This window comes from Falco peregrinus, chromosome 4, assembly GCF_023634155.1.
Source record: "Falco peregrinus isolate bFalPer1 chromosome 4, bFalPer1.pri, whole genome shotgun sequence".
Classification (NCBI taxonomy): Eukaryota; Metazoa; Chordata; class Aves; order Falconiformes; family Falconidae; genus Falco; species Falco peregrinus.
The window spans coordinates 90,535,228-90,591,471 of record NC_073724.1 but is presented as its reverse complement, the minus strand read 5'-3'; the positions used below and the strand labels follow the sequence as shown (position 1 = coordinate 90,591,471).

At 43.4% G+C, this 56,244-nt stretch overlaps 1 protein-coding gene across 4 annotated transcripts; it reads left to right on the top strand.

Annotated features, from left to right (window-relative positions):
• Positions 1 to 22,237: 22,237 nt before the first annotated feature.
• On the top strand, positions 22,238 to 46,188 carry RUBCNL (rubicon like autophagy enhancer). Of its 4 annotated transcripts, none has more exons than XM_055802339.1 (16): positions 22,238 to 22,401; positions 22,962 to 23,070; positions 25,219 to 25,327; positions 27,637 to 28,305; positions 32,599 to 32,684; positions 35,779 to 35,986; positions 36,849 to 36,953; positions 39,162 to 39,204; positions 39,567 to 39,699; positions 40,106 to 40,251; positions 41,031 to 41,095; positions 42,280 to 42,518; positions 43,315 to 43,376; positions 44,647 to 44,800; positions 44,923 to 45,013; positions 45,716 to 46,188. In XM_055802339.1, exons 2-16 carry the CDS (start codon positions 22,999 to 23,001, stop codon positions 45,826 to 45,828), a joined length of 2,295 nt encoding a protein of 764 aa, XP_055658314.1. In that variant the 5' UTR covers positions 22,238 to 22,401; positions 22,962 to 22,998; the 3' UTR covers positions 45,829 to 46,188. The 4 variants fall into 4 exon arrangements, with proteins under 4 accessions (XP_055658314.1, XP_055658311.1, XP_005240311.1 ...); XM_055802336.1 differs by lacking the exon at positions 22,238 to 22,401 and adding an exon at positions 22,408 to 22,447; XM_005240254.4 differs by lacking the exon at positions 22,238 to 22,401 and adding an exon at positions 22,515 to 22,719.
• The last annotated feature ends 10,056 nt before the right edge of the window (positions 46,189 to 56,244 follow it).

Sequence of the window (56,244 nt, the reverse complement as noted above, 5' to 3'; positions counted from 1 at the left end):
AAAGGTGAAGGAGAAATAACACAAAAATCTGTAGAGCTCCTTGCAGATCCTTTTTCAGAACCCTATTTCTTCTACAAGGGAATTCAGAGACATTTTAAAACTAGAATTTCAGAATGCTGTTTCATTAAACTGGTAGACAAGGACATATTGCATGTCCATATGCACTTATGTCTAGTGAGACTTCAAAGGATTCAGTTGATAATGTATAAATTAACTGATTAAAAACTTTACTGGAAGACTAGTAAATCAGAATAGGACCTGGATATTGCATTTCAGCTTTACTAAACTCCATTATTAATAAGTTCTGGCTATTACTGGTGTTGTAACATTGTGCAGGGACTTGTTTAATTAGTGACAATAAATTGCTGCATTTAAGATCAAGCAGTAAATTGTACTTGAAACTATAGACTGTGCTTGAGCATGAATAAATTATGGATTTTTTTTCTTAACAGTGATACAAGTTCCTCAACAGGGCAAGCCCTTGGTCCATGGTCCTAGGCTAGGCCCTTCAAGCATTTCTGATCTATTTCAGAAACACGGATGGAGGCACATGGGCCTGGGAGCTAAACTGCAAAATGAAAGAAAGATCATGGAGCATCCTGTGTAACTATCTAGTGTATAGTTCCATTGTCTCTGGATTGTCTCATTCAAAATGGGTAAACAATACTGAGGGTAAATAAGCCAATAAGTTTAACTTACTCTCATTTTCAGAAGAGGTTGAGGGTTTCTGTTAACACTGCAGAATTCCAAACTTCTTATTATCACAGAGTTTTATAAAATTAATTTATGCATGAATGTTAGATATAGATGGAATAACACAGAACAACAACAGTGTTTGTCTGTTTTAAGACACTGGCACATCAGATCTTCCTCTTACAGACTTGCACAGCTGCAGATAAGGTTGCAACATCCAGAATTCTTAGCCTAAAAAAAATCAGTTGCTTTGTGCTTTGTCTTTTTTAATTCATAAAAATGCTCAGTTATGACACAGATTTTTTTTGAGCTATAGTTTCAAGTAGAAATCAGCTTGATTCTTTATCAGATGAAATGGACTCATGCATCACTGTGTACTTTGGGGATTAATTCAGGAAAGACAGAAGATGAGGATGTCAATGCCCCTAATAACCTGGAGCAAAAATCACAATGGCCCTCCGGCACTCTGATCTTCAGTGCTGCAACACCTTGTCTATAGGAGCCTGGGGCTTGAAGAAGAAAGCAAAGTCCTGAATTTGGAACCCAATCTCTTTCAACAGGAGCAGAGCCAGAGGGTTCAGACCAAAATCTCCCCACCCACCTGGTGGGAAGACCCTGCTTTGCCCTGTGAAGCTTCCTACTTGGCAGCAGACCAAAAGCTTGAAGGGAACAGCAACAGAAGGCATACAAGAACAAGTGTAGCTGTAGTCCAAGGATTAAGGAACTCATCCAGAAGCGAAGAAAAAGTAGCTTTAATCCCTACTTCAAGGTCTGTTTATGCAGATAAATGCAAAACAGGTAAGATGCCTGTGGAATGAGGACTGGCCTGAAAGTAGCATTCTTCTTTCAAGTATGAGTTCTGATGGGGCTAGGGGAGTGAGGATCCCTGAAGGGAGGTCCCTTTGGCAATGCTGGGCAGCATGAGGTCTCTCTGCAAAGCTGATGGATAGTCAATCATCATTTCAGCACTGATTGCAATAGCAACAAGCCTGAGCCCAGGGATTTTTAAGTGTTTTAGGATAAAAGCTGCCATGCACAGTCAAACCACTGTGCAATAAGGCATTGCTTTAATCCATTAACTCTCCATTATGGGCTAAGTATGTTTCTTAATTACTGAGGGTGACTTTGGAGAGTGGCTTAACCACATGATTCTCACTAACATGAACAAAAAGTTTATTCTTCCGTCCTAGACTTTGCCTAATATCTTAATTTCACCCTCAGCGCTGTGCCTGCAGGCAGCAAAGTCAGATGATATCCATTTAAGGAAAAATGTGTTTAGCATCAGCATTCAGGATTTAGTGCACATAGCTTGATCCTCTCTTTACTTGTAATTCCCTGTTCAGTCATTTCCCTTCTACGCTGTGAGAGCATCTTGTGCTGTGAAAAGGCCAGGCTGAGAGATAACATGTGGTACAATTACCACAGAGTTGCTTTTCCTGAAGTTAAGGAATGTGAACACAAGGCTTCCTGGACATGTCTGGTATTTAAAATCAATTGTGTCAAGCATGAAACAGGAGGCAAGGAACAGACAGGGCTTTATGGCCTTTTTCTCCTCCCTTGGGCTTCCTCCAGTGTCACCAGTGTACAAACTACAATCTCAGCTCTCTGACAACTTGCGTTCAGCTGTAGGGAGCTGCTGCATCTCTGCCCCCCTGCAGCCCCTGTCAAGGGCACTGCAACAGCTGAGAATAAAAGGAATGCAGTGGCTCAGGTCACCTTTCTCTCGTCTCCCCCTTCAAAATACTCCTCTCCCAGAAAGGAAATCGATGGCTTGTTCTGGTAGCGCTGCACCATTCAGCAAGTCCCCTCAAATTCACAAATATCAAGGTCCTGGGGGGAGAGTTCAGAGGGGTCAGTGCAGAGCAGACAGTTGACCCCTTAGAAGCTGAGGCTCTTGGTCTGGAAAGCCATCTCTGCCAGTGGGAAAGTGGTTATCAAAGTTGCTCCTCTCTCCATTTCAGCCCCTTCCTTCCCACTGACATGCTGCAGCTTACACCCCTCAGTTGTGCCAAGGCAGCTGCTCTGGGGACTGTGCTGCAAACAGGATCAGTTCAATGATCTCAGTTTAAAAATAAACCCTTTTAAAATTATTCTTTAGTTTAAATCATGTCAATAATCCACTCTGCACTCCAGCCACACAAGCTGTTGCATTGCTCAATGGAGGGGGCAGAGAGACATGGTGATGGGAAGGGAAAATGTGGCTAAGGAATTGTTTCATTGAAATGCAGCCCCATTCTCCCCTCAGGTTCCTGCGGTATGACCTGGATATTGCAATGTGTACGGGGCTCTTTGGTCATTAATACCAAGCTGTGCACTGCTTGGTCAGGCAGCAGAATGAATTTATGCCCAGTGAAACATGGATGCACCATTGCACGTCTGCTGAATTTGAGAGATAATAGACTGTGTCATCTTTAAATATTTATGCTGACCTTATCTTACAAGAAGCAAAGCAATACTTTTCCCCATATAAAGACTGCAAGGACAAAGTTACCTGATCCACACTCTCACTTGTCTGGAATTAAGTTTAATAAGCAGAATTAAGAACCTAAATCAGGCCCATATTTTGAACAAGAGTCCTAGTGTTTTTGAAGGAGACCCTACTGGAAAACCCATGGCTATTTGGCACTGGTAGCTTCTATTTTGGTGCATCTATAATGGAGGAGGATCACATGCTTGATTATGCCAGTCTTAGGCTCAAGTGCCTGAGTGTCAGACCCAGAGGTGCTACTAAGACTTTTTGCTGTATCAGAGGCAGCCTATGGAAATGGCAAGGAGAAGGAGAAAGAAGGAGAAGCAGCTCTCACCCAGACCTCCCCTATGAAATACCATGCTCAAAAATACTAAAAGAGGATTCAGCTCAGATGTTGGGACACAGATGGGAAGAGTAGGGAGAGGCAGGACCCACTTAAATACTGAAAGCACAGTTTATTTAGGTCACAACTGGAAGGAAATGGTCTGGTGCCCACTGAATGCATTGGTTGAGTAGCTTGTGGTACAGAAGGTGCTGGTGGAGATGAAAGCTTGGGTATGAAAACAAGCTTGAACTAAAGTGCATGTTTAGCTATTAGTCTTGATACTAGAAGCCCTCAGCTGTTGTGCACCCCTGGGTGATTTATCTCGTTCAAGGGTTAACTGCACTTGATTGCATGCATTGACAGCTCAGGTATGGTCAGTTTTACTGGTTTAGATACACAACAACACCTGCAAATGTAGCTGCTCTTGGATGTGGAAGACATACAGCTGCTTTAGTGTAAAGCTGAGCTGATAAACCATGTTGCACTGAGGCTAGCTCTGTGAGAAATGAGCTTGGGCATCTTGGTACAACACTGTGTGGAGAGCATGCTCAGTCAAGCTCATAAACCCCAGTGCATTGCATGGACCTGCCTGCCACTCCTGCTCTCCCCAGCTCCTATATGATCAGAGATTTCTCATTGCTCAGCTTGAGCTGTGAAAACCAGGCCAAATGTACCTCAGTTTAGATTTCTCACACAACTTGGCACTTCCACAGATGTCAGCTGAACCATCCAAAAGTTAATCACTAGAAGGACATAGAAACATGTAAATAAATGTACCATATGCACACATGCACCAGCCCATGGAAGCATAGGATGGTGGTGGAAACATAGTGGTATAACTTGAAGCAATGAAGTGAAACTAAGGAATGAAAGATTTACGTTAAATAAGAACAGCAAAATGTGCTGGATTATGCACTGCCTTGCATGAGAAATAGCCTGCATTTCTTATATTCAACAAAGACTGGATGAAATAATCAAAATACATCATAGGGAATTATTTTTCATAGGTGAGACAAGCACAGAGATAAACCCACTGGTCTTTATCCCTGTTTACTTTCCATGAACCTGAGAATGAATAATGGATTTATCCCCACAGGGTATGTAAAAAAGTGCCATTTTTACCAGTCACAACATAACTGAGCTTGTTAAATACTTTAATGAACTCAACTAACTCTGTTCATATGAACAAGGCAACAAAGATTAAGCAAAGGATGGCCATTTTCTGATTTGCCTGAAAACACTACTGCAGCCATTGCCTTTGCACCTGAGTCTCAGCCAAGGCAAATTTGTAAGCTGGATCTACAGCACAGCCTGCTCCACACGTAGTTTTTATACTGATTGTCACTATTTTGACTCAAGGTGTGGCTTACCCTGAGGAAGTCAACTGACACTGCCCCACAGCAGATGCTTAAACTGTATCTCAACTAGAACTTGTGGCTACCTTAAGGAGGGTGGGCTATTTTAACCACAGTCCCATCCAACCCAAGCAAGGGGCTGAGATGTTGTACGTAAGCACTCCTTAAATAATTACTGACCCAAAGGCAAACTCTTTGCCTTTTTTCATCTGAGGGACTTGAGCTTGGTTGCTTTACCCTGTTGAGCAAGACAACAGCATTAACATGAACATTAGCAGATATCCCTGGGTGCTGCATTTAAGCAGGAAAGTAACATGTTAAAATGGATGTTTACTCTTTGACTAGTCAGATAACATCCTCAGCCACCATCTGCATGTCTATCTTCTTCTTTTGTTTTTGTTTTGTTTTGGTTTTTCTTTGTTGGTTGGTGTTTGGTTTTGGTTTTGTTTTTGTTTTTTTAAATGGGAAAACCTTCCTGAAAGGGACATGGAGACTTAGGATCTTACCTTGCAGAAACGGGATGAGTGTTTCCTACCAGCTATTCTTTTCCTTTGGGTCCTCGTCACACAAAAGCATTCTAGGTACTGCTTCAGAGGTACCTGTTATCCTCCATCAACAGTAGAAGGAAGTTCTGGACCTCCCTGCTGGGGCCAGGTGCATTAATTTTAATATTGAACATAATGCAGGCACCAGATTTGGAAGATCTGAATGCTGCTTGTTGAATTTGTCCTTATAACATCCCGTAAAACAGGAAATACTCTCCTTGACAAGATTTTTTCATTATACCATTGCCAGCTCAGAAAAATATTTATCTGCTATTTATCTATGGGCATTCTCCTTTACTCCATCTGAATTCTGCGTGAACTATTTTCCTCTGAAATTCTGTATTGATAAGGCTGACATCGTGAGCCAGTTTAACACACCTGTGACTGAAACAAAATTTCCTACGCATTTTTATAAGATGAGCAGTCTAAATTTGGAGGGAGTAACATTTTCTGCAAACATCCCAGTTTTATATGAGAACGGCAGCTTTAACTGAGAGCCGGCAATGATGCCAGCAAGCTGTGCCAGGGCATGTGAGGTAAGAGAAGCAGGTGACCTCATTTATTTCCTACCTGCCAGTAATATCAGCACAATAGCTTGTTATTCCTCTGCTTACTTATGGGCTTTTGTATATTCACCTTTGTGGTAGCAGACTATATTAGTACTGAATTTTAATCGTTGTACCTCCTCCTCTTCTTCATGGAACTGGCTGTTGGCTGGCCTTGGAAAAGCACAGGTACTGCAAGTCTCCCTTTTCTTGCAGGTGGCAGAACTCTGGATTCTGAACTTCTGACGATGAGCAGATCTTCGTGTGTGAGGAAATAACCTAAACTGGCACGACACAGCATGAACTCAGTACGGTCCTGGCTGGCAAAGCTGAGGTTAGGTCAACACAGCCCCTTCCTCACCCATCAGGAAAGGTCTCCACAGCGGTCTGAACGGACCTGAGGGACTCCGCGCACCACAGGCGGAGGCCGACTATCTATCAAGCCCGACATTTTTGAGGACAGGCTGGTTTGCAGGACATGACGGCGCCTCGCCAGCCCCGGCCCTTCCACACACTTCCCTCACACCCGGGCTGGAGAGGGCAAGGGTGCCCCGAAACGCCGGCGCTGAGGGCGGCGGGCGGCTGCGAGGAGAGCCCTGAGGGGCCGCCGCGCCTCGCTGAGGGGCGCCGCCGGGAGCGCGGCACGGGCGGGCTTTGGCGCCCCCTGCTGGGCGCGCTCCCGCCCCCGCCAGGCCCCGCTCCCGCTGTCCCGGCGGCCGCTCGGGGTCCCGGTCGCCACCTCACGGCTGCAGCGCGGGTACAGCTGGCAGCGCCTGTCTCCGGGGCTTCCTAAAGCTTTTCGGTTTCCTCCCCCAGCCGTCCAGTGCTGGGCAGGGTGGCGGTTCCGCGCCGGCTGTGTGTATTTCTGGGTGTTTTGACAGGATGTCTGGAAAACACAGTGCAAAACTGCTCGTTCCTAACGCACGCAGCGATGCCGTGAGCATCTAGACCAGGATGAGCTGGTTTTTTTGTCTTCAGTGGCACCGGTCATGGCACTGCCGCTGATTCTTCTGCAACTACCTATGGCGTGAGCCTCTGGCAGAACTGCAGGTCTCCAGCATCCCACCCAACATGGGTTCAGCCCGCAGACCCGCCAGCCACGGCTGCTGCACGGTACCAAGCCCAGCACCGTCAGGACAGGAACCCCAGTAGCCACCACGGAGAAAATGAATACCTGATGCCCATTTTTGAAAAAGCGGAGACCAGTATTTTTGATCAAAACAAAAGCTGTCCTAAAATGTAAGGTATGAAATTCAGTGCGACAAATAAAATGCTGTGAAGTATCAGAGAGCAGCTTTTGCAGGCTCTGTGTGTGCTGCTGGAACTGAAACCATTTCCCGTTATTTCATGACCCACAACGAAAAATGTCTGTATGAGGATTCCTCCATAGATGTTTCCCCTTTCTCAACCTCAAAACTCCAATTTTGGGAAGTCTGTGCACAGAGATGGCGTGGGGCCAGATCCCACAGCCATGCCCTCCCAGCCACGCAGCCACCAAAGCAAGTGGACACAGCGTGAAATAAAAAGCGATTGTTCTGTGGCGGCTGAAATCTGTCTCATCTGAGGGTGCCATGGCCACCTCCCTCTTTTCTTTCTGTCCCCTTCCACAGGCTGGCACCTATCCCCCAGCCGAGTCCGGGAAAGATATCAGTTAAGCTTAGAGATGGCTTCAAACAGCTTTAGGGCATACTGAATATTATACTGCTACTGCCTCCACTGCCTTCCAACAACAGGCTGGAGTTATTTCAGCCAGCTTGTTAAACTGGGGAACTGGGGCAAAAGCAGAAGCATTCTACAACATACAGTGATTGTACTCTTAGCATTAATTAGCTGTTTTCTCAGGAGTCAGAATCTTTTTTTTCCTCTTGCTAATACTGAAAGAAATTAGATTGCACTGGGAGCTGCCCACTAGCTCTACAAAAACAAACAGGATCCCCTCCTCAAGACCACACAAAAACCCTAAGGAAAATCTCTGATGTTTTGACAGTGCTTTTGTACAATTTGTTTTTATGCTTTTTTAGACGGACAGTCTAATGATGTCACACTAATCCTATGGACATCATTCTGCAGCTACAACCAATTTATCTGCCGCTATGTATAAAGTGCTGCACAATGCTCCCTTTATGTGCTTTCTGATTAAGTTAGTACTTTTCCTAAATAAAATCAGAAACACTCGCATACTTCTTATTCTCAGGACCCTAGTGCATTTTATTGCAGAGACTGATTAGATCACCTAAGTCAATTGACCTGTACGAAGTGTGTCTTGTCAAAAATAGAAGAGAAAGCCTTTTGGAGGACTCATTACCCTTTTTCTGGGAAAGCAGTAATTGGAAATCCTATTTTAAATAGCTATCTAGTTCATTTTAATATTCAAAGATAAGTTCCTCCTTTCATTGCTATAAATGCCTAAAACACCTTAATTATCAGCTCCTTAAATCTAGCACATTCTTTCTCAGCTATTAAAATGTATCTCTGCTGCTAAGCAATGCCTAGAATTGATGGGGGGACTTTGCACTCATTTACCTCCACAATAAGAAGCAGCCCACATTGCTGTCAGTGCCTGTGTTATTAATTAATCCCAGTGATTTGCTTCATTCAGGATCTCAGTTGATAATGCCAACCATTCAGTGTTGCATGATGTCTTTTTTGCCCCATGGAGCCTATGAGTCTTTCTGTCTTTGGCCATCAGTGACAAGTGATAGAATGCAGAGGGGATCAGAAAAAACAGCAGGTTTCGAGGTGGCCTGAGGTACCTGTCATGGAGCCACCAGAGTGAGTTTTTTCCACAGGGTATGAGATAGGAGCGAGGGGTGACATTTGCACAGGCAGGGCAGTCACGATGTTGGTTTCTTTTCCCTCAATATACGTCATCTTCATTCCCTGAAATATTGGTCTGCTGTGGCTGGTTCACCACAGCAAAAGTACCAAAATAAGCAGGAAGCCTTGGCCAGGAACGGGGTTACAAACCACAACGGCAGCCTTGACAGTGCTCTGCAGAATAGTCATTTCATTCAGTACAGCAAGATTTGTAACCCAGGGCTTAGATCGCATAAAGTCAGAGCGACTCTTTTGTATGCCTCCCTGTGTCATTAGCTTTTATAAAAAGGAATCAAAATGCCAAGCAAAGGGAAGAAAGAAAACAAATATAAAGCATTTAAATAAAGAATAGAAAAAAAAAAGGCAAAAGAGGATGTAACAAACATTGCATGCCTGAAGCAAAAGAACAAACCCTGCATTTGCTTGTGGTATTCAAACAGAAAAAGAATCCACTGATTTCATTGACAGCAGAATCATACCTTGGCTTGATGCCTGTGCGATTTCAAAAAAGGATATCTATGTTTTCCATCTGAAATAACCCCTCCATATTGAAAATTCCCTACTTCTCACTTTCATAGTCCCTGCTTACTGACGATTTTTTATCATAGGAGAGGTCTGTGGTTTCTGAATTGTACTTCAGGGATGTTTGGTGACCTATGAAATCCTCCCGTGTTTCTGACACTACCACAATGCCGGTCTTTTCAGGCAACACAGCGATCTGCCAAGGCTTCAGCTTCAGGGACTTCAATGGTCACTGAAGTCATAACAAAACCCAGTAGCATCTTCACAGCAAGGTCAAGTCTTCAGTCTCATTTCTGAATATCAAGGTCTCTGCGTTCAAACTAGATCACTAGTTTTCTTTGAGGGGTCTGTGGACTATTTTAGCCTTGAAAGATAACTAAGAAAAGCAAGGGTTTGGACAGCAGGCTTCCATCCACCACATACATTTACTCCTCCTTTGAAAAAAGTGTAGGATGCCTGTTTGAAAGTACTGCAGACATATTCAGGAAGGAAAAACAGAACAAAACAGAACAAAACTGGAATGAGACAGAGAGGGAAAGATGTATGAGGAGAGGTCAGCATTATAAAGACAGAAAAACAGGATATGCCCAAATGGGTCCTATGACTGGATTTCAGCAAATTCATTGTTGAATGTTGGATCCTTCATTGTCAGATTAATACTCCCTCAGGTAATAGAGGATATCTGTTTTCTTTCCTCTGTTCAGTCATTAATACAGCAGAGGCCAATGCATTCCCAACAGAGGAATTCTTGGCAAAAGTACTTTACACTGCACATGGCTCAAAGCAAGGGCTGGCTCCCAATATCCCCTCCCTTGTTGTGAATGCCCTGGCAGCTAAGCTACAGGCTCAACTTGTTGTGTTTTGGGATTTTCAGTGAATTTTTGTTTCACATTACATACCCATTTAGCAGGAGACTGAGCACACGCAGGTCAGAGCAACCCGGGCCCTGGTGCTGAAGCCCTCCACCCTGAGCTAAGTGCAGTGTGTGAGATCTCTCCCAGGAGGAAGAAACTGCACCCACCAAACCCAGAGCCTTCTCAGTAAGAACCGTATGCGGGAACACAGCCTCTTTCAGAGAGTTTAGTTCTTTGCTTCCCCGCAACTGAAAGGTAGCATTTTCTCCAATTTCCAAGGGGAAAAAAACCCAAAGCGAAACTGAATTATTAACATTTACCATTTTGACAGAAAAAGGTAGGACTGTTGCTCTTGTTTTTTCAGCTGTTCAAATGGGCAGCCAAATGAAAATACCACTTTTTCAAATAGTCCTACCTAAGTGTGAATTTGTAAAGTTTTCAGTTATTGACACAAAACCACTTGTGGTTCATATAGTCAATACGTGTTGCAGTGTATTTCTAAGAACTGATGAAAGACTGCAGATGCAAAAGGTGGCCTGTTTTCTGTCCACCTAATGCTAGTTGTCACAACAAATAAACTTGCCCCTCCCTTCAGCCTTGCCTCTTCCAAAATGTGGAGCATCTTAGTAACTGCTAATGGCTCATTTTAGAGTTAAATTTCTGCTATAACCACACCCTGCACAGAGAGGTGGTGTCCCCTCCCTCCCCAGTAAATAGCTTCTGGTGCAGTAGTTTACCTTCATTATGAACTGATTTTTAAGAAGTATGTGAAAACTTCACTAAACTTGATGGAAGAAAAAAGCTGGGGCAAGGAGTGGGCCTGTGTGAATGTCATAAGGTTCAGCAAGGCCAACCCCAAGGTCCTGCATCTCAGTCAGGGTAATCCCCAGTATCAGCACAGACAGGGGGTGGATGGGTTGAGAGCAGCCCTGCAGAGGACTTGGAGGCACTGGTGGATGACAAATTGGACGTGAGCCATCAATGTGTATTTGCAGCCCAGAAAGCCAACCGTATTCTGGGTTGCATGAGAAGAAGTGTGGCCAGCAGGCCGAGGGAGGTGATTCTCCCCTTCTACTCTGCCCTGGTAAGACCCCACCTGGAGAACTGTGTCCAGCTCTGGGGTCCCCAACACAAGAAGGACATGGACCTGTTAGAGTGAGCCCAGAGGAGGGCCACAAAGATGATCAGAGGGCTGGAGCACATCTGCTGTGAAGACAGGCTGAGAGAGCTGGGGTTGTTCAGCCTGGAGAAGAGAAGGCTCCAGGGAGAACTTACTGAAAGAGACAAGACTTTTCACAAGGGTCTGTAGTGACAGGACAAGAACAGTGGTTCTGAAGTGAGAGAGGGTAGATTTAGATTGGAAATAAGGAAAAAATTTTTACTGTTAGGGTTACGAGACTCTGGCAGGTTGCCCAGAGAAGGTGTGGATGTCCCATCCCTGGAAGTGTTTGAGGCCAGGTTGGATGGAGCTTTGAGCAACCCGGCGTAGTGGAAGGTGTCCCTGCCCATGGCAGGGGGGTTGGACTACATGACCTTTAAAAGTCACTTCTGTCCCCAACCATGCTGTGGTTCTGTGAAATCCTACCAGGAGCTTAAGCTCCAACATAATTCACACACTGTAAATGTTAAACACTCTGAAAATAACACAACCTCAAGCCCTCCTTCACAAAGCTTTCTTCCCTATTTAGTGGTGGTGTTGTGCAGTACTACAACACCTACAGGTCTAGCTTTCTCAGTGAACCCATACATCATCAAGCCAGTGTAAACAAGGAGAGAACCAGGCTGCAAGACACGTCTTTTGAATGAAGTTTGCCCCTGAAGAGCTATCAGCTGCTCCTTATCCATTTTTATTTGCATGTGTTCCCCAGCCCCTGTAAGATGAAACTTATGACAAGCCTGACTGCTGGTTGATACTGTGAAATGAAGAGCTGATTTGGTTTGGCTTTTGGCCATTTGCATAGATCTTACTAATGAGAGTTTGAATTTATTTAAAATCTGTTTCCAGCAGACTCCAGAGCCAGGATAAACTCTGTGCTTGTGTGCACACAGTGAAGCTCAGTGACAAGTCTGTACTTGAAAACAGCTTCAAACCCAAACTCATCTGGCAACCTGGGCACACCTGGTATTTTACTCTTCCAACTCCTGCCACCCACTATCCACTGTGGATTTACAAATTGGTGTCTAATTGACAAATAACTAAGTAGAAACCTTGATTCTCTTTTCTGTGTTGTGAAAGAAACTGCCTTTCTCATAACCGGTTGCCCTACATCTTACAGGCACTTTAGATTTTATCTGGACTAAAGGATTTTACCAGCTGAAGTCCTGCTAGCACAGGTTTCTGCTGGTGGTTTTGAAAAGCTGCCCAGAAAGGTACTTTGAAACAGCCAGGGAGAATGGTAGGAGATATTGTACTGACACCTAGCAAGATTCACACCATTTAACACAGAGACTGAAAATACACGTGAGGCTGGGCTAGTCTGAAACCTTATTTCTTAAATTCTTTAATATAGTTTGTACCAGGTCAGTATGTAAATGGTTCTGTAAATTTCAGGGTCTGAAATAGGTAGTGTGTGCTAGGATTTGGTTTCCCTGGTATAAGCTGCAGTCACAGTAGGATTTTTTTTTTCCGTTTAACTGTACCCATCTAATATTTCAACAAAATTTTTCGGCTACAGACCTGGTCTGAAAACCAGCTGGTTTTCATATCTTGGAAAAGGAACGTAGCCTCGTGCAATAATATTAGAAACAGCTGATATTCTCATTTATGCAGTAAAGGAAAAATAAAATAATTTGATGTGGTACTTTGTGCAGTAGTACCTAACAGTCCATCTTAATACTATTAAATTGAAATTTTGCCATTCCTTGTCATTCTTTTTCGTTCAGCAAGAAAAGGTAACTAATTTGTTAGCAAAATTGCCATGATTTCATGGAAATGTTTTTTTTTTCAGCAGAGGACATTTTTGAAAGAAAACAATACATATGGAAAATCACTCTGCTTAAATTAGCAACAAAATGGTATCGATATTTAAGGGAGGTTGATATACATATTTAAGGGAGGAAAGCAGAAGGCAGCTGCTGCTAAATATTTATCCACTGACATTTAGCTCTGAATTTAAGAGAAAGTGTCAGTAATACATAAAAAAAGTGATTTCCCTTTTATAGGGCATGTGATGATTTTGAGTTACAGCTCAGCTCTCCAACGGATTTAATGGAATTAAACACGAGTAAATACCGAGGCAACAGTTATAAACTGTGTATTGGAAGAACCAGTTAAAGAATAAATTCTCTGGCACTGGGTTGCTTACGCAAGTGTGTGGCTACTGCGAAGGCTGTTTGCTATATACCACTACATCCTCTTTTTCCAGAGTATATGAACAGGGTTTGCAGCATGCAAAATTCGTTGTGCACTCCCAAGGTTTACTTTAGCATTGGAACCCTTAGAAGATAGTTACTTAGATAGGTAGATTTTGCACCACAGAATCGCAGCTCCTTCTGAAAGCAGAGAGACTGAGAGGTTCAAAAGCCATGCAAAGCCAGACCTCTCCAGTAGCCCTTCCAAATGTTCAGGGGTTGGAAAATACAGTGCAGTTCATCCTGCAGGCACGGCTGAAGCTTCAGTATCAGGCATGCACCTGAGAGATAACCCTAGCAAGATTTTCTCAGTCATTTAATTGAATGTATGGCCTTGGAGGACATGGTTACACAGACATTGTCTTGAATCTCAATAGTGCCTTATGGGGCTCCCATTCTTCTTGCAAATTCTCACACCTGTGTTATCCCTTTACTAGGCCAGGTCAGGTGCATGTGTGCAGCTGCATAAACTGATCTGGCTGGAAAACAACCTCTTTTTTCTGAATCATTCCAAGATATCCCCACTCCACCACTTGGTTCACCAGCTAGCTGTGCAAGCTGCTGTGAGGGTGGTTTGGAGAGGTGATTGGGAACAAGTAGTCATGAACAGAGAATCGAGCTGGTGAAGCAGTTTAGGCAGTACTATCACCAAATGTGAAACTGGGGTCTGACACTGCATGCATTGCAAGGAAATGAAGGGAGTCACAATAGCGTGCAAACAAACGCTGGCTTACAAATCCCTGGAACAGACTCAACCATGTGCAGGACACTTTAAGGCCAAACCCCAAATCCCTCACATAGCTGTTACAGATCTCCTTGGGCCACACAAAGAAAAGTGGGAGAGAGCTGTAACTACATTTGGTGAAGTTAGGTCACCATATAAGCAACTTTGGGAAGGCAAATTCTCACGATATATCTTGATAAGGGAGAGAGCATAAAGCGTGCAGCTCACACACTTCTTGCAGTTAGTTTCATCCATGCGTGACAAGCCAGGCCAGCCTCATTTCTACTTTGCCATTTAGCAAAATGTTTTTAAACAAAGTATTCATTCTTTAAAGGTTGGAGCTGGGACCCTAACTTAGATGTCTACTGTGTAGGTTTCTGATGTCTTTTAGCTGTTTCCTCTTGGGAGGAACTGAATCACATCCTAGATGCGCACAAGCCCCAGCCTGGCTGACAACAACCGGCTCAGAAGCAGGGATGGAGGTGTTGGGTGAAATGTGTGGCTCCTCTCCTGGAAGAGGGGGTCAATGTGTACAGCCCCCATCTCGACATCATGTGGTGGGTAACAGGCGCTGGTGTGACAGGATGCAAGTGGGAAAGCTGTGAGTGAACAGACTCCCCAAAACTGCCTGCAATGGCATTTCTCCCAAAGCAGGTCACATTACAGAGGAAAATAACAATAATGAAGTTTGCTTAAGAGAGGGCACGATAAACTGGATTAAATAGTAACCAGGAAATTACCAAGAGACTTGGGGGGTGGGGATGGGGGAGGTGGGAAGGGAGTCAGCTTCAAAAGAAGCCTAAACAAAGTGTGCAAGTGCATGATGAAGGAAGAGAAACCTGGCCTGGAACACGAGACATCACCCCATCAGCACCGGGTGTGAGTTATAGGTTCCTGTAGCTCCGTGCATTTGGGAAGGGGTTGAAATTTGAGGGGTTATTCAGAGAAGGGTGTTCAGGCATTTGTTCAGGCCTGTTAACGTTCTGGATTAAGTGCTGTATTGACGTACTGATCCAGAATGTGTAGCACATTGATCATCAGGTGATTATGTGACATTAATAAATCAATGACCAATTGTTAATAAATCCCTGTGACTGAAACCATGTGGGTGGAGCAGTTTTTCCCTGTGACAGGAACCAGCAAATTCTGCCCTTCTCCCATTGCCAAAAATACAGACTGGAGTGGAAGTAAGGCTGAAAAACCTTAAAGGCAGGTGTATTCATATAGTTCCTCTCTGAGACAACCCTTCTGGAATTCTTTGATAATTCTGGATTTCTATTCTTCTCCTCTGGCAGCATTTCATTGTCATTCAACGCAGACAGAAGCACATTAACTAGCCTAGATCATATAAATCTGCCTATGTGGGAGGAAATTAGCTCCATAACAATGCTGATAATAGTTTTCTACAGCATTCCCCTCCCCAATATTTGTAGAAATATAGCTAGGCCTATTTGGCTGTTCTGATGAATTTCCCCATGTAGGAAAGTATCAATATCATCTATGAACATCACTAAATCTGTTCCTTTTGTTTCATGCAAAAAAAATTGACTTTCTCCATAATTTCTAAATTCAGTGATGGTCACAAGGCTGTTTTTCCACCTCTAGTTAGAACCACAAAGTTTCAGCATATTACTGACAGGGATTTTATTTAAAACCAGCACTACTACTGAGAAATATCACCAGATTCCTGTGTGTGTGTGAGCACACATTTCATCTATGCTTGGAATGGAAAACATTTTATAAATACCAGGTAATTTAAAACAAGCACTTTTGGTTTAGACTGTGTTTTCTTATTCATTGGTACCAGGTTTGTGCTACAGCATTACATAAGAGTATAAATTTCATTCATATGAAGTGTGAGCAACAATACCATTTCTATCATGTTAGAGCATAGGAGATGGTGTTTACACCAGTGCTGCAGTCCCTGAAGGCTGGCAGATGACATCTGATCCACCATAAAATGTGCTTGGACAAAACTGTCTCTGCAAAATATGTATTACACTTCAGCTGGAATCACAAGTTTGTACCACTTTGTGTCAAGTAACTCCTCTAGGACACAGTTTCTCATCTTGTGGAACCAGGGCCTTGGATGGAATTCAGGCTCCATGAACTGAGCCACCACCCCCAGGAAGATGAAGGGCTTCTTGTCTTCATGAAAGCCAGCCTGTTCCTCATCACTGCATCATCTGGTCTAATAAAAGATACTACCTCCCTCTGCAGGCGTTGCCTCTCTTTTAAGCACTTAGTTCAAAAGTCTCCCTTTCTGAAAAAGCATCTTGACATTTCTGTGTTCTCTCTATCACCAGAATAGTGTGTGAGCAGAATATGTCCATTATATAAATGTGACTGTTCTATCACAAGAAAACTTCTCTGGGAAGGAGCCTTCGACTGGACTGCTTCTACTGCATTTGCTTGGGTGGATAGCTATGCCTCCAAACACTCCTCATGATTTCCTGGGGACTCTCTGTGAACACTATTCCAAAAACGAGACTTTTGGCTCTGCCTGCAATACAAACCCTGCAGAGGTTCATAAATCAATCTAACTAAATGAACAACTGCCCTGGAGATAAAGTTCAACTGCTTTTGCATGATTTGTCTAGTTAAACAATTTAGCGTTGCAAATACTAAAAAGCAGAAGTTAATAAAATAGCAGATTTGTTCATGTTACAGTTGAAAGGACAGTTGATGTCTAAATAGCAGAACTCAGTTTAAAAATGGAAGGCAGAAGTAAGCGAATGACTAGTCATCTATTTCAAAGATGCTGAACTGCGAACATCTGCATTTCCATCAAGACTGTTAACTGCAATGAAATGTATCTACTGCAATTACTTTGCCATCTACTGTGAAGACAAAATTCTTGGAGAGAAAAGGAACTTTTTTGTTGAACTGGTACACGTTTTGTGTACTTTTCCATGTAGATAATGACCTAGAAGCTTGATGACAGAACCAACAGCATGTACCTTGAAGCAACTGAAAAGATTGTGCAATCTGATGTCACTTTTCTTGCTTCTGGTACTCAATCATTCAGCAGTATTATTTTTTTTTATGATGAAATCATACCTTTTTGTTTGGTTTGGTTTGGTTTGGTTTTTTTTCCATAACAAACAGCAGATGTCACAAGGATTTATCTCAGAAATTGACCTTCCAAGCAGCAGCCCTGCAGACTTAGGAAAAGGCATGAGAAGACACTAGAGAATGCTCTCCAGCATTATGATATGGAAGCTTTCAAGGGTCTTACTCTGATAAGTGCACCTCTCTCAGCAACCACTCTAACATTTTGCAGGATAGGACATCCTGTGAAAATATTCAGCTCTTCCCGCACCTTGCCTGGGAACTTCTTCTCACCAGAACAAATGAAGCGTCACTTCCTCATAATGCAGCTCTCCAATACAACAGTTACACAGTTCAGACGTCATAAGTCAGACTTGTGATTCTGGGAATAAAATATCTATCACTTATCTGTTGAGTACTGAATGTCTGAATCAAAAAAAGCCATGCCCACCCTTTTGTGCTGTTCAAAAGAAGAGGAGACCTTAATGTAGATTTGGTGCACTAACTTCACATTTTCATTTGATTCACACAGCTTTCCCAGCAAAGACTGGAGGAAAAGAAGCTGTGTCAGGCTTGCCTACTTTAATGACTTGCAGTGACTACTCCCACTTGATCTTTTATTTCCATATTTGCAACTATGGTTCTCAGCATTTTTATTTTGGGTACCTTCCTGCATTATTTAATGCAGGTGAAATAATTTGATTTGCTACAGAAATTTGCCAGAAGAACAAATTCTTTCCTAGTGATAAGTCATTTGGCATCTGTGATGGGCAAAATGAAAAAGGAAAACCCACCTTTCTACAAGTGACTGACTATTCTAGTAATACAGCTGTAGCTCCTTGATCTATTTTCTCTTATGACAAAGCTGGTTTAACAAGCAACCCGCCCTCAATTTTCCCCCTATCTGCTTTTTCTTCTCTCTCACACACACAATTCCTCATCTGTATCGGTCTTGTGGAGCTGTGCTGTACATAGGATTGCCAAATAATGAAATTTAATGATAAGCTATAATACCTCTTGATTTTTTTTTCCTTTAACGTATAGTCTGAATTACAGTGGCACTAGCAACTGAAGGAGCAATAAACTGCAGAGTAGATGTGGCAACACATAGCTATTAGGCAAGATAGCTGGCAGCAAGGACAATAACTTCTTTAGCCAGTTTTGCCATTCGAGAAAATATATGGTATATCCATCTACCCAGATGGGATACAGAGAAGTACAGTCCATGTTAACAGTATCTGTTCTCTCTCTGTCACACGTTCACGCCAAGAAACTCCACCGTCATTGGCAAGCATTGGTGTGTGAACTTGACTCTCTATCCCACGTAAAAAGGACTTAGCACAGTCAAGAGTCAGCTCTTAAATTACTCCATTTCCTGTGTCTTTAACCTCCCATGTGATTCACTCTTCTCCCTTTTCCTATGTAATCCACCCTTCCCCAGATGCTTCGCTGCAGAAATTTCTATGCAAATTATGTTTCTAAATTATTGGGGTTTTTTTAGTTGTACTCATAAGGAATAGTTGTGTCCTGAGCTACGCAACAAGTTAAAAACAGAAGTTAATTAAATACACGTGTACATATGGTATTTCACTGACATGAAAGGCCCTGTATAATCCTTGCCTTAGCGGTTGTATTGGTACAGAGTTAACTATTAAAAACATCCCAAAGTGATGTTTTTTCAACTGTTTCTGATGTTCAGTTCATAGCTGTACGGGTTAGCCTTTTCCCAAGATGCCAAGTTTTCCCATCTGCCTTGAAATGGAAAATACTGGAAAGCCTTTACAGTCTGACTTCAATGGAGAACTGAAGGTCTTTTCATTTTTCTTGCCTTGACCTCCTGAGTCCAGCTCTACTCTTCCTGAGCTGAGCTCCTCTCTGCCTTTTTCTCCACTCCATGATTTCCACTGGTTAAAAGGATGTGTGGTTTGACACTTGATTCTGTCTTCTAATGACAACCATTTCACTCACTACAGGGTCTTTAAAAAAGGCTTAATCTCATCTATAATATGTATGTGTGTTAATTATGGAAGTTGCATAGTCCCAGTAATGCACAGAGCCAGAGTTCCTGAACAGCAATGGCTAAGGTGTCTTCAGTCTTCTTGTCTTTCCAACTTGAGTGGCTAAGTCACATATCAAACAGCTATCAAGCTACTAGAATTAAATTATATTGTCACAGAAATTATGGTCTTTGGTTGTATTAGCATTTACTACGTATTTGTGAAGAAATATCCACCAACCAAAGAAGGATGTGCATTGCTCTGATGGAGATGTGCCACAGCACCGTAAGGTCTACCAGCAAACCAAGGCTATGGTAGCTCACTAAGGAGCAGCGTGGCCAGCCACCCAGCAGCTGGGTGGAAAGCTGAGGACACTGTTGCAAGCTGCTGTCTTCTGCCAGGGTACCAGCACCCTCACACATATTTTGTATTTTGACTGGATGCCTGTAAATCATCATGTTTGGAATTCTTTAGGGGGTCAGCTGACCACCAATTTCCTCTATGTATGTTTGGCTTGGGATAGTTATCCTATCCCTGTAATTATTTGGGTTTTACATGCAATTATTTTTACACTTCCTTCTTTTAGCATATTGCTGGTATTTTTAACTTTAAGCCTATTCCAGGTAGATTTTTCCTCAAGAATTAGGAATAATTATTCTTTTCAAAAGGTAGAATTCAGTCATTTTGCAACATTACCCTTAAAACTTCAAGAAAAAGGAAAAAAGCCTTTGGGGCTTCTCTGTAGAAGTCTTCCAAGTAATTGCCAAGGTTAAGCTATTTTAGTTGCGTGATTAAAAATACTCCTCTCGCTGATTTAAAAAGCAGGCCTGTTTCTTTCAGGCAGTTTGATGCAAACATTATGGAGTCAACACTGTCTTGGGCACTGTCAGGAACAATGCCTTGAAGATATTCAAATAAGCTGGTTTAGGGACACCAGGGATATCTGCTTTTGGTTCTCCCCAGTGTATCTCTTTGTAGCTCAAAGATCTCACTGTGGTATATATCTTGGCTACTGTTGAACTTTACAAGCCATCTACTTCCATGCCCAAGATGTGGACAGTAGGAAGATTCCTCCGCAGAAGCCCACTGATGTAACCTCTTGATCCACTGTCTGTTCCCAACCTCATTCTTCTGGTTTTTGACATTCTTCTGGAAGGTTTTGGGCAGGTTTTGCTGATGCTTTCTGTTTTGGCATATGCGCTAGATTAAAATAGCTTGGTTTTGCCTCTTTCTAAGCCAATGTGGATCATTCAGGTATTACAGCAAGATGACAGTTTGGTGTACCCTGGCCTTGTTGAGTTTCCACCTTGCCAACTTTAAAACCAGTCTGGCATTTCCTTTCTTTTTGTCCTTGTGACTTTGCATCTGCCAGTTTTCTAATATTTCTGTTGGTGATATCTGCAAAAAGTAGAGAGGCTTTTAATCACATCCCAAGCAAAGCAAAACACAATACAAGGGTTCTTGACAATATATACATAGGGTGGCATGGAAAGAAAAAAAAAGCACTAAACAGGTATGAAAATGCTACCACACTCTTTTTGTGCAGTGCTGCTTGCAGGCTTATTTAGTATTTTGCATTTGTGTAATTCTTTTCATGTAAGGATATTGCAAAACTTTATGGGAATAAAGCACAGATTCCCTAACTCATTTTTGCTTTTAGTAAGAACTAAAAATAAATCTACAGCCTTTTTCTACCTTACTACTTGCTTTTCCCCTATTAAGTATCTCCAGAGTAGCATTTATTTTTACAAATAACCATGCAAAACTACCAAAATAGATGGGGATTTGGAACACACACCATAACATAGGATAACATCAAATCATAGAATAGTTTGGGTTGGAAGGGTCCTTTAAAGGTCATCTACTCCAAGCCCCCTGCAATGAGCAGGGACATTTTCAACTAGAGCAGGTTGCTTAGAGCCCCGTCCAGACCAAGTTCAGACAACAACTGTGCAGCTCGGCCAGTGGCTACCCCTAAGTTTCCAGAGCCTAAATCCACTGTCCTATTTACCGGCCAAGTCATCATCTGTGCTTAAAAAAGAAGGCAATTACTCCAGAGCATCTGAAAGCCACATTTTCAGCTGCAGCTGTTGTACATTCTGTTTACCACTTCTACTTAGTTCTTGCATGGTACCATCTGGACTTTGCCTCCTTCCTATTTCCTCATGGTTTGCGATTTCCTAAGTTCCCGCACATATTTTCTGCATTTTATGGACAATCAGCAATTTTTTAGCTCCATGAATGCAGCTCAGCATTCCTTCACGGTATTTTTAGCTCAAACTGGCTACAAGGAACCGCAGCGTGCTATCTTTGAGCCCGCTAAGGCAGCTGACTCAAGAGACTGGCCTAGCAGATGGCTCAATTCCTTTCTAAAAGCTAAGTGAGAATGGATCACTGTCATTTCTGATGTCCCAGCTGGTTGCAAATCCCAAAGTACAGCTGATCCTTGAGGTGTGACTGCACGTTGCCTGCGTTGCCTGCGGGCCTCAGCATGCCCCACCCCAACTGAGAAAACACTGGCCGTTCCCTCCCACTTGACTTCTCTTGCTTTTGTTTGGTTTTAGAACGGAGGAGAATAGACTATTTCAGTTGGAGGGGGCCTACGACCATCATCGAGTCCAACTGCCTGGTCACTTCAGGGCTGACCAAACGTTAAAGCATATTAAGGGCACTGTTCTAGGGAGTCTGTTCCAGCGTCTGACCACCCTCTCGGTAAAGAAACGCTTCCTAACACCCAGTGCGAACTTCCCCCGGCACAGCTTTGAACCGTGCCCACGGCCCCGCGGCCCGGGGGACCAGCACCTCTCCTCAGGCAGCTACAGCGAGCCACGGGGTCGCCCCTCAGCCTCCTCCTCCAAACCAGGCCGCCCCAGGCTGCCGCGCCGCTCCCCACAGGTCGTTGTTGTTGCCGTTTGCGTCGGGGTTTGTTTCCTCCACGTTGTGCTGCGGGCCGCGGGAAGCCGAGCGGCGGCGCAGGCACCCAACGCCGGCCGGGCCGCCCTCCCGCCGGGCCGCCCCGCCCCGGGGCGCTGCTCCGCTCCCCCGCAGCCGGAGGGCCGGCGGCCGCCGCGGCAGTGGGCGGGGCCTGCGCTGTGCGCCGGCGGGCGGCCGCGGTGCTCGCCGACCAGAGGAGCCGGGCGCAGCGGCTGCAGGTGGGGACGGGGAGTCGCGGCCGGGCGGCAGTCGGTGCCTTGCGGGGTGCGCTGCTGGGGCGGGACGCGTTCGGGCGGGGGGGGTCGGTGTCTCGCTGCGGATTAAGCGCTTTCCAAAGCTGGCCTGCAGGCGGGGGGCTCGGGCGCGGGGCGCTACGCGGCTGCCCCGCACGGTGCTCGGGGAGCGGCGCCGGGTCTTATTGACCGCCGGCACCGGGGGCAGAGCCGCCTCAGGGCCGCAGCGCGGGGGCATCGCCGCTGCCCGGTCCGCTCCGTCTCTTCGTCATTTTGCCACAAGCTGCGGGCTACAGCCGATCGGTACGTGCCTGTCATGTCTGTGGTGGGCATTTTCCCCTTGAGTTGTTTTTAAGAAAACCTCTGAATTAGGCTCTTTTTAATACAGATCTCCATTATTGCTGAGCTCTGCTTTTCGGTAAGCTTAGAGGCATGCAGAGTCAAGACCGAAAACAGTTCAGGATATTAAATGCGGAGTCTGCAAAATACATGGAGAATCGCGGTTAGAGTGGTGGTGACTGTAATTCTTTCTCTATTGCTTCCAGGTACATCACAGCAACAAAAAATGCATGCTGCCCCACCATGTCTCTCCATGCGGTAGCTGTAGCCAGCTACAGCAGAGCAGAAGTCTTCAGGCACCCCCACCCTGAGCAGGTGAGGCACCCAAGGCACCCGAAGGCTGGCTCGGTGTGTTCGTTAGCCAGGAGAACTTCCCTCTAAAAGCAGCTTTTAGTTGTCAGTGGTTGTGGTAAATGCTTTATTTTTAAAGGTTACATTATGGAGTTAATTTTGGAAGTACAGTCACGGTATATTGAGGGGGAAAGGCATTTATGCTATGAAAGATGACAAACCGTCAAGTGTGTTATTGGTTGTGGCAGCGCGTTGTGGTGCTTTTCATGCACCTCTGTTGTATTTCCTTACATGTGCTCTTTCACTGCTTTTTTGTGGTTGTGGGGGTTTTGTGTTGTTTTTTTTAGTTTGATAGTTAAATACTAAAGGAGCTCTTTCCCAGTTTGTGATACAGTTGAAATCATAACATCTTGAAAGTAAATGGAAGTCTTTTATCAGAATTCTCAGAACACCAGTTTCTTCTGATAAGATCTAAGAGATGGGAGGGTTGTTTAAAAAAAAAAAAAAAAAAGTCTTAAAACTTAGCACTCCTAATGTTTATGCTTACTGATAAAAGTACTTACACTCACCCTGGTGTCAGGCCGTTGTGATACTTGCTTCCTAAAAGGTAGAGTCTGCTAACTGCTGATACTTTTTTTTTTTAATAATTAAGAAAAAAGCATTCCTGTAAGAACTACTTTATCCAGTAATGTTGATAATATGATATTTATATGTGTAAAGCCTACCTACATAACGATTTCTCAAAATTAGTGTGAAGGGGAAAAATAAAAAGCACTATCCTATACTGAAAAGAGTATTTTTCCAAGCACTGGCATGATCAAACACTAAATATTTAAAATTCAGCATACTATTTTTGGCTGAAATGTTATTCTTTAGTTAAAAGGGAAATTCTTTGTGGCTTTTAGTTTCTTCTGCTTTCCATGAGTCTGAAGATTATCTGGATTAGATCTGCTTTCTGAGTCACCCCACTCTCCCACAGGACAATGTGGGGAATGTGGAGCTCCATGCAGGGTGGCAGAGGAGAGCACACCTTTTAACTCTGTTCTCTTTGTATGGGATCGTAGGGTGCAGGGGAGGGCAAGGGGATGCCTCTGTGTGGAGACATTGCAGTGATGTCTGTGAGTGGGGAGAAGGCATGGGGTACAGCTTGGTTAACTATTTTTTAATGATGCGCCCATCAGAGCAGGGCACCCCTTTGATTTCCGTGGTTTCTGTCATGTGCTCTGCAGGTCCGTGACATACCTGGGGGAGTGGGAGATAAATGTGTGACCCTCACAAGGAATTTGTGAGCTCGGGGAAGAGACCTGTTGCTTTGTTGTCCTGACTGTATCTTAGTCCCTTGTTGGAATTAGCCCCTTGTCCCTCGGTATCTGCACTAAACTGCATGCCCTGGTTCAGCTTATGCTGGTTTGACAATATGGTAAATCCAGCTTTGGGTTTAGAAATACCAAATGGGAAGCGTCATGACCACACAAAGTGAAATTGCTGATCTGGTATAAACCTGCTCAGTCAGTTCAAATGCATTCACAATTTTTGTCAGCTTGCATTGGCAGGCTGTGTGCCAGGCTGAGATTATCTATTTGTGTTGCTTCTTGCTTCGTGCTGGGTCAGCCACGTTGCTGACGTGAACCACAGGTACTATAGTCTATCAAATTAGGCTGACATGATTATGTGACCTCACTTGCTCCCAGCTGATACAGTTGGGAGATCAAGCAGCACATGAATCAGGTGCTTGTGAAGTCAGGGCCTCATAGATTTAGCTCACAGCCTATACACATCCAAACAGGCCCATGCTTCCAGCTACAGATTGATGTTTTCTTGAATTCTTTTCCACTTCGTTGCTTTTGTTTTGATAGATATATAGATATGTGATTCAGCATTTTATCTTGTATGTGCCTTATGCACATGTTTAAGTCTCCTATCGCTGAGAATTTCTTTTGCGCACCTGCCTTCTGGAGTGAAATGAGAGATGTAGAGATGCCAGTGCTGTTCAGGTGGTGCGTGCTTCTGTGGAGATTTTCAGACAACCAGAAATACAGGCAGTGGTTAGGTGACTGTCAGCAGGCCTTAGCAGGGTGTTCTTCCTGATGGAATGACTGTGAGACTGGCGGTATCATTACCAGAGTACTGCTGTTTTATAACCAAATGTCTGCCTGTGTGTTCTTGTTCTAGTTAAACCACGAAAGCCTAAAGGTGGCTTTTACTGAATCAGCATATTCTTCAAATCCCTCAGCAAGGATTAGCTGCCTTGCTCCGACACCTCAAATCTCCGTTCTCTCAGGTATGCCAATTTGTTCTAAAATGCCTCCCTCTGGGGAGCTTTGCTGATGCTTGTAGTGCTAGCAAAAGCTATCAAAGTTTGTGTGTACTAAACAAGTATCGTCTGGTTAGAGAGGGAGCCTTGCTTACTGGCTTTGAAGACGGGAAGCACCAAAGTATGTTATAAAGTTTGAAGGTATGGTGTTTTCTTACCTTTTTAATGGTAGCTTGGCCATTTTAGTTATATTGGCATTTTAAGTGCTTCAGAGTAAAATACGTCATGATTCTTGGCAGGTTAACTCCTTGTTCATTCAAGAAATAGTTTCTCAGATTTTAACAGATTACCATAATTACTCACATGAGTGTCAGTTGCAAAACCAAATTTGAGATTATTGGGTTTTTTAATTGGAACTAACCTATTTCTGGTAGTAGCTTAAAATGCAGGTTTTGGTGGGTTTTTTTGTTGTTGTGTTGTTTGCTTTTTTTAAGTTTGGCAGAGCAGAAGCATGAGTTAAAATGTTTAAAGCTTGTTCTTTTTTCTCTTACGTTGCACTAAGAAAAAGTATTTGGCAGAGGCAGTCAGCATGGTTATAGGATTAGTGCTAGAGATACTCCATATGATGCTGGAGTAGTGGGAGATGATGAAGGGTAAGGGGATAGAAAGGCTGTCATGATGGGATTTGCAGTAGGACAGCAGAGCAGAAGAGTCAAAGACATTAAGACTAAATGTTTTGTTTTGTCTTACACAGAAAGGATGCTGTTTACAGCCCAGGTTAAGGTGGTCCTGTGCAATTGAAATGTCAGCAGTTACCATATTGCTTTATTTTCCTGAAAAGATCAAAATAAGTTTGTTTGAAAGTGAGCTAGCTTTTCTTTTCCCATTCCTGTCTGTATAGTGCCATGACTGGCTGTGTCAGCAAGGTGTTTCTTTGCAAGTGCAGCCAGTAAAATGTGCAGTATTGCTACTGTTTCTGCAAGAGCTTTGTTCTGGTAAGTGGCAGGTGGCTGGTCCCAATCACTGATGAACTCTTAGCTAATTTTGACTTGGCTTTACTGACAGCACTGCTAGCAGCTCTTGCAGTATAGCTTATATGTGATGTTCTTAATAATTATTTTTAGCTTTTTCTTCATGAGTACTGCTCTTTATATAGACTTGCTTTTCCAGAGTATGTTGGAGGTTTTTGTTGGAGGTTTTGATCCCTTCATTAGTACACTTTCTTATCATGCAGTGTGAGTGCATGCTGGCTTCCAGGTGAGTGACTTGGTGGAGAGGTTTACCATTTTCCATTGAGATATGTTGAAGGAGAGCAACCTCTGAGAAAAGTCTGCAGTCTGCAAGACTTGCTGCTTTTTTTTCATCAGCCTTGTTTGACATTCCTCGTGGTCCTAACTAAGAGTTATTTGCTCTGGAAGGAAATCTTGATTGTTTATAGAATTTTACAACCAACTTATCTTCCCCAAAGTAGACAGTTGTTAACTTCATTGTTGTGATGTGTTTGATAATTTATTCTTGAACATAGACTTTGTGTCTAATCTCTCCATTGCTTGGCTGATGGCAGTTCCTGCAAGGCTTTTTGTTCAAGGTATAGGACTTCAGTTTATTGTTGAATAGCTACTGGTTGTGGTGCACACTTCTACATCACACTAATGTTGCTATGTTTGTCACTAAAAGCAGTTTTTCCATTTTCTGTTGAACTACAGTTTTGCAGTAGATCATATAGGACCTTGGCAGGCAATATTTTTGATTCCTTCAGAGGCATAGCAAAGTTGCTATGACAGAGCTAATTTTCTTTATGGGTTCACGTAAATGTTGCCACCCCTATGAGTAATGAACTGAAAGTTACTTTAGCCTTTTCCTCAGGAGGAGCGACTGAACTGAAGCACGCAAGCACGTGAGCTTTTATTGCTAAGTGTGTATTTTTTTTTCTTCCTGCTGTATTGATCCTCCATATGTCTTGGTATAATGTGACCTTCTCTTTTACTGGCAACAGAACCTGTACCAGTAACTGTACCTCATCCAGTTTTGTAGAACAATGATGTTTTCAAGCACATTGACAATCGGTTACCATCAAAGTCTTAACTAATTGCATTTGGCTAGCAGCATCATACTTTAGTGTTGGTTTATTACCTAGCCTTATCAATGACAGAATGGCTTCCTGACTGCAGAAAGCAAGAGCTTTCTTGCAGGAAGAGGCAACAGTGGTGCATGAATTCAGCTCTATCCTGTCTTCTTACCTGTGTCAGAAAGAATGTGCATCTTATTCACGTTGTAAATTAACCTTTTCTTAGTGCCATTTCCTAACTTCTTAGTTTATTCTCTCTTCTGAACAGATGAATATTCAAGGCCAGCAGTGATTGGACATGCTGGAAGTTTTGGATCATACCCAAACAGTGCTGAAGCTATCAAAGACATTCTCATGTCTGTTTTAAACGCATCTGGTTTGAAGCCCTCTTTTGTGCCAGAGCAGACCACAATGCAGGGAGCTGAGCATCTGGACAGTGACGTGGAACAGTGGGAAGAAAGCAGTGCTGGGGACAGCCATGATGACAGCGACAGCGATTCTGCACACCACAACCCTGCCTGTACACAAACAGACATTCGGTTTACAAGGCACCGGGCATGCTGGGACAACACGTGCTATGATTCCTCTAAACCTTCGCTGGATACTTTCTTTTGTCCCCGTTACTCTGATGGGGATCCTGCAGCTTCCTCTTTGAATGGTTTCTCTCCTTCAGACGCATCCCCTCTGAAGCGGGACTGCTTTACCCAGGTGACGTTAACAGGAGGCACTGTCACATCAGCTGTTGTGCATTCTGGAAAAGAATGTTATACCTCCCCCAAACAAGACTTGACTTTCACAAGGTTTCTTTCCAATTCAGTTGCTGGTAAGCCAGCAGATCTGTTGAAATACCCTGATGCTTTGGAGCCTGCTCCTGTCAGCAACAGTGACAGCAGTTCTCCCAGTGGACTTGCCCAGTCAGAGCCAGTCAATCGAACAGGTAACTTTACAGGTCCATTTTTGTTTTATGATTTCTTTGCTAGGAAAGACAACTGTAATTTAAATGGGCCTTGTTTATGGCAGTTGTGAATTAGACAAATGCTGTCATTGAAAACAGGAGAGAGGGCAGAAAGTGAAAGCTTAAAAACAAAGGAGAACCAGAGGGCTGGACTTGATGAAACAGGAGACACTCATGCTTGCAGTAGTAGTCTGTTTCATTACGCAGAAAAGCTTTTGTCATAGTCAGCCTTTGGTAAAATAAAAACCACTGAGCTGTGAGCAATGTAGAACATCCACTGGATGAGGCTTTCACCAGCTTCGTCTTGTCTTCATCATCATCCTTTTCCCAAAAGCAGATAATGTAAATCTGGGCGTTTGGTAGCGATTCACTGGTGTGCGCATACTCCCTGGGACATCTCCTGGTGTCTGACATGAGCCAGAGGAGAGGGAGTCCTCTGGGATTTTGAAGGCAGGGCTTTAACATCCATTATCATTTTGACTGTGTTGGCTTGTGCCAGAGTGGGACTATTCTTCCCTCTTCCCCTTTCCAGGTGCACCCACCATCTCAGAGACACGTAGCCCCATCTGATACAGATCAGGATCTCTTTTTTTTTTTTTTTTGCTTCTGAGTAGTTTGCGACCACATAGATATCCCACATTCTCTTTGTGAAGAGACACAGGCTGAGGGCTGCTACTGCTAGCGAAGTGTGCCTCCTGTCCCTTCGGTGGCAGGGGGCTCAGGGCAGCACAGGCCTGTAGGCAAGGACCTGTTCGGTGGGAATGTTCAGCGTGGTGCCTCCAAGATGGCTGGTGGAGCAGCTGCTGTGACCTGGGGGCTGCGTGTGCCTCCGTGAGGCTGCCGGCCTTCCTGGGCTGCAGGCCAGGGCACCTGCCCTCGGCCGGGACAGCAGAATAACCCCCTTGTGTTTCATACCTAATGCTGGTACGACCAGCCTTTGCTGCAGCCAGAGGAAGCATTTTTATGTTATTTATAAAGGTTATTTTCGGTATCTAAGGACTTAATCTTACTCTATACTGAGCCTTGGTGCAACTCAGATGGTGCAGCTGAGGCCTGATTTTTCTGCTGGAAAGAATGCAAAGAGCAGGGAGTGCTGAGCCTGCCTTTGCGTTATAAGTAAAAACAGCAAAGGCTGTTTTTTGTGTGCTTGGTGTCTTGGTGTTGGGTTTGTGGGTTGTTGTTTTGGGGGGAGATTTTTGGTTTGGTTGTTTGGGGTTTTTTGTTTTTGTTTTGTGGTCTTTCTTTCTTCTCCCTTTGGTCAATATTAGTCCTAATGGTGATGCTTTGTTGATCTCCGCTTCCAAGCTCTGGCCCTTCCCAGCTCCTCCAAGGCCTCAAGCTGGCAGCGAGCTCTCAAACAGGGACATGACATTGCAGGACTGGGCACTCTTAATAATAACAACGTTGTCATCTGGGACAGGCTGTCGTCAGCAGCATGGTGACAGTTGTGGCTGTTGCCTTCTGCTGGGTGTTTTGTTGGCCCTGCGTGTTTGAGAGGTGCCATCAGGGAGGAGGAAATGGTGCCCGGCGGTTGGGGCCAGCCACGCAGGTTTGGGTGGCTGCCTCGAACGCAACCCGGGTTCTTCGTGTCAGCTGGGACTGTGAGGCATAGGTGTCAGAGCCGATAAATCATGAGTGACTCCCATCCTCTGGCACGAGTAGGATGTGCTTGCGTTGGGTTGGTAATGCTCCTGGCTCTCCGGAAAGCAAATGGAGGAGTACAGCAGCCAGATGACTGAAGAAGTAGCGTCCTTGATTTTGCTAACAAATACTCTTTGCAGGAGCCAGGATCCTGTTGGGCACCGTGCAACGTGGTAGGCTCTGTCTGCGTTAGACTTTAGTCTGTTCTGTACAAAGTGAAAATTTATGCGTTTCTTCTTTCCTTGTGGCTTCCAGCCATTTAACTTGCTGCTGGGTAGCCTGTGGTTGGCGGGGAGGTCTCCTTCTCCCCTGTGTTGTGCAGGGCTATGAGGATGGGAAAAACAAATGTCAAACTGAAAAAGAATGCCTAATTTGAAGGCAGGGATTACACGCCATCCTTTCCATTGCTGTCTCAGAGGTGGTGGTTTCTCACTTTTGTTCCTCACAGGAGAGTTGGTGAGGGATGCACAAGGCATAAGGAAGTGACATAAGATTACTTAAATCAAAATAACATTTTTTCAGCGGGGTTTCTTTTGGTCCTGTGAGGCTCCTGTTAGGCTTTGCTAATACTTTTAAATATGAAGGTGGCCTCGTGTAACCTTCTGAAAAGGCTACGTCATTGTTAATGAAGAACCTGTGACTGAATGGAGTATCTTCTCGGAGCTTTGTTGTGGTCAGTGTGTCACTGGCAGTTCTTGCTTTTAACCTCTGTGTACATCAATGTCACTTCCTTCTGTGGCTCTTGAGGACTCTTTCCCTAGCCCCAGCAGCCTCCCGGCAACAGTGTGGAGGAGCAGAAGGGCAACCAAATAATTTTTTGTGTTAGACCCACAGTTCCATCCCATTGCTGGATAAGCTGAGCTCCTTCCCTGGGCTTCTTCCCACTTTGCATTCTTTTCACTTAAAGATGCAAGTGGGATGCAAGAGGTAAGCAAAAGAGAAAGCTCCCATTAGATTTCAAAATTATATTTAAGATTAGTTGCATCTTATATTTTAAAGAGAAAGGAATAATTTTCCCATTTCCTTATTTCTGCTTATTATTTTTAGTTCAGAGAGTAATGTTTGTTATCTTAACTGATGAGAACGTAGGCTGTTACCCAGCTGTAGAGCCTTTAGCAGTTACCTGTACCCTCCATACACTGCTTACCCAGTAAGATGACTTATCAAATAGGCATGAAAATAACCTAACTGGGTGATTAAATCTGCTTTGAAAAGTCAGATTGTCAGTCTTTCCAATTTTCCTCCATGACACGCACAATTAAGAATTCTGTACAAACCCACTATGGCAGTGTCACTACGCTCAAGCACAGTATTGACTTTCCAGCCTGATGTCACCAATGCTCAGGGCAGCATAACATGGTTTCTACAAATAAAGCAATATAAAGAATCTAAACTAGGCCTGAGATTCAGCATCCTTTAGTTGGGGAAAAATTATTCTCACATTTTGTGGGACCTCTTTATCCTTTCTGTTGACTTTTAAACAAATTTAGGAGTGACAATTTTTTTTTATTACAAAGAGCCTTTGATTAAGCCATGTTACCTGCAATGGCTTTACATGGCATGTGTGGTGGTAGCATTTAGATATGGTCTACTTTATCCTGTAAACATCACCACAGTGAAACAGAAATTGGTTGGTTATAAGGTCAGAGGAGAGGTAGTAGACACCAGTGTTTAAAAAAAACCAACTTAAGTAATTTCCTTTCCTATGTCATTATAGTGTATGTCTGTATACATTATATATAATCTTCATCATCCTTCCAGCAAATTTCTTGTAGCAGTGGCTGTGAGTGCATTGAAAACAAAAAATGAGGGCATGATTTCATACCTTCAATTTTCTGGGGAAGAAGGTTGTGACTATATAGATATTTATATAAAAAAAGCAATCCATGGTATATCTATAGAAAACCAGATGCATGCTCTGCTGCATAGTGAAAAGTTCTTAACAGGGAAGGAAGATGAAATTTGTTTCACATGCTCATCATACTCAGCAATGAATGCCAGGAAAACAGAACTGCTGTTCCAAGAAGCAGGGAGTACTGTGGCTAATGCGTCTGCTCCAGTTGTACATATTACTATGCAGTATGGTTTGCATTTGGAAAGAGGAGGGAGGTTTTCTTGAGGTATGAAAACATAATGGCAATGTTGTTTTTTTTCAAACTTGCTGTAGTCGCACAATACCAGTAGTAATTCAGGGAATCTTTTGAGGCCGATGCATCTCTCTGCATGCCCAGACAGCAGTGAGATTTCTTTTTCTTTCAGCAGTTGTGCATAAACAGAGAGCAGTGTTAGGTGACTGTATTGCATACTGCAGAGCATCACTGTAATCCCCGCCTGAGGTTCTGGCTGTTATTGTCCCCAGCAGCTCAAGATGTAGCTGGGAGAGGGCTGGTGTTGGGAGCGCAGTGGTACTGTCACCACTTGTCATTTTTACTGTGTTTCCCTAGTAGTTGATACTTGTGCTTCAGGTTGCCAGAGTAGTTCAAACGCTAACATGTTCCCCACATTTCTCTTTCCAGCCCCAAGTGTTCAGTTTGGGGAAAGAAAGTTTACTTTGCTTTCTGGAAATCACACTGCACACATCCCGGGAGCTACAGAGAAAGAAATAACTAACACAAGTTCTTGTTAAACCCACAGGTTCTACTTTTCCTTTGAACATAAGTGCTATACCCTGGAATCGTTCATTGCAGGACATCTGCATGCTTCCAGAAGATGTGGAGAAGGTGAGGACAACAAAGTCATAATCTTTTTTCCATTTTATAGTGGCAAAACCAAACAAGAGGAGGCATTTCTCAATAACAGAACTTTCTGATGGATGGACTAATCTTTGCAAATGCTGTATTTTCCCTCCTCTTCCCCTCTGTGGGTGCACCTACAAACCTAAAATGCATATTTTTTTTATTTTTACTCTTAGTCTGTTCATTATTTTATTTATCTTAAAATAATGGAAATATTTTAGAACACTATACATCTCCATTTTTCATTACATCATTTTCCCACACATTCCTTGAGACCAAACTTATTAGAGCTACTTTAAAGTTATATCAGAATATGTTACATAGAATTTGTTGCAACTATGTGTGTGTGGTGGATGGGATTTGCCTCATGCTTTTACTATCAGGAGACAGGGAGATGTTGGGGGTTTTTTGTGTGTGCTTATGATGAGCATGTGAGATTGCTTGCTTGTTATTCATGTTGTAATCCTTTTACAGCACAGTAACTGTAACATCTTCAGTAATTTAAGCAGTTTCTCATGGTTTCCAATTTGCATAATGGGCCCAAAGGGTCTTAGGAATGTTGCCAAATAAGCAGCTCATTTGAGCTTATAAACAGAGGTGAAGATGGGAAGATAATGTTGTCACACATAACCCTGTGTGCTAAATGTTAATCTTTTCTGACAATTGGAAAAGAGGTTAATATTATAATTAGTTGTTGCAGTGAGTAGGATTTAATACGAAAAAGCTTTAGAAATGTGCCTAGAAAATGATAATTTTTTTTTTTTTTTTTGCTTAACTGTCAATGTGCATGTGGTCCCGTGTCCTGGGCCCAAGAGGTCATCATCTTTTGGCATAGCACTGGTTTTACTGGAGTGGCAAGTTCTGCATTGGATTTGAAACTCAGCATCTACAAGGTGCATTTTAAAACAAAACCAAAAAACACCATGCTTGTGAACTAGTTTGTCATGTTGCTTTTTGTGAAAGGAGATGATGTTTCTCTGTCTGTAATGTGGGAACAAAAAAATGAAGTAACTTGCTTTCCATCACCAGGGGACCAGCAAGTAGATACCTGGATTAGAAACCACAGTCTGAGAACTGTTGAGTGAGGCAAGATAACATCAGCTACTTCTCTTGTGCAGCTGATTGTGGGCTAATGTGATTACAGGTTAAAAGATATTAAGAGCTCAGTCCTTTATGAGTGAGGCTGCCTTTAAAAAACAAACAAAAAGTCCCCAAACACTTTTAGGTTGTGAAGTAATCTTTTTGAAACTTGGGAGACTGAAAACTAAGATGCATGTAGTGTCAGCAAGTCTGAGAGTTGTGGTTGTGTGCCAGGAAGGAGATGGGCCAGATAATCTAGAGGGACTTTCCACTGATGCAAGTGGAAAGGAAGAGAAGTGAGAAGGTTGGTGTGTCACAGCTGAGTTGAGACTGCTTCCTAGGGTGACAGACCTATCAGGAGTCAGAGCTGAAAGCTGATTGATAGTCATGCTGACTACAGGAGTGCCTGTATCCTGTTCCATCTTTCTTGCAATGCAACTCTCTGATACACTCATAATTGCTTTTATCAGCAGGACATGCTGATACGCTGTGTCCTGCCACTAACTTGGGGTTAACCAGTGCCACACAGGCTTTTTGAATTTTCACAGTAGGAGATGTCATCTTTATTTCCCAAGAGGAGAAAGGCTGTTTAATTCTTTCCTTTGCTAATGGTGTGTCCTGAAGTTCACTGAAAGTTGTCTCTGGAGAAACTATGCACCAAGCAAGTGATGTTAATCAGTGTTAGGAAAAAGATAAAAGTCTCTTCAGACACCCACAGGGACTTGTGGGCTCTCTCTAATGTTGAGATTAATCTCTTCTAAATGCATTTGGCTGCGGACAATAAGAAAGCAGCAATGTCTGTTGTGCTTCTTAAGATTTAGCTATTTTTAAACACTGATGTCTGTCTTTGTGCTTCCCATAGAGGTTGTAGGGGATGTCATGAAAACTGACATTCAGTGGTACAATTTTCTGAGCATAAGCCATTTTTTGTAAAGCTTTAATTATTCTGCTCTCAGAATCTCTAGGATTAGATACTGATGTGTTTTTTTTAGACAGAGGTTTAGCTTTGCATAAAGTGAACACTTGCGGTTGAGAGGAAAGGGAGTGAGTGTCCTAACCATCTTTGGGTTTCCATCCATCCACTTTTGAGCTGAGCCTGGGCTGGGAAGCTGTGCCCAGGCTAGCAGAAATAGCGTAGATGGACTGGTGGGATGCTCTGTTAGACCACAGGAAGCAAGGGATACAGCAGTGACATCGGGGCAGGGAGCCCAAGGTTTGTCAGGATGGCTCAGTGATGTCAGAGTTGGCTTTACAAATTCTTTTTCCTGGAGAAGAGGTGACCTTGGGTAGGCAAGATGGTAAGGGACACCATGGGGAGAGGTTGTCTGGCAGCAAAATGCTATGGTGAAGCTTTGCGACGGCTACCTTTTATTTAAGGCAGTATGAACCCCAGCAGAGCTAGGTTCCTGCTTACCCTTATCAGAGACTTTCTATGCAGCCTTCAGTTGACAGTGTAAGCTATCTCACTTCATAGTCCCTACTTCACTGCATTGACTCTTAACACATCAAAGTATTTTACTAGCTTCTGTACTACCCGTCACCTGAAGGTCTGCAGTCCCTTCAAAACTTGCCATTTCTGGCCCCATCCAAGTTAGCATGCATGCAAAACTGCTTGTACACACTGACTTGAAATTAAATCCTATTAAATAGATTACACAGATTCACACTTGCATACTAAATAATGCAGTGTAACTAGAGGACTAAGTCCCTAAAATGCATACATATTTATCAATTAGGCATGTAATCAAGTTCCTTTTTATCTAATAGATGGGTAAGATAAAAGTAAATTGTGTGCTTTAATCAAGGGCGAGACAATTATCTGGGCATGTTGTTTCTGAATTGCCCTTGGGGTGTTTTTTTGGTGTTTAAATGAAAAGTGAGATAGCCTTATACTTTTTCAACTCAGTAAAAGAAAACATGGGGAAAAGTTATGTGTTTCACTTCTTAAGTAAATATCAAATGTACTGTGTACTAATGAGCATTCCAATCTTGTGTCCAGGAAAACGCACACTTTTTTGTTGCCGATATGATTATAGCATCACTAGAAAAAATGAAATGTAACATCCTAAGCCAACAAGCGGAGTCCTGGGGTGTGGAGGAAACAAGTGGATCAGATGGCAGCTATCACACTGATTCAGAGTTGTCTTCTTACCCTGGGGTAAAGAAGTCTGATTCTTCTGTTGCCTCTTCAGACAGTGGTTATGAAGGCAAGTTACTTAGTCTATAATGCATTCTTGTCTGACAGCCTTTGCTGTTTATTTTTGGGCAAGAAAATATTAAGTTAATTTGGGCATTGCTTGGAAACAAATCCTCTGTTACCTTCTTTGAGTCTCTCAAGAGCTGTGTTCCCTGAGGATTGTTATGCCACAAATACTTTCTCTGTGGGTTTGACTCTTTCTTTTGAATGCTCACATCTGTGTGTTATGTAATCTGTTTTTTTAACATGAAAAAGAAAGTGTACGGTTGAAGTGCCACATGGCAAGCACAACTGTCCATGAAGCATGCCTGTAGTGGCTGGTTTTCTCTCCTTATTTGCAGGATTTGAAGCTTGGCTCTGTCCTTCTGTGCTTACTTCTGCACTATGCAGATCAGGTCACACAGTTGATTTGAGTGAAACTGCCCGGAATATTCATTCACGTATAGTTTGAGGCAAGATAATAAATGCTCCTGGCACTGTAATGCTTGAGTCAGCACATGCATTTCTAAGTAGATTTTAGTCTCTTGAGTAATATGGATCTTAGCAATGAAACTTAAGTATAAAGTCTAAATGCCATAACTTTTGGGGGAAAATGAATGATGTGCTTGCACATGAGAAGGTGAGAGACCACTGATAATCAAAAGCTTTTTTGGTTTAGTCTCTAGAAGCTTCTTCCCAAGAAACTAAAGGGGGACATACTATGTGACAGACTCCCAAGAACAACTGGCTCTGTGTGTGTGTGTATAAATAAATAAAATTGCTCTGTAAATACAGGCTGTGTGCTTAAGTTCTGATAAGCAAAGAAAAATATAATTGCAGCTACTCTATACATGCTGGAAAAGTTTAATTGGTGTTGTCTTTGTTCTGGACAGGCTGTGCTCTGCTGACTGTCAGCTCCCCGATGTATCTACCATCACATCATGAGGTTACCAGATTTCGTTGCAACAGTGAATCAGATGATGAATATGTAATTATTGGTAAGACTTTGAAATTGTAACTGCAGAAACAGCTCCATTGTTCAGCTGAATGAATCTATTGCATCATTTAGAAAATCTGTTGACTTAGTAGGTGCTATTGCAGGAGAAATAACATAAGAAAATGGAAAGAGCAATGTATGCATGACTCCTGGTTAGAACACATGCAGAAATAGCAGACTGGTGCAGGATTTCCTTTCTACAAAATACTATCTTTGCTGGTTTGAGGGTGTGGTGGATTGACTCTGGCTGGATGCTAGGTACCCACCAAAGCCACTCTATCGTTCCCCTCCTCAGTTGCACAGGGGAGAGAAAATATAACAAAAGGCTTTTGGGTGAAGATAAGGGCCTGAAGAGATTGCTTAGCAGTGACTGTCACGGGCAAAACCAGATCGACTTGGGGAAATTAGTTTATTTTATTACCAGTCAAGTCAGACTAGGATAATGAGAAATGAAACCAAACCTTAAACCACCTTTCCCCCACCCCTCCCTTGTCCCCGGGCCCAACTTCACTCCCGCTCCCTCTCCCCGCTCCCAGCAGCGCCGGGGCCGGGAATGTGGCTGGGGTCAGTCCCTCACAGGCTGCCTCTGCCGCTCCTTCCCCTCAGGGGCGGCTCCTCACACCCCCTCCCCTGCCCCAGCCGGGTCCCCCCACGGGTGCCGTCCTTCAGGCACAGCCGGCTCCAGCCTGGGTCCCCCCGGGGTCCCCAGCCCCGCCAGCAAACCTGCCCCAGCCCGGGCTCCTCTCCCCGCGGGGCCACAGGCCCTGCCAGGAGCTGCTCCAGCGTGGGCTGCCCACGGGTCACAGCCTCCCTCGGGCACCCACCTGCTCCGGCGTGGGGCCTCCAGGGGCTGCCGGTGGGGATCTGCTCCTCCGTGGGCCTCCCCGGGCTGAGGGGGACAGCCTGCCTCAGCGTGGGCTTCACCGCGGGCTGGGGGGAACCTCTGCTCCGGGCCTGGAGCCCCCTGCCCCTCCTGCCTGCCATGGCGGCTGCGGGGCGGTTGCTCTGAAATACACTGTCCCAGAGGCGCTACCGCCATCACTGATGGGCTCGGCCTCGGCCAGCGGTGGGTCCATCTCGGAGCCAGCTGGCACTGGCTCTGTTGGACATGGGGATAGCTTCTAGCATCTTCTCACAGAAGCCACCCCTGCAGCCCCCTGCTACCAACACCTTGTCATGCAAACCCAACACAGGGACTGAAATTGTCTAAGGATTAAATCCAATGAATGTGGGTGAGCAAAGTGTGAAACGGGCACAACCTCAGCCAACTATAGCAGCATTGTTTGAGAGAATTTAGGGCATGATCACTTCCTAATTAAGAGGTGGATTAGGTCTTAGGCAGCCCTCACTGCTTCAGGACTAGAGAGAGTATCTCTGTCCCCTTGTAGTCGCCAGTGCTTAGCTTCTCTTCAGGACATCGTGAGTTTCTTTTACATATATGGAAATAGAAACCCTTAAAAGTAGCCTGGGCAACTTTTATCTTATTTTTTTCTGTTAACAAAGGCTTTTTTATTGCTCCCTTTGGTTTTAGAGATTCACTTATTTTTTCACCTCCTGTTTCCCTAATTTAATGAAGAACTAGCCCCAAACTGTGTTTCTAGTAGCAAGAGTAGTTTTGATATGTGTGAATGGGGAAGCATTTGTCTTGAGAACAATATGCATGGCCAAAACGAATGGTACCAATGTGAACACACTTACCTGCATAATCATATTTTGCCTATATATGCAGAATGAAGAATTAGTGGAATTAAAGCCCACACTTCTTAATCTCACCAGTTACTAACTTTTATAGCATTAACTGGTGTGTTTCTGGTCCAAATATCTGTCAGTGTCCAAAAAAATTAATACATGCTCTGTTGGTTATGTATGTCATTATTTATGTGTAGTGCCTCCTGGCTTGACCTGGACTAGCTGGTATGAGTCTCTCCTTACCAATTCTCCTGCTCTTGAAGGGAGGCTGATGGTGATGATATGATGCATATCTGTAGGGAGTACTCATCATCAGTGGATATGCAGAGGAGATAAGACTCCTTATGCCTGTTTTTTCAACCAGGGATGAGGTTATTTCCTACATCCAGTAAGGGTGTTGTAAAGATGAATATATTTGAAACTGACCCCGTGGTAGCACAGAAGATAGATGTAAAATAGTGCTGAGTAACAGAAGCTTTGTTTCTTAGATGGCTTGATAAAATTTTCTGCTTTATTGCAGAACTTGAAGATCTTGAAAATCTCTCAGTCACACCAGATGAAAGGTATTGCTGTGTATCTTTACTATAATAGCCTGGTGGCACTACCTTTTCTGCTGGACCAGCTTTCTGGTGACTCTTCTGGCTGGGGCGCAGAAAGGTGTGGGAGTGGTAAATTTGGTCCTCCCAAGGAAGGGAAAGGAATGCTGCTTGACAGCAAATGTCTGTGGCACTTGGCTTAGCAGAGCCCTTCTCTTTTGCCGAGTCTGGCTGGAGGGTGATGGCTGTGGCTCTGAGGAGCTGGGTGTATCAAAGCAAGGGGATAGGAATGAAGGGATGGGAGAAAACTTTTCAGGGATGCTGAAGAAGCAATGGAGCTGCTGATGACATGCTGCTATTTTTCACTGTCTGTATTGCTTAACTTTCAGATCATCTTTTGAACCAGGCAGCAATTCTGCTGAAGCAACAGCCCAGGAGTTGTGCAGAGCTTTCAGAAAACACTGGTTGCAGACAGACTCTGCAGTTCAACTGTCTGGTTGCCTCAGCTCATCTAAGCAGAGGGTGAGTCTGAGCTGAAAACAGCGGGCTCTTTATTCAGTTCCCCAAATAATCATTGTCTCACTGCAGCTGCTTCACTGTTACGGGAAGGGGGAAGCTGCATTAAAAAAAAAAAAGAAGAATAAATACAGACAAGTACTTACAGTTCATTAGTTCACTTTAGATTGTTTTTTTAAAAAAAATTCTTCTCTCTTTAGCAATTTTTAGCATGTTTAAGATGTACAATTGTGAACAATCATGATGTACTTTCTTCTGGGACTGATGGGAGGGAGTTTTACCGAGGGGGCACTACATACAGGTGAGAACTGAACTTCAAAATCCTGGAGTATAGAGGGAGATGTTTCATAGCATTTAACATATGCCCAGCTGTTGGGCTTGTTCATCTTCATGGGTTTGTCTTTTCCAATAGTCTGTGCTGAAAGAAGAGATTCCAAGAGTGTTTGAGTCCAGTTTGAATCTGGCTGAAGAAATAAAGATCATATCCAAATTAAGAGGGTCTTCTGGCTGGGCTCCACCAAGATCGCAGATTATATTTAATATTCACCCTTCAGTTAAGTAAGTATAAGAGATCTGAGTATTGTTTAGTACAGCATGGGGATTTGTCTAAAACCTGCTGAATTTGATGGGAGGAGCCTGGGTGATTTAACAGAACCTGAGGTTAGAGTTAGTACATGGCACAGCCTTCTGCAGTGTCTGCCACCAGTTTTGCTAGAAAGCAGATGGCATCCTTTCCCCTCTGTTGGTACATCCTGGTTAACATGGCATGTGCACTTTTATATGTGATAATACACATACTGTTTGGTGTTATGGTGGCAGCGTGCTTAGCTGGACTCCCTGGAGAATATTCTTAAAGAGTTTCCCCGCTTACCTGCTGATACTTTATGGGTAGTAGGTTTTCAGAAAGGAGGGAGAAAACATGTCGTATTTTGGGAAACTACTATCTCACTCTGCATGAAGTGCTGTTAAATGCACACAGTAGGTAAACGGGCTTATTCCCTATGTTGCTTTTTCAGTTTCAGGTATGGATTTCCCTCTTCCCCCTCCCTCTTGATATTGATGCCACCTTAAGAAATGGAAAATAATCTAATTTTTGCAACAATCCATACTTAGAAGCAGTAATCGATTTATCATCCACAGAATAGCTTAGAGACTCCCACTAAAATAATAATCTGCATTTCTGTCCAGAACCTCCTTCTTCATGTGGAGGTGTAGGAGTCTGCTCCTAACTTGGATATTTTCACTGGTGCCAGTGTAGCTGTCTTGCAGTTTGGGAGAATGTTAACTGAACTGTGTTTTGGATGCTGGAAGGTGTAACTGTTTGCCTCTGTATGCAGGAGAGATGCAGCGGTGGCTGCCCAGAACTTTACGTGTGTTGGTTGTGGAACCCCGATAGAAAGCAGTAAGTATTACCAAAAGGAAAAAACAAACCTAATAAATCCATTATTAGTAATCAGGCTGTAATCTTCACCAACATAGGTCTACCACAACTGTAAAATTGTCTGAGCTAGAAGGAAAATCTCATTCATGGGTGTGCTTGCAATAATAAAACAAGCAGTGGGATCTTGACACTGTAATTTCTCACCGCAGACAGAATACAATACATGATAGATGTCATTCTCATACACAATAAAATTCATGAGAGTCAACAGCAAAACACGAAAAGCAAAACAGAAAAATCAAGCTTCCAGGCTAGAAAGTGCTGGCTTTACATCTTTCAATGGTTTCTTTCAGTAATTCTTTTCTGTGCCAATTTACACATTTCCTAAAGTCTCTTTTTACTTTGTGGAAGCTTTATGCAAGCTTATGGAATGTGTGGTTTTCCTCTTTTGGGTTGTCTTTTTAGAACTTTTTTCTTTAGATCTTGATCACAAATCCTGCTTGTGTTTTATTTGTGATGCTTTGTGAGAACTGCTTGAAAGCATGATGATTTACAGGTCTGACAGCCAGACCTTACCTAAGAAATCTTTGAAGTGGCTTTCAAGACTTGTTCTGGGTCTGCTCGCCAAAGAGCAGAATTTGTGATGGCCTGTAAAGTATCAGCAGTCTGTGATGGCACATTAATTCGAGCAAACCTGAGATGCTGAGATAGTTGGGAAAAACACCAAACCTTTCTATATGAAAAAAGTATTCTGCAAATGTGACTCCAAGATCAGCTTGTCTTTTCATTTGGTGGAAGTATTTTGTTGTGTGATTTGTGTTGTGTCTCTTTTGTGGGTAAAGCAAGAATGGTTTCTTTAAGATCTCATGGTGATATCACCAGTTCAGTTTCACAAATGTGGAAATGGGGAAACCTTTCTCTTCTAATGCAAAGTACAGACCTTGTGCATGTGTTTACCACAATAATAAAACCTCCTATTTAACAAAAAACAACAAACAGACAAAAAAACCCCCACCCAATACAAAAAAAACCCAAAACCCACAAACAAAAAACCAAGACCCCACAAAACCAACCAACCAAACAGAAAAATTCCATGCCCTTCACTCCAGTAGATTTGAGTTACTTGGACAGAATAGGCATACAGAGAAGATGTATGTCCCGTAAGTCTTATAAATATTCATAATTTCATTGCCATCTACTTGCAGAATATATCAGGAGACTCCGCTATTGTGACTACCTGGGGAAATACTTTTGTGACTGCTGCCACAGCTATGCCCAGTCGTCCATTCCTGCCCGAATACTGTTGAAGTGGGACTTCAAAAAATACTATGTATGCAACTTCTCCAAACACCTACTGGACAGCATATGGCAGCACCCAATTTTCAATGTGTCTTGTATTAACAAAGCCCTCTACACAAAAAGTAAAGAAATGGACAGGGTGAGGGTAAGTGTGACCTGGGTTTTTGGGGTTTTTTTTGGAATTTGCAGGTCTGAGATTTTCAGGAAGAACTTAGGACAGGTTGTCCTTTGCTCTGTGTGTGTGAAGGAAGTAGAGTTGGCTTCTCCACACTGAGACTTGGCCCATCACTGCTTCTGGGACTTGCTCTCTCTCTCCCCTCAGCTGAAGGGGGAGGAGGGAGAAGTTTCCAACCTATGCCAGAGCTCTCATTTCTCACCTTGTCTTTGGGAGCCATTTCCTTACTGGTTTCCAGTTTTAGTTCATGGAGGGGAGCTGGGTTCCTGCATTAAAAATTTGCCTCTGCTTGGCAGTTGGCTGTTGGAAAGCTCCAGAAATTTTGAATGACTGCTTAATTTTTTTGGCCAGTAGAGAAAACACTCGTGGCTCATCTAAGGGCTGTGCCTCGTACAACTTGAGCAAGGGTGCTGTGCTGAAGATTACAAGTTGCCATACACTCCCTTCTTGGCTAAGGAGACATTGACCTGTTCTTACACAGGTTTGGGTCTAGCAATCTTGATGTGCTGACACAGAGCCATTTGTAGCATTAGGAATTGCTTCCCTTGTCAGTGAATAAAAGTAGCTTTTGCCTACCTGGACCTTCCGTGCATTAGAAAATCCATTTGTTTAATTCTGTGCTGAGTGTGAAGTTTCCATTTGTAGGTGTGGCTTGATGTACTGACAAGGGTTACTGACTCAAATAGTGGTGTTCCTCTATTTGAATATATAAATGCAAATTGCTTTTCATTTAAAATTTGTTCTGTTTTTCCCCTTCATATTTTAGGAGACACAAGAACAGCTTTTTCATTTAAAAAAGCTTTTGAAAACCTGCAGGTTTGGTGAAAGGTATGGGCCATCATCATGCATGAAAAATGGCTTATTAAAATGTACCTAAGGTGCTTATAGAGCCTTCTTCTCTAGAGATGTTTGAGTACAGTTTTATATGAGCTAATACGATCATTAGAAAAAAATCTTGATTAAAAACCCCTTCCTTCTATTGCACTGCAAATGTTGAGTGAAGAATAGGTGGTAGTTTTGTGTGGTAGCTTTCTGTTTGTTGTAACATATTGAGACATTCGGTTTTAAATGTTGAATGATTTTTTGTTAGGTGTATGTTTTTTCGTTCTGTCTCTCATGTTCTGACTCATTCTTAACAGGTCAAAGGTACTTACATATATCTCTGAGATTATTTGTCTTTTTAAAAAAATATTAAAGAAATTAACAAATGTGTTCCTTGAGGCTTTAAAGATTTCTTCCAGATATTTGGGCTCAATTCAGATTATTTTATAAACATGCTCAGATGATAGTAACCAAAAGTGATAAATACCAAAGCACGAACTTGCTTGCAGCTACAAATTAAAGATTTTTGGTATTCACCTTCCCAAACTGTGGGCATAATAGGTAAACATGTGAGTGATAAAACCTTCACTGCAGAATTGCTGGCTTTGTTGAAAACAAACATAAGCAAAATAACCTTTAAAAGTAGATTCTGTTTTCTCTTTGATGCTGACCTCTTTTACGCACCAATTACATGTTATTCACCAAAACAAAATAGAAACAGATTTTAATGTCTCTATTCTGGACAGCCAGCTGTGATTCCATTACAGAAATAAGCATTAGGATCCTCACTGTACCTTCTACATTGGTGATATTTTAAAAATAACAGCTATGTTTTCAGCATTCACCTGCTCAGTACAAGCATAGTTTTACCCAATAGTGACCTATGCAGTATAAAAACCCTCAAGGTTCTTTTTTTTGGGGGTGTGGGGAGGGAGGGGAGGGAAGAAGCAAATAACTCTAGAGTATCACATTAGATATTCTATGGGATTTTACCTAGTGTTTCTGAGGTAGGAGGGAGCCCTTTACACATTATTTAGGAATTGCTGGGATAACTGCACATGGTGAGGAAAGCACATTTAAAGCAGACATTTATTCTAAATCCCAAACCCTCCACTTTTTGTTAATGTGATCTCAGATTGGAAGGGGAGGTAGGATTTAGTATGGACTTGCCTTGTATGATCCCTGGGTGACCAGAGAAGTGAAAGAGGATTATTCTTCAAATATACTTGAAAAACAACTTTTTGTAACTTGATTTATGTTTTCTTTCTGTTCGCAGAGTACTGAAAGAATTTGAACAGGTCCCCAGCCATCTGACAGAGGAGCTGCAACTCTTCTCACTGGATGACCTCGTGAAGATCAAACGAGGACAGTTACTGCCCCTTCTTAAAGATATTCTGAAGAGCTCCACCTCCCATGTGGATGGCTGTGAGGTAAAGAAAAGCCGGGGCTCTTAGTCCTTGCAGCTGCTAGTGTGAGGAATATCCCTGCTGACATTCCTAATTTTTTTTTTTCTTAGCTTAAAAGTAAATCAACTCTCTTGCTATCCTTGTAGCTCTGTCAAGCGAAGGGGTTTATCTGTGAATTCTGTCAGAGTGCAGATCTGCTCTTCCCTTATCAGACTGCCAAATGCAAAAGGTGCACAGGTATGTTCCAGACCAGACATTTTTCTTATTTCCTTGGAGGCGATGTTGGTGTGTAAAACTGTTCAGACTTATTTTAGGAAAACATTGGGAACTTGCTTCACTGAAAGCATGTATATTTGAAAATTCGCATATGTATTGGACAGCCAGGGATGGCATGTGTCTTTGAAAACCAACTTGTGGCAGCTGTCTTGCATCAGTGAGTTCAGAGAGCAAAACCAGGGACTTGCCTGAACATAGTTATGGCTGCAGGGGTGGGCTATTTTTTGGGTCTGTGCCTGGGAGGGTGCTATGCTGCTGCTATATATCTTGCCAACATTCATTGTATATTCTGTGAATCTTACCAAAATGTTTAGTCTTAGTTATTACAGAGGTTGTTGTCCTGGCCTTGCACTGCTGCTGTTTACTTTTGCACTGCTGCTGTTTACTTTTGCACTGCTGCTGTTTACTTTTGCACTGCTGCTGTTTACTTTTGCACTGCTGCTGTTTACTTTTGCACTGCTGCTGTTTACTTTTGCACTGCTGCTGTTTACTTTTGCACTGCTGCTGTTTACTTTTGCACTGCTGCTGTTTACTTTTGCACTGCTGCTGTTTACTTTTATACTTGAGTGAACTAGATAGAACATCCTTCAGGGAACACAGCTATTGATTCATTTTTTACTTTATTTTTTTCCTGAATCTTAAACTGCTTGTACATATAAACAGAGTGCAAAACATGCTTTCACAAAGCGTGCTTCAACTCTGGAGGCTGCCCCAAATGTCTGCGGATCGCAGCTCGGAGAACACTTTCAGAAACTCCATCACTGGTGCCTCTGTGAAACTGGATTCCTCTGACTGCTGATTTCAGAAGATGCTCAAAGCCAAACCTTCAGGTGCCTGACTAAGAATTAAATAATGTTGTTTTAGACATTACTATTTTTAATGTGTGTCTCCTTTATGGGGGGGGGATAAAAAAAAAGAAAAAGAAGACTTTAATATCATTATTGAAAACTCGCCCTAAAGGAGTTTTAATTTTAACTGCTGACGGAAAGACTAGATGTTAATTTTGTGACCAGCCTTTTGTTGCTGTTTTGTCCTTGTATGTAAGATTTTTAATATTATATTTTTCCATGTAAAGATTATTGCTTCTCTGTAATTCTGCAAATAATGTATAGGTAGTAAATGAATGTTGCAAATCATTACCTGTGTCAGGTTTTGGAAATTAGAAAAAGTGGTAAAGTATGAAATCATTCTCTCAAAAGCTCTACAATAGAAAAAGTTTGTCTGCAAGCTTTAGGCAGATGCTGAACTGAAATTCTGTCTGGCCAATACTTAATGTGAACCAGTAAATTTAAAGTTTCTTTTAGACAGATCTATTCAACAGCTTTTGGATTCACCCTGGCCTGCTGCTAGATGCCCACCCAGCTGCTTTCGCACTCCCCCTCCTGAACAGAACATAGGGAGAAAATAAGGTGGAAGAGCTTGTAGGCTGAGGTAAAGACAGATCACTCACTGACTGCTGTCATGGGCAAAACACACTCAAATTGGGGAAAATTAAATTTATTGCAGATTTGAAATTGAGTAGGGTGGCGAGAAAAAAAACACTAAAACAACTTTCCCCTACCTCAACCACCCCTTTTCCCAGGCTCAATCTTCACTTCTTCATTCCCAACTCTTCTACCTTTGCCCCTGCCTCAAGTGATGCAGGGGGATGGGGAATGGGGGTTGTGGTCAGTCCATAACAGCTCCTCTCTTCTGCTCCTTCCTTCTCATGCTGTTCCCCTGCCCCAGTGTGGGCTCTTCCTGTCTTTGGGCTGCAGTCCTTCAGGATAAACCTGCTTCTCCATGAGCTCTCCAGGACATGTAGTTCCTTCAGGAAATAGCCACGGGCTTCAGTAAGGTCCTTTCCATGGGCTGCAGGGGAATCTCTGCTTTGGTGCCTTGAACACCTCTTCCCTCTCCTTCTTCACCGACCTTGGTGGTTATACTGCTGTTTCTCACTTCCCCTCCCCCCATCCTCTGCCTATGTGGTGTTTTGCCCTTTCTTAAATACATTTTCTCAGATGTGCCACCATCTTGGCTGAGGGGCTCAGCTGTGTCCTGCAGTGGGTCCATTGGAGCTGGCTGGAAGCAGTTGTGTCTGGCGTGGGGCAGTCCCAGCCTCTTCACACAGAGGCTACCCTGCAACCCCCCACTGTTAACACTTTGCCACCTACACCCAGTACACAACTCTGGAATTTCCAGAGCACTTAAAACTGTGAGGAGAGGCAGCAAGTGAGTAGGAGAGATGCTCCTGTTTAAATCCACCCTCATGCTTGTAGATTGAGTCCTTGCCTAAAGGCAAAGTGCTGGAAGTTGAAAGCAGCTTTCTTTCCCTGCCTGGTTGGTTACTTCTGATGGGACTGGCTGAGGAAGCAGCCCCTGCCTTCAGAAACCCAGAACAGCTGCTTGAACCTGTAAAACCATTTTGCTGTTTATGCCACATAAGAAGTACCAATGAACAGAGAAACCCCAGAACATGAAAGCACATACCAAAGTTCTGATCTTTCCAATGGGGTGCTCTTAGTATTTTGAATTTATTCTTCTCATTTTGTGCATTGTTCTTCCTCTCCTCACTTGCTAGCTTCTGCTTTTAGCAAGGAAAATATCAGCTGTCTGCTGTCAGGGGCTGTGTAAGTTCACCTCCATGCTTACGGTACTAGTAAGCTCACTAACTCTTCTACTTAGCTATTTTTTCTGTGGCCAAAATCAGCTTTACCTACTTACTGCTTAGAAGCAAGATTATCATCTCTCACTCAAGATCACCAAATGGATACTGATGCAGGGTGAGATGTGGTGAGAAAGAGCCTGTGTATGCAGCTGACTGCATAACTATTTGAAGTTACGCAAGAGTAAATTCTCATTTAAGTTGGTTGCACGACTAACTGAATCACATGAAGGGCCTTGCTGTAGGGATTTTCTGCTTACAAAGGAGCTCACTTGAATAATCCTTCTGTGGGATAACCTACAGGGCAACTGAATAAATCTTTTCCATTATTTATGAATTTAGAAGAGCTGATCTGGTTTCTGGCTGTGCTTTTCACAAATGTTAAAGGTCTCCCTAAACAGTAGTGGTATGCGGGATGGGGCGTGTCAGAGTGTGAGTTTCATGCATCAATTGTTGATATTTTACATCCACTTGGTTCAGTCCAGGTCTCTATAGAACCCGTACAGTTCATCCTGACTAGTTATTGCTGTGTACCACAATGTGTATCACAGCAAGAGAAGATCCTTGATGAGTTTGAGTAGCTGGCAGAAAGCTGAAGACCCAAGAGGATCAACAGGCCTATAATCGAAGTAAAACTAGTTAAAATATTATGCTGCTGAAGCTAAAGAAAGAAGGAATGAGCTGTGAGGTGCTAACAGGTTGGTCACAAGTTGGAAGGAGTAACAGAGGCCACAATTTGCTGCTTTTAAGGGGGTGGTGCTTTTGACTGTTGGGTCTGGAGGAGGGTCATACCAAAACCACATTCTTGTGTACTCACATCAGCACAAGATACCACAGAAACATGCTGAGGTCATTTACCCTGGACCTCTTTGGTGAAAAGCAAGGCGTGAGTGTCTAGACCTATAGCCGCAATGTGTTTTCAGTGTTGCTCAGGTGAGAGTTTCTTATCAGCTGCTGTCCTGGGATAACCACAATAAAACTGAAAACATGCACTGTATCTTTATTTGGTGATAAAGTGACTTGGATAGGAAGGGGTGACTTCTGTGCTACAAACCCTCTAGGTGTCTTTAGGGTGTTGCTGTGTTCTTTGAATCAAGTTTTGAGACTCATTAAGCTTCTTAGATAAATACTCTGCTCTTCCTGAGCATATCTCTGGATAAGTACTGAGTTTGACCATTTCTAGTTTAAACCAAAAGGTGAGGCAGAACAAAGACAAGAACTTTTTAAGAAACAAAAGCTATATGGCTACAGTGAACTTCTTTGTAGGAAGTAAAATCCTATGTGCGGGAGCTCTGAATTCCTTGGGAAGGCATCAAAGGCTTAGGTTGTCTTACTAAGGAGTTGGGCTCATTCAGAATAAGCTGCTTGCTAGCTGGGAAGCTGAACACATTTCACAGAGGACAGTGAGAAGAGTCCTGAAAGAGAGTTGCCACATCTTTCTGATCACTTAATGAGGACCAGTGCTCATTCTTAGGTTTCCATGATGCCATGTGGACCCAAGAGGAGCACTCTGAGGACCCTACTGGAGGAGCACTCTCAGGGACATGAGAGGCAGAGAAACCTGTTCCTAGTTAACTGCCTGCCTCACTCCAAGGCAGGATTCAGATCAAGACAATTTTATTAGTAATTTCCGTAGAAGCAGATTTTCAAAGGAACACAATATCGATATCTCCTCTTGCTGCTAACAATTTTACCTCCTTTTCCACTTGTTAGTTCTTTATACTGATTTGTTGTATTTTTTCTCTTAGTTTCAATTGTGAGTTGTCAGAAGATGGAAGTGCTTTGCTAAGTCTTTGTACAGTGCATTGCAGCCAGGATCTTTCATGATACATCACACAGCTGTTACTTTAAATAGTAGAATAATACTAATTGCTAGGTGTAGCGTGGACTCACAAATACAGGTCTTGTTGCAACTGTAAACAAGTATTTCAAGTAATTAAGTAGTTTTATGGACCCATATAATTCCAGGGATGTCTGTCACACCCATTCACTTTAAAAGAACAAAATATCTGTGTTTTATGAGAAGTGATATTTTGTCTGGTTTTGCACAGGGAGTACACAAACTCCTTCAGCAGAAATCTTTCACCTCTTGATGTGTGTATTTTCATGGTTCTCATTTTTTAAAAGAAATTTACCACTATTTTCCCACATTTGCTCTGGGACTGCTGCTTGATACAGTTTTCTTTTAGGCCAGTAATCTGAATACTCTGAAAATCACCTGAAACTGTCTGTTTAAAATAATCCATTGTAGTTATATAGTTCTGCATTGACATAATCATTGGTATCCTTTGGTCTAGACTATTGGCCTTTCCTTGTGATTCTAAACAAAGCTACAGGACTCTTTTATTTTGTACATGTAAGCGCCATGCTTAATCACACATTGCCTATCTGTTTGACTGCAGACTTAGAAGTCTTCCAAAGACTGCAAAACCAGGAGGTCATAAAGGAAGGAAATAAGAGGCAGGGAATAGATTTACAAGAAAAGGCTTGGGTAGCGTATGCTTTAGTGGTGTGTGGAAAAAGCTGAGCAAGACTGGCAGCAGTAAAAGAAGCTCTGCATCAAATGAATCATCCATCCTGTCTACAAAGGATGACAATATTTTACCTCTGACTAGATTAAAAATAATGCAGGTTAAATCTGTTATTAGTAAATTAAACTTGCCCAGGATACTTTTGTTCACTGTGGGGTCACCAAATCCAACATGCCTGTTGTGAATGGCTCCCTGTCCATGCTAACTCCTGATCCATATTTGCTGTTACGGGCCAGAATTGTGCCACGTTTAGTCTTAAGAGTTTGCATGTGTAGACGTCCATGACTTGATTACAAAAACCTCTATGGCTGTCATTGGTGTGACCACTTGTATGCTTAGGAAAGTTTGCAGCTTGCTAGCTGCTAATTGCTCACCTTCTGCAAAATCACGTCATCTCCCTAAATTTGTTTTTCCCCAACAAATTGCTGAAGGTTTGTTATTTTGGTGCCTTTGATGGAGTATGTCCTAAGGCAGAAGAAAAAGGAAGTATTTTTATTTTCTCTCCACTATGCAGATTTTCCCTCAGTGTATCACTTAAGGTGCATTTTTTTGCAACCAAACCAAACTCAGTGTCAGTCTCATAAAAACTGCTCCAAGGGTGGGGCTGGACAGCAGTGAGATTTGGGGGCTAAAGAGCCTCCCTGAACGTGATAGGTACACAGGGGAAAGAGTACCAAAGCACCTTCTGCTTGAAAAAAACAGCTGGTTTATATGGAAGAATCATAAGCAGTTAGGAATTGCCCAGCTGGTTCTGGTAAGCAAGAACCAGGTTCTCTGTGACCTTCATGGACCTAAGGGTGAGTATCTGGAAATACCGTGGAGTACTTGTGTAGGCATCGGCACAGATGGTATGAGCAGATCACCACATAGACAGGGAAATCTGACACAAGAAGGCAGCAAGGGTTAGATCCCAAATTAACCATGTGGTCCAGCTGTAGGAGCTATATCTGTGGCATGGATTTTTGTGGTGACGGTGCCCATGCCATGGACCTGGGGTGGGCACCTGCATCTTGGTGCAGTGCAAAGGAAGCCAGATACCAATGGCCTGGGTCCCATAGAAAGTGCTGAAACTGGGATTAAGGAAGAACTGAGTAAAACACTGCAGTATTACAGAGGCATTAATTTGATGGTCCTTTTCAGTAAAAATTTTTTCTGTTGCCTGGAGGTCTCCTGCTCCTCAGGTCTAAATTGCCCTAGTCTGAGTGGCTTGATTCTAGTTTCCTGCCTGCACCTGCCTGGAATTTGAAAACAGGGAATTCTGCGTGAATAATGGACAGATGCTCGCTATAAGAGAGAGTTCAGGGAGCAGGATGTTATGCTGGTGGACCATCTTTCAATGTCAGCTCTTAGCTGGAAATACAATTTCATTCAAGGGCCTGTCTTGTGCCCCAGCGCTGTGTTGCTCATGCTGCGAACAGTGCAGGATCTGGATGCACCCGAGCTGCTTGGGTGGTGGCCTTTGGTAGGAGCTGAGCCAGGCTGGTTTTTGACAGCTGCTGCCGCTGTCCCTGTGTCACTTACCTGAAATGATCTCACTTGCCTTGCTTCCCCAAGCAGTAGCAGCAGCAGTTCCTCTTGGATTCCTTTCTCTGCTGTTTAGTCAAGGCCTTTCCAGTTGTCCGTAGAAGCAAAATGAAGCCAAGAGGTAAATTTCCAATGTTACCAGCCCCTCTTGTGGTAAGGCTGTTTTATTCACTTTCTAAACCATTTTTACCTCTTTACAGCCCAGATGAATTTCTTTATAAGATGTGCTCCTTATGATAAAACAAATAATAAAATAAAATACTTTTGCTATTCCATAACCTAAGGATGACGCTGAGGAAGGTGTTAGCAAAATAAAGGAAAGCAGATTCATTGAAGTGGTGTCAGCTTGAAGAAAAGAAGTGCTGTAGAGTAGCACAGAGAAGTCCTTGGGAAGACTTGCCCCTGCTGCCTTAGAAGACAACACCAAGAGGCATTCTCTGGAAGAAATCACAGTACCTTACATAAAGCAGAAGGAATGTGCTAGTGTGGTCACTTCAAAGCATGTCAGTGACTACTGAAATGCTGCTATTGCGCATCAAGGAGTGTGGTGTGGGAAAGGAGAATTTATTTGCCTTACCTGGAACTGGAAGCCCTTTTACTGTGCTCTCATCTCAGTCCAACAGTTACTATAAATCAAGTTCCCCCTCCCTCGGTTCTCAGAAGGTGAAACTAAGTCAAAGCAGAAATGGTTTTACTGGAATAGGGTATGTTTCCAGACCTCCTACACATTTCATGGATGAGACAAAAGAATGTGAGTAGCAGTTTATGTGCTAACACATGACAGACAATATAGCCATGCTTCTCCAGTAACAGAGGAGTTCCTGAGCTAAATCAGACCTTAGTAACATCTGGCTGAAATAGCCATGTGCCTCTCACAGCATTTTCCTGTGCCAGCACAGTGCTAACACAGCCAGCATGTCATGCTGTGCCATGCTAGGAAAAAGTCTGGGAGTCAGTGACTGAAGCAGGGCGCCGAGGCTACTTAGAAGTGTAGCAAAAGATTGAGAGGTCGCTGAAGCAGGAAAATACGATGAGATGATATGAAGAGTAATTGGAGAAAAGTGTTTTGCATCGTTTTGTGGATAGCAGAATGCAGTCAAGCTGAGGCTGACACAGCCCTGGGGAAGTTGATGGTACAGACAGAAGCACACGCCAGATCAAGACCAGAATCCTGAGCAGAGGAACATCTTTCTTCCCTTACCTTGAAAGACACAACAGTGATGGAGACAGACTTTCTCAGGAAGGATGAAATACACAGAGAAGGGTGAAGAGGCCCTATCTGTTCCCCATCGTGAAGCAAAATTTATGTTTCATCAATTTATGAGTCAACATGTTAACAGCACCACTCATCAACCTTCTCTCCCAGTCTCCATAACATGGAGGATCTAGTTGCCCTGGTCTCCGCTCTAAACGCCTTCAAAGACACCTAGCTTTCTCTCCTTGTTGAAGAGCGCTTTGTTCACTGTAGCAGGGCTCCTTCAGCAGGCCCCAGCTGTCAGGCACAAGGCCCGTACTGGAGTTAGGCTGGTCTCCCCCTGACCCTGATCCCCAGGGTTTCTGTATTTGACAGACAGACAGACAGAAGGGAAAGCAGAAATAACTACCAGCATACCCTACACACTTCCTATTTCAAAATTGCTTTCTGGCTAGTTAACACATGTGCTTCCCCTTTTACAGAGCAAATGTGCACAACTGCTGCTCCAGCAGAGGCTAGCTGGAGATGGCCATGACACTCCACACTCCGCCAGGTCAACCTTCAGAGTAGATGGGGAGATCCACAGCCAATCTACTGGCTCTGGATCTGGCCTCTGATGCTGGGTCCAGGGCCTGTCTCAATGATGATCTTGTCCCAGGACTGTGCTGAGTGCTCCCCAAAAGAATATGATGACCTTACTCTCATATTTTCCTAGCAAATTTCCTCACATTTTTGGTCTTCCCACATCTCCCTTCCATGGAGAAACTTCAGGCCATCCCACCCTATACTTTCCTCTCCGAGTTCTTGCGGACACATTGTTCGCTCCTACCTTTCCAAGGGTTCCTAGCTTCCACAGCCACACCTTTTTCCTCTAGTATTTCCTCCTCTCTTCCTCTAGAATCTGACACCAGTGGTTGTCCAGAGCCTTCAGCATTCCTTCCTTCACACCTTACCTGCCAAGAAGGTGCACCTTGGTGCCTGCCGCTTAATGCCTCCAGCCACTCTCTCCTCTGGGCACTCATCTCAGGTCCAAGTGCTCCCCTGCTCTCTATCCCTGTTCCTTCTCCAGAGGAGCAACCTGAAGAACTCGTAATTTTCCAGTGCTGGTCACAAGAATTAGCCTTTGACTATTACTAAGGGACTTCACTTCCTCCATGACTGAAATCTCCACTGCTCTCTGCCAGGTACATTTTCACTACTCATCCTTTCTTCCAACTTGACCTGACTGCCAGTGAAGCCTGAAACACCTCTCAGCAACTTATGACTCCATTTCCCATTGACCCTTGTTCACCTGCATAACTTCCTAGTCCAAAGAATTCAGAATTCTAGTCAAGCTTACAGGAAAAAAACTCCTTCTCATGGTGTAAGACTGAGCTAACTCACACTTTGTCTCCCCACATCCTATTGAGAACGGAATACAAGCACATGTGTTTTTTTTTTCTCAAAGGAATTTGTTGTAAATCCTCAGATTTTATAATCCAGGGAGTCATACCTGCTCTAGATCTAGAATTGCCATTTACCATGCATCACGAAAAAATGACACGTCTTTGTTTCCAGAGGTGGGCTGTGACCACATGTGCTGTAGCATCTGACTGTCCTTAGGGCCCTATTTGTCAAGCCAGTGAGTCCATAGGTGCTTCCAGTCTTTTATATGCTCTGGGTCTTACCAGGAAAACAAATGCTGAAACCATGCCAGTGCCTGAGGGCAGACCTCTCAAAAAAGCCCCATCATCCAAATCTGACAGCAGGTGGCATAAAACTTACCTGCTGGTCCTACCATTCTGCTGTGCCATAGATGATCTCAAGCATTGCTCGTGCAGGGTCAGAGGGGAGCTGGTATTTACTGTTTCCCACTAACTCATCCTGACTGACCAAGGATGTTGTACAAAACCCTGTCTAATGAATAGACAACCTGTGGCTACACAGGACTTCTCTCTAGTGTTCTGCCTGAGTCAGGGGAAGGAGGAACAAGAGGAAAGTTGCTGACACTGAATCATTTCTTCCTACTCCAGTGAAATAAAAGCTGACCCAGGGATTTCTTGCTTTTTGCAAAAAAAATCTTTGTCCCCTCCTTCCTCTCTGCTAAGAGGCTGAGCGGTGAGGGTGCCAAAATGCCACTGAAGCTCTGGCATGGCATATGACCATGTAGCGGTTCATGCACTGAGGCTGCAGGAAATTGTGAAATTTATACATAAGCTTGAGCTCCTAGTTATGTGTGAATGGTTGTAAGCTGCTTGTAGAAACCCCAGGTGGCCCATCTGGTATTTAATGGTCAGCAATGTGCCTGCACAAGTAGGTATGTCATTGTGCCTGGCCCTGGGCTTCTCAGCCACAGGCAGCTGGACACTGAAAAACAAGACATCGCTTAAATTATGCCCTGTGCACTGCCTGAGGACTTTGCCCTGAGCCAAGATGAGGACAAGAACGGAATGAAGAGGGGAGTGTTTTCCACGTTGACCAGAAAGCTGTGCCTTGACCTCCAAAGGGTTTTGGCACAGTTCACACGCAGGAATACCAAGGAAAGCAGTGGCTTGTGTCTGTTTACAACCTCCCTTCCTCCCAGCCTCAATCAATAAAGCAGAAAACACAGTTTTCCTCTCATTGTGAGAAGTGTAAGATGCTTTCTCAGCTGGACTCCAAGAGGTGACTCAGTGTAAATGGCATAGGAGATGGAACTGTTGCAGGCAACAGGAATAGCTGAGAAATATCTAAGTGTGCTGAGCTCAGTGAGAGGGCAAAACAAGGAGCGAATAAGAGTAAAAAGCAAAAGCTTGGAACGGCAGGAGCAAGTCTGTTAGGAGTTTTGTAAATCTGATGTGGCAACAGTACAGTGCTGTTAAGCAGAGATCATTGCAGTTTTTCCCGTTGCAAGCCTCACTTCACTCCCCTTGCACACACACCTTTCCTGTGCTTGCCTAATGCACAGCTGGGCAGTGGCAAGTGCTTCCTGCGAGGGGGACACGCTCCAGAACGGACCAGGCAACCGCACTGTGCACTCCAGCTGGTCTAACACCCAGCCCTGCGTGTCGGCTTAGAAACCTGTCTGTATTTTACAGGTACAAAATGCCGCGGGTGTAGCCTCACAACCAAGGAACGCAGTAGGCAGTCCTCAGTCATTGGCTTTTCCTCTGTAAGCAGTGGGAGAAGACATTCCTCCCCACTGGCTGTGCAAAACCAGTGCAGGGGTGTACGTCGCTCACAGCTACCTTATCCACTGCACGCAAAGGGAAGAGCTCTTGGAGTGTCTCGCTACACCACACATATTACCTGCACCCTTAAGCCACCTGCCAGCTGGCTG

What these genes read in the sequence shown, in the direction of transcription:
- RUBCNL (XM_055802339.1), top strand. Translation starts at nt 22,999, where the DNA reads ATGTCTCTCCATGCGGTAGCTGTAGCCAGCTACAGCAGAGCAGAAGTC. An exon ending in AGAGCCAGTCAATCGAACAG is followed by an intron (nt 28,306 to 32,598) that starts GTAACTTTACAG and finishes TTAAACCCACAG; the next exon opens with GTTCTACTTTTCCTTTGAAC. An exon ending in CCCATGTGGATGGCTGTGAG is followed by an intron (nt 44,801 to 44,922) that starts GTAAAGAAAAGC and finishes CTATCCTTGTAG; the next exon opens with CTCTGTCAAGCGAAGGGGTT.